Raw genomic sequence first — 60,948 nt, 5'->3', positions numbered from 1 at the left:
CTAATTATAGTACATAACTTAATTACGATAATAGAATTTCTACTTTATTGTTTAAATACTCAAAATGTAAATAAAAGCTAAGGCTACACTCTGACTGATTTACTGACAGAAATGTCAGACTCGCGGAAATAAAAATCAGGAAATGTTATGAACGAAATACGAAGATGGTCAAATAAACAAAATGTATTTCAGTGCTTGTGGAGCATAAATTGAGCATCCGCATCACTGACAATGAGAAAGTGAAAGATTGCACTCCTTATTGAGTACTGTTAAATGACGACTGGGAAATTTTATGTTTCGGAAAATTCAACTCATCAAGTATTCTCGGAAGTTTATTTTGCGCAGCGGTGCCTAAACTTTGGCAAGACTATTTAGTGTCTAAATGCGTATTATCCGTTACGATTCCTCTGCGAGAAGATTGAAGTAAAAATACTGATTATTCTGCCGTCTGCTCCTCCGCCATGTTGTAAGTTAGAATCAACAACACAAAATGTAAATAAACGCACTGGAACATCCCCGAAATTCGAAGAATTATTATTAAACGGCGTTTCAGTTGACAAATGCCGAAAAACCATGTTACCATTTAGCAACGGTGCTGCTCCCTGGGAGGTAGCGCCCGAATCGTCAGCACGGATGAAAATGATGGAATAGAGGGAGGATTTGATTTTCCTCCTAACGCGGACAGCGCCGAGGTGGACAGCGCCGTCAGAAGTTGTTGTAAGCCTTCGGGTTCTTTTCCAGGACTTCCTTTCTGCTCGAGCGTTTGGACGGTAGTTGGATCGCCATCGTCCTGTTGCTCAGGTTCAGGTTCCTCCATTGGTTCCACATATTCCACGGCTTGCTGTACGAGGGCGATTCAAATATAAACGGTAATTTTGCCAGTGTACTCAGCAAGCACTTCTGAGCTGGGTGATGGAGTGGGGGATTTAAGTTCAATGTGTTAGGAAGGGGCAGCCAGCTCGGTGAGGCGCGCCGGTCTGTTTTGTCCTCAGTACAGCCATGAGTGAGCAAGAGGTTCATGTGTCCGTTGCACAGCGGATTATTATTAAGTTTTTAACTTACGAAGGTGTTAAACCATCGGAGATTTTAACTCGTTTGAAGGCACAGTTTGGGGACGCAACACTGTCCCAAAACCGAGTATTCACTTGGGCCAGAGAATGGGCGTGAAAGTGTACAAAACGAAAGCCATGATCGGCGCCCAAGATCAACCGAAAATCAGAAGCAGGTCAGGTTGGAGATCAGTGAGAGACTTCTGCATCGATTCCGGCAAGAAGGAGAAGACTTTTTGAGGCGCATAGTCACTTGTGATGAAACATGGGTCCATCATTACACCCCAGAATCGAAAATGGCGAGTAAGGAGTGGCGGAGAAAAGATGAAGAAAAAGAACCGCGTGCGCAATTGGTTGATGACGCGCCCCCAAACTTTTTATCAACAAGGAATGTTCAAGCTTCCAAATCGTTGGCAGAAGTGTGTAGAACTTCAAGGAGACTATATAGAAAAAAATGAAGGTTTTACTTGTTCATAATATTACTTAATAAATTTATAAAAAAAAATTACCGTTTATATTTGAATCACCCTCGTAGTTTCAACGAAAAGTAGCTCCAAACCCATGTCTTCATCCTCAGCATCCGTGTCATTTCTCTCATCGTCCATCGGATGTGCCTTAAAAATACCTTGGGCTTGGTATAGCGAGCAAGACGAACTAATTTTGCATTCTTCGAAGACGTCGTCGTCACTAGAAGATGTCGGATTGTCCATCTTTCACTCGGGTTCTGCGATATTCTGCTACAAATCAACAACAACAAACGATTCAGGATCTGCGAAGAGAACGAAAAGTGGAATTAGTCACACTGCGAGTTGTCGCGTCTGATCCACGTGGTGATCGGTTGGAAACGGTTGTGTGGGTAGTTTCGCGCATTGTGAAGGGACAGTGGAAAACGAAACGAACTGCGTCGTACTTTGCTCACCTCCCGAATTCCGCGGAGTCCTGGCGATGAAACTGTGTTGCAGTACGTGCCAAAAGTATTCGACCATCGGACCAGGTTCAGCAGATATTGACATTGACGCTTGATGAGGTGCGATTCCTTGCGCGGGTCCTGCAATCGTAAATTGAAATCAATTTAAAGATAAATATATAAACATAAATTATGAAACGATTCTATGGAAGTCCTTTCTATAAAATCATCCGTGTTACGAACCACGTTTATGGCGCAGGACTATTATTGCAGTTTCGTAACGCTTCATTGTCTTCAAATAAATGTTTCTAACGGAAACTTTATCAAAGTGTTGGTTTTTTTGTTTTTTGTTTGCCAAGAAAGTCCTGGTTCCGTTATAGTTTGATAACGCCGTTACAGAGTTTTGAAGAGTAACCAAAAGTAAATGGCCCTTTTCTTATTGAGCGCTTGAAAGAGGTTTCTATTTACTACGGGAGTCCCTCAGGTGCGTTTAATTTGGCAAATATTTTTAAGGCAGAAGGCGATTACAAAAATTAACTATTATTGCTTTTCCATAGCAATGGCCACTAATGGAATTTTGATCCATTGGTAAACAACAAAAAAGCATTGAATCATGCCAATGGTTTTACCGACCGTTGGAAGGATAATCAGTGCCGAGTGGTGAGATAGCCGAGATAATGCCTCGCGGCCACAAAATTTATTAAACTCCCCGTCAAACACCACACGAAAACTATTTAAATCTAACCACCATCAGCAGCGGCCCACTGCCGGAACCCCCCTCGCAATCGACTGTTTAATCCTTAACTCCCCAACACTCAGCACCGCACTCGGGGTGGCTTCGCAAATCGTGAGTTTTGCCGGGACCGGGACGGTACGTACACATTGTTTGGCTGCCAGCCGAGGTGTAAGTGAAAATTGCATTATCCAATCAATTTGTTGATGATATGGTAGAGGTGCCCGCCGATGCCTTTGCGCCCCACGTGGCACGTGGGTCATAACGGGTGACCGCTCGACCGAAGCGAAGGGTGGCGGTTCGCTTGGCACAATAAAGCCACACGCGATATGGACGGCGAGCGCGACCGAAAGCATAAACACGATCAGCATATGTGCAGCGCAGCGCCGTGGTGTGTCTGCCTGTGCTTTTCTACACAATTGACGCCAAACTGGGCGATTTTCAGGCTTTCGATCGGATCGGGGGATCGGGGAATCGAGGGTTGTTGAGAGGTTGGTCGCTCCCGTCCAACCGGGGGAAAGTGTTTTCAGTTACAGTTAATGCGATTATAGTTTAGAGTAAATTATTCGTACATCCCGAGGCCTATTATTCAAATCCTGGATGGGGTTGGTGAGTCGTTGCCACCCTATTTGGTTTGTTTTGGATGCAAAATGATGCTTTGATTTGATGGTGAAAGCTGTGGACCACCGGAGCGGACTGACTTTCGGGGTGTTTACTGTAAGCAGTGTTGTGTGCAAAATTTTATTACGTTTCTTTGTGTTCTCTAATTCGTTCTGCTGGCTTTTCCATTTAATTTAATTAGTTTTGTTAGGAAGAGACAAAAGACTGGAGAAATAACAGAGGAACATGGTCTGGTCAAATGAGCTTTTGAAGCTCTTTGGCGAAATTTTTCACGGCAAGTGACAGTTGATGTGAAACATTTCAAAATCTTTCTTTTGTTCATAAACGGCGCTAAAATCACGTTTAAAATAGTGATTCAATGATGCGCCTTGCTTTTGCTCTCCTGATTCTTTTCCCAGACCCAACATTGGGCCAAATCGAGCCAAACAAAAAACAAGAGATTAACAGAATACGTTTTGCAACGCAACCCGAAAGCCGAAGCATAGTGCCGATGCTGATGGAAAGCGTTCACAATGTTCCGTTGTTCTGTTCAAAATTCGTTCACGTGTAAGGGAGCCGGCTCCAGAGCAAAGGTCAAAATTAAAGCCGAAACATAAAAATGAACACCCGCCCGGGGTGGGGTGTGGCCTGGGGCTCGAAACACCAAAAACAGCGGGCCAAAAACGAACCGAAAAAATCCATATACCTATCGAAATCGGAAACATAAAATCGGCGTGCGTAATTTATGGTCATAAAAACGCACGCAAAAGAACGCGAACACCCGGACTGGACGGGGGGGGGATTAAAAGCGGGAAGTGGAATTTTTCCCCGCCGGTCGCCAATGTTGACATCAGCACAGAAGGCACATTGACATCGGCCGTAAATAGCAGCCGAAAGTTGCATAAATTGTTCGCCCACCCGCCAGCCCGTTCCGCGGCGCAATCCGGCGGCCTGCACCGGGTCTCCGGTGCAGGGCATGTTGGGCGGCGGTAGTGGCGACCGAAAACGGACATTACGCGGCGCAGTTTTACAGCCCCGGCTCGGTCCGACGAGCCTTGTTGCAGATGTCCGATTAGATACGCTCAGCGGCAGCAGCAGCAGCAGCAACAGATGTATGTAAATTATGGAAATGAATAAACACTTTGGGGGCTCATGTTGTGTCCTGTTTGCCTACATGCATCATCGCAATTGGGCCACGGCACGGCGCCGTTGTTGTTGTCGCCCCTTTTTTTCGCTTCCGGTTTTGGGTTTAACGGAAAACGCAACATGCCACGAGCACCGCAAAACCGTTTGATTGATTTATGATTTGATTTCTGTCGATAATTTTGCCGGATGAAGTTGACTTGATAGCCCGCTAGAAGCCGAGGACGGGAAGCCGAGGTTGATCATCAGCCAGCGAGCGAGCCGTCGGTGCGACAATTGGTTTTTACATAATTTAGAGACCCCGCATTTGGCGAAGTAATTAAACCGAACGATGAAGCCCCAACAAACAGATAGAGAGAGAGCCGTTCGTTTGTTTTTCCTTCCCCAATGAGCAGAATAAATAAATGGAAAAAACCACACTGCGTTGCGGATTGTTTTGTGTCCGATAAGCGTCCGATTTGCATGCAGCATTTTAATGAGCTGGCAAGTATGTCGTTATTAAAAATAATGTGGGCACAATCTCCGGTCATCGCAAACCACTGACTTATGGGTTCACAAATAAAGCGCTACGAGAGAGAAACATTCGAAGTTCTAACTGGCCACTATGTCATTGCGCTGTGATCGGACAAACCCATCAACAGATGCCGGTTAGTCACTAATTTGAAGACTTTAGGTCGTCCTAGGTCCATCGCAAGAAGCATATTCTTCGCATACAGAAGGGTTTCCAGCCCAACCACCCAAAAAGTCAACTCTATCCCGCCGGGGGCAGCGGGACAGCTCGAACGCAACGGGCGCGCTTGCTTAATCACATTCAAATTGGCCATTCAAACAATTGTCCTTATGAATTTGACGCGAAGCAGGGACAAAGTTTGGTTACGACGCTGAGTGACGTTTCTTGAGCCGAGGCCAACCAGCAATGGTGCCAGCGTTTTCGCGAGACGGCAAGTAGAACTCATCATCATCATAATCACAATTAATTTATTAGTGAACTTTGTAACGTCGTGACAGGTAATAGAAACGCAAACGCATTCGTCGACAGGCCGGTTCGGGCACAGCAGCATTATGTTAGACCTTTTCAATGCTTACCCCATCTGGAGGCGCCCTTCCAGTCGGCACGCAACGTTTCCGATATTCAAATTTATCTCATCCATTGCCACACGTAGGAGTATTCGGGCACACCAAAACCGCTTGGTTCGAACAAATTAAAGCGATATTGCGCGAACGAATTGAAATTATATATGGCAAAAATGAATAATTAGAGATGCGTTTGGTGAGTTTAATGAACTAACAATAAAAGTACTCCATTAATTATTGTCCCCTACAACTAGTCTGTCTGTACACCAATCCCAATGCACCACCGTTTTGGCCCGGAAAAGCGGCTCGGGAAAAGGACCTACCCACATCAAACGGACCCGCGCCCCGCTAAGTGGTTCTGGTTAGCTGGCTGACCAGAATCAGGTTGCGTGGGTTTTGCGTTTTCGAACGTCATTAACGCAACCGGTTGCCGCTTAAAGCGCGATCTACCTTTTGGGCCATAATATCACGCAGTATCGTCGGCCAACAGACACAGGTGATTTAAAGGGCCATAGACCGCCCTTGGGCTGGCACCTTTAATTTGACTCTTAAGCGGCCTAACCTTGAGCGTTTTTCGATTCGCAACTGGTCGAAAGGTATTTGCATACCCAGACACCGACACCGAGACAGCCCAGGTCCCGACCATGGCCACACAGTGCAATGGGGGCAGTAATTTATGGAACCGGTGCGCCGGTCTAGTTTAATCCCTTTCCTTTCCATTCCTACATTGTCACGCAATTTCGTATCCTGGTCCCGGCCCCCGGGAGGTCCTTGTCTGCGGGCAAGAGGATAAAAATAAAGGATGGCACACTCTGGCTCTGTAAATGCGTAACGTTATCATCTTTTTTTTTTTATTACCATCTTATTATTACGCAGAGTTACGGCTGTGTTTCGGGAAGTTCCGTTTACTGGCAGTCCGGTCGCCCTTGTTATCGGGTGCCAGGCGCCCCCGTTTTTTGACGGGGTCACATGTGCTGCGGCGAAGACACCAGTTACAGTTTTTCCTTTTCGTTTTTTATGCTCATCCCGCGGCTGGCCCATTCCGGTCACATGTTGCTGGTCGTTTCGGCACGCGACGCTAGAGACGTTGTCCCGGGCCGAATCGGGCGAGAAAGGAGCACACTTTTTCATCGCACATACTCGTCTCGTCATTGGCGTCTCATCATTGAGTGGGGGTTTTTGGTCAATTTCAATTTTTTTGCCTGCCACCCGACCCGGGTCATGAACCCCCAAAAACTGCACACAATATTAATAAAAGAGTCAATATATTGGAGCAACGGTTAATCCTTGGGCATAAATTCACTCCGTGCTGGCTCTGTGTGCTCTGCTCAGAAAGGCGCACGGAACTGGACCGCTACCATCCGGCAAGACGCTAAAGGTCGGCCGCAAAGCACGCCGTAAGATATACTTCCCCTCACGGCCGATCGGTTTCCGGTGACGCTCGGCTTTCCACCACCGGAGTGTTCGTGTCAGCGTTTCGGTAGCGATCCGGAGGATGAAGGAAATCGGGCGGAGAAACGACGTTTCCTTTCTTGGCATGGTCACGGGCTTGGAACGCCTACCGTTGGAAAAAGTGGCTCGCGCGACAAACGCTGGCCCTCTCGCTGGTCAGCAGCCGGATTTAAAGACGTTGGTGTCGTCCCCACGGCACCAGCACGGAATTGATTTTTGCCATATTTAATAACCTTATATTGAATCCTGAATTAATGGCAAGAACTTGGCCTATATGCAGACTGTGGGTTTATTAGAAATCAAAGATTTAATTAAACATTTTATCATCGACATCAAATGTGGGCTCTGTTCGAATATCTGTTAGACATTTTTATGAAGCTCGATCAAGAAACTCGATTAGAATCAAGAGAAAAGTGAATCCTAAGCATTTTAATCATTCGAATAGAATCGCATCAAACTCAATTCCTCAATGGTTTGTTAGTTACTAATCTTGAAAGTAGAGGATTTCTTTAACGGTATTTGGAGTTCCACTGTAGGATGGCATCAGTACCTCAGTGGATCGTAAAGGTTTAAAATTGAAACTCCAAAAATGAACACGAGTCTCCTTGGACAGTTCCTTACGAGTTTGGTATCTAATTACTTCTAGACCTCGATCCACACCGATCCACAGCAAGCAAACTGTTTGGCAACAATGCCACGAACGAATTCTATTGCCATTTTCTCGCACGATCGCACATTGTGAGCTGCAAATTGGGGGCCCAAAAACTGATGCCACCGAAAAAAATGAATCCAGCGGACTGTGATGTTGATTCGACTCATATTTTACTATTACAATTCCTCGTGTGGTCCTGGCCCGAGTACGAGGAGAAGAATTCCTTTGTTCTTCCGACGCAGTTCTTCCGTTTTTGTTCGGGCGCGCAGCCTCAGAAGTGGAAAATTGCCTTCAAATAGCTCAAAACTTTCCACGCAACTACCGAAACGTCCCGAAAACTATTTATGCGGAATAAAATTAGTGCACCACGGGGCCGGCCTCACGCCGTGCACCGAACAGGCACCGCCACCGGGTCCCGGGGCACTTTTTAACGAGATATTTTAGTTTGTCGTGCGCTCGCCGGGTTCCGGTCCACTCCGGGCTGGGCAGCGAAAGTCATTTTCGGGGCGGATTTCTGGGATATTTTTTTTCTGTGGGAGTTCTTCACGGACCGGAAGTGCGAAGGGGTGTGCAATCGAAACAATTTCTTTTGCACGGTGCCGCCGTTCCGGTTCGGGGCCTGACATTACCATGAGGCTGATCCGGGGCGTCCGGGGAATAGTTAATTGTAAGCTGAAGGAAAAAGTAACCATTTGTAGCTTGAGGTACGTCTAATGAGTGCCAGATTCTCGCTGCTTTCGGTGAAGACCGAATAAACCGCCTTAGACAGAAACGCAGTAAGTGGAAAACTTTCACGTAGCCAACGCGTGTGATTTAGCATTTTCAATTTCAGTACAACGCATCTCACGTGATCTGTTTCACGCCAAGCCGCCGCTACTCATCAGTCCCTGAACCGGCAGAAAATGTGCAGCGTGATAATGAGGCCATCACAGGGCCGTGACGTCGAGTGTCCTTGCTGGGCTTAGGCAAAGGAGCCAACACCGCTCCGGAGCGCGCACGATGGAAATGTGAAAAATATTTGATGCAAAGAAAACTTTCTACAATCCGCTCGGGGCTAGTGGGTGTGTGTGGGTGGCGAAGGCGAACGCGCATAGCTTCGCATTGCGCCGAAGGGCGGCAAGCGAGTAGTTGCGCGAGCGCTCGGGGAATGTTTTTGACCGGGAAAATTTGCGGCCGGCACGCGGAATGCAAGCCAAAATAGCAGGATAATAATGCGCGAGCTTTTGGGATATGTGTCTGTGTGTATGTGTGTTATAATTTTTGGGCTCTAAAATAGTTCTGACCACGCCGGGGGCCGGCGCTCCGTGGGGAATGCACACAGAGCCGGGATGCGAAGAATTTTCGCTTCCCTAACTAATGTAATCCACTCTAACTCGTGGCCACACCCAGGGCACACTGGTTGGGAAATGTAACATATCTGGGTAATTGTTTTATACGGTAATGAATAGAATAATCTCGTAACGATGATTAACAAAGCGATTTGGACTTGATTTGAATTGGTCCGAAACGGCATCATCGTCATAAGCGGTGTTGACGCCATCAAAATGCACTAATTTTCGTCGCAAGAATTATTTTCTAAGTTTTCATGTAAAAAGTTTCCATTAAAACGTTGAGACTTAATTAATTGAAAGAGTTGGACGAAAAGCTTTCCCACCTGAAAATACAAATAAGTATATTTATAACATTTTTGAATGGAACTCATTGAATTTGAATTAATTTTAAATTAATTAATTAATTAAATTATTTGGTCAAATACCGTACCGTATTTTATGCAGTTTGAGTCCCTTTTTTTCTCATTACTCATTAAAGGGGAGTCAAACATTTCTTGATAATCAGAAGACTTCTTTTAGCAAGTTTTTATGCTAGTGCTCCTCTTGAGATATGCAAAAGCGACTTATACTGGGCAAAAGCTGGCTTAGCAAGCAAGGGAATTATACTTGATATTCTACTCATAGATGTTGCAACCAAGTGGTTCATGCAACCTCCATTATAAAAAATGTTAATTATACGTTTTTTCGAACCCAAAAAGCGTTTTAGAATTACTGAAACATTAGTGAAAGAATTTATCGGAGCTTTCATTTCAAAAAACTTCCTTACTTCTTTCAAAACAGCCGCTGTTCTCTCTGGCTGCCCATTTTGGTAGCAGAACAATGATGTTACTGTGTTCAAAAGAGCAAAATAAGGATTCGCCATATTTTGCGAGTTGATGGGCCTGTTGGTTGAGACAGCATTATCAACTCCAAAAGAATGCAGCACCTTCTTTCTGCGCGGGTTGTTTGGTGGTTTCGTTAACCAGCCAGCGCCGATAAACTAGCCAGTCAAACCAATTGACCAACTCGCCGGCGGGTGACACCGAAAGTTCATTAACGTAATTGAATTTTTAAACACACATTTCACCCCAACTGATTACGGCGGTGGCGATTTGGGCAAACTGGCGGCGGTTACGCTGCGAAACCGGGGCCGGGCCCGTCTCTACGGTGGATTATTCACAAATCACGAGCACGGTGTGAAATAAATTTACCATAACTAAACCAATTTCAAGCGGGCGACGGGTTTTTCGGTGGCTGAGTTTTGTTTCTTGACTCGGTTTCGGGCTTGGCGGCGCTGTGGCCTCACCGACCGCCGCTTGTCTAGATGCCAGTTAAGTCAAACAAATGAAACTCTTTGCTGTTTAGACCAACTCGCTTGGCCGCCTCGCCAGGAGATATGCAGCATTCGGTGGCTCCGAACTTTTCGGCATTCGGTGTCGGTGAGCAGCCGGGCTGCTTGCTATTGCCTGTCCCGAGATGTATGGTTCACCAGGACACACTGGGTGGCTTTTGTGGGTTCACGAATGGCCGTAAATTACACCCGGGACCCTTTCCCGGGCGGTGGCTCTCCGAGCGTTGCATAATCGAAAGTTTGCTAAAATTTCTGCGCGACGGAGACGAAGCCCGGTGGGGTGGAGCGGTCGCAAAACCACAGCAGCTTAACTATAATGTTAGTTGTTAGTCGTAATCTTATGGGAGATGCCCGGCGAAGAAAAAAGTCCGCAACCCTTCGAGAGCCATTCGATGTGTGTGCCAAGCCAACACAAAAAACCCTTTCTAATCGTTCTGGAAACTTTGGTCGCTCGGGTCGAGTGAAGGATCGTACGGTCCGGCGATTTCGGCGGTTGAAGAGGGATTTATGTCCGAAAAGAGCGAAACGAAGCCAAAGAACACAGACACACTGTAATGATGATATCAGATTAACGAGCAATTATTAGACGAGAGATTTACTGATGAAAGTGGATTAGCAATAATGGGAGAGTCACTAATTCGGAGTCTCATAATTCAAATTAAATTGATTCAAATGGATAGAACTTTAATATACGTACAAAAAATGGTAGACCAAAAATGAGGAATAATACGGTGCAGCTCCCATGAACTATTTTTTTGCCCTCCAAAGAAGCAAAGGAGAATAGACGGCACCGGTTAATAAAATTCAAAATATGTGCACCGACGCCAGTGGGCAGCGTAGGGACAGCGAAAGGACATGCTTCACTCTTGTCACTCAAACTGTCACGAGGACCAGTTTGCTTGTCGCGAAATTCCCAACCGTCGGGACAACTGCCGGTCGCTCACAGTTATGCTGCTGTTGCTGCAGCGGCAGAAGAATGCGTTTGAAGATTTCGCCTGCGAAGAACATCGCCCGGATCGTGCGAATGTTTTGCAGCATTTTCGATTGCACCGCGAAGGCGTGCAGAAAAGAACTGCTACCGGCCATTGTTGTGGGTTCCGTTGAAGGCGAAGAAATCCGATGTTCTCTAGGGGCGGCTGCATTAGTTTAGATGAAAAATAGAAATAATGCTTTGCTTTATTAAATCCACCGTGGAGCAATGTTGAACAAAGGAATTGAAGGAAGAGTAAAATGCGCACAATACGAACGACAAAGAAGCAGGATAAAGTTAGACAAGATAAAAGAGCTGCAATGAGCACAAGGGGTCAGAGGGCCTCTGACTAATATTGAAACCATTTTCGGGCATTTTATCGCTGTTCGAATGTTCTTAATAAATGTAATATATACATAATCCGCTCGCTTTTCCTGAAGCTACGAGGATATTGATTCAAGTACTTCTGTTGTTGATTAAGCAATAAGTTCGTCTAAGTACGACGGAATATGTCGCAAAAGTTTGATCGATTCGATTAGTTGATCGTTCGCCTGCCGCGGACACCGTTTGATCGATCACGAAACATCCTTCCTGCGCGTTTGGCGTGCCCTCTTTTTCCGCATGAAAAGTGTTTCAGATTCCCACGGCAACTTGCTGGAGAACAATTAATAATTTTTACACAAATATATTAATCAGATTTGATGCCACTTTTGGTGCGTTCTCTGGGCACGAGGCTGCTGAGCCGCGGGAACCGAACCGAAGGATTAGAAATAAAATATATTAATCTTTCGTACCCCGGCCGCCTCGGCGCTTTGAAGCAGTGTCGGGAGGAAGGCTTCCCCTGGCCGGATTGGTGTAACCTAACAATTTAACCGAATTACCGCTCCACCGAGCGACGCCACGGCAGATTAGGCAGATGATGACGCCCACAGTTTGTCAATGATCTTGTTTGGAAAGTGCCCCGGAAGTTGTGGGACCGCCCGCCGACTGCGGAACAATATTGGTGCGAAAAATCAACAAGTAGGCGGGCAAGTGGGTCGGAAAATATGCAAACACCAAGGAGGGGGGTCCTCGTCGGGCGGGCCTCTGTCGCAAACAAGGAAGAAAAATCACTTCACTGGCGAAAAGTTAAAATCATGAATAATAATCCTCGTCCCGTCCGTGCCTCGCCGAGATAGGCCGTTTTTCTTCCGTTAGGGTGGCACGTTTGGGGCGGGCGACGAAAGTGTGTGAAGAAAGTAACCGGCCAAAGAAGGAAGTGAGTGCAAAAGTAAGGAAAATGCGTATGGGACGCGGATGAGAATGGGATCGAAAGAGATTACTTACGTTCCGGTGGGGCCGGCTGCAGAAGCGAACGGTAATCCGATTTGATTGTTTTACACGCTTAGGCCGAAATAAGAGGACAATCCCGGACAAGTGAGATTTCTTAAGTTAACGTTGTTTTTCTTTTGTACATTTTTAAGATAATCCTTTCTTCGTAATTCGACTCCGAGGGGCAATGTAATTTTAAATAATTCGCGTAACTCATATCCGTCCGACTGAAAGACAAGTCCACGAAAGTGTCCACGATAATTACAGTAGTTGGTAGAACTACTGTAAAGTTCTAGAAATATTTTGTAATGTATTCAATCAGGTGAACAGATTCATTATTATGTTAACTCGACCAAAATTAAACAATTGTCGAACTGTCTAACATTATTATTATATATTACAACAAATTTGAATACTAAACTATACTATTTAAAACAAAGCAATAAAGAATCCTCAAAAACGTGGTTTGAATTGAGACAAAAGTCCAACTATTCCCGATAGATGTCCAACTCATCGCAACGATCATCCCTGAAAACTGAGCCGTTTGAATATGATAAGAGGAACCCAAATTGTACTGGAAAAGCACGAGCGTCATAATCTTTTGTAAAATATATTTTACGCTCAAATCAAACGGTGACATTCTTCTCGTACGTTGGCATATGATTCGGAAAATTTATACCGAAAGCCCACTTACCCCGACCTGGGCGCGACTTTAACCCCGGGCCAGCAACCCCCGGAGAAACGCGAACCCGCCCGGGTAGGTACGCATTTCGGGCGCCAAATGCACTTACAAGAATTCGCTTGCTTGATAAATCCAACCTGATCCTTAAAGCACCCGCGTCCGCTCCGTCTCTGCCGTGCCCTCGCCCGCCCGTGAGCGCGATGTGCCATTTGGCGCAAAACTACCCCTTGGACGGCTTTCCGAAGAAACGCTCCGCTTCCAAGTCCTGGCCAAAAACCCAGTTATGCCGTCTGGCTTATGTCGTGTCCGAATAGTATATCATCCTCAAAAATGTTTTTCCATTCGTGTCACATACTTTTCGCCTGAATGCGTCGTGAAAATCCAGATAATAGCGTCGCGAGAGAAATAGAGCGTGGCAAACGGGAAAGAACTGCACCGGGAGAGTGAGTCGTCGTCGGTCGGTCCAAATGCCGGAAACGGTTGGACGCTTTTCGGAAAAAGGTTTTCACTCAGACTCCGGGCGATCGCGCTAAGTACCGCGCTGGTGGCACTGTATCTCACCTTGCACTGTGCCAAACACGCGTATAAGAATAGTTTAGTTGCAGAGCGAGAGAGAGCACAGTGAGCGAGTGAGGGAGCGGTTTCTATTGGTTTCCGGAATGCGAAGTGCAGTCAAGGGTGCACCATCACCTCGATTCCCGCCGCTCGGCGAAGCGTGCATGATCGAGCACGCGAGGCTACCGGGAGGAATTCAATCCAATAGCGCAGGATTACGCCAGTTGAAGACCGATCGACAGGACCCGGGGTGTCGCTGCGTTGGGAGTGCCGAAATGTTAAGAAGATATTTCATTAAACGTATTGCCAATCACCCCAAATCCTGCAGCACCGACAGACGGTTGGGTTATTTAATCATGAAAGGTTCTGAAACTAATTAAGCTCAAATGGGCGAATACAAAATAAGAGAAAAGTCGTCCAGTCCGTTGCCTAAATTAGCGAATAACTGATTGTTAAACAAACTTTCATCAAATGTTTTTTTTTTAATTCGTACGATATTCATTCTCTTGACTCATTTATAAAGATAGCGTAGATATTGCCTGCAGTTACTTGAGTTGATTGTGATGCCACTTGTAAAAGAAATTAAATATTATTACAGCAAAGTATTTGCGAAACTTTTATGTTGTGAAGAATAGCTGTGATTAGACCAAAAACAAATGTCAAATCAATATTCGTTTGATAAAATTTATCACAATTCGTTTTACGTTTAACTTGTGTGTACTTTAGACACACTTGTCTGCGATTGTATGCCATCGAATAGGACTGATACAAATGTTACTCCCTTTGGCGAAGGATCGATATTCCGTTAACGTATTGAAGTTATGCTTAAAATATGCTCCAGAAACACGCGTAGGATTTTTAACATGACGCGCGTTGCGCTCGTGTGCCTCCCAAAAGCCGCATAATTCAATATTCTCCACTCGATTTGCGATTAGCATGCACCGGTGCAGCCAGCGATGCACATGCCACGGAACGGACCGATGGAAGGTGTTTCATATTGCTGAACAAGTCACAGTCAGCAACACTGGCACGACCAAACCGGGCAAGGTGTACGGCGAGCCGAAACCAACATGCGGTTGGCTTGATGCGTCACTATATTGAACTGCAGCTTCGTTCGATTCCCACGGCGAATCCGGCGAAAGGCAGGCAGATAAGACGACGTCGTCGCCAACGTCGCCACCAAGGATCGCCGTGTCAGTTTCCGGTGGCTCCCGTCGAACGGAAATCTAATCTGTCGCTGGCTGCTGTTTCGGGCAAGAGTTATTCCCGGATGTAGGCGACCACCTTTCCACGGTTCGGCTCGTCCGTCCACACGCGGGAGTGATGATATCGGTCGGAAGGATCAGAATCCTCCCCCTTGGGTGCCGGTGCAGAATGCAGGATAATTCTGTGGCTGGGTCGCTTCGCTTTAAAAAGCAGCGCTGGCGGAAACCAAGAAACTATCGTGCACACTACTGGTGGCCCGAAATCCGAAAAAAGGACTCTCGGGTCCGATCTCAGAATGTGATTTTGCGTTTTTGGATGTGACGCCAAAACCGGAACTCGTATGTGGGGCTCGTTGAAATGAGGATAGGAGGATCGATTGCCGGATCGCAAGGCCTTAAACATAACGTGTACTAAAACTGTACTAAAAAATGTGTTTTTGAGTACGAAAACTATACAATAACCAAATCAACCCGTTGTTAAACTCTTTAATAAAAAAAAAAATGAAAACTCCTTCACGGACCTTAGAATTGAACTCAAGCACACAAACACATAGCGAACTTTGCTGTCTCCGGCTGGCTTGGTGGCTCGTAAATAATCATTTAGCCACACGCCGGAAAGCCGTTGGCCGACCGAAGACGGTGCCCGGGAAGAAAGTTTCCTACTTTCCGCTTCACCCGAACTTCGGCCGGCCAGCGTACGGTGGTCCTGGGGGCCAGGCCGGGTCCCACTTGAAGATAAGAGACTTTGCTTTATGATGACTCACCGCTTTTGTTCGAGCGCAAAAACGGGGGACGCTCCTTAATCGACGCTAAAATGCGACGTTTTCGATTTAATTTGGCTCAAGTGGCATAAATTAGCCCGGGCCGCCACCGAGCGGACTGCTCCTCGGGCTCAGGCGACAGTAACCTTCCAGTGGCTGAGTTCCCGACGCCCGACGGCGCTCCACGGTAGGGGCATGCCTTTGATAACAGTCGGAGGACGCTATGTCTTCAGCAACTTTCGCCAGATATTCGCACGATTTATTGAACCCGCTGGATAGCGCTGAGAAAGGCTGCCGGCTGCCGAAAGCTAGTGCTGGCCAGGTGTTCGCTGTGGTGCTGTGTGGAAAATGCCAGCAAAAGAGCGAACTTCGAGTTCCTGCGAAAAGCCATCGCCTGAAGGTCTTCAAGAAAATCCGGTCAGTGTAGTTTTGGTGCCCCCTCTTTTTTCGGTGAATTTTCTCTGAATACCCAATAATTTAAGATACATGACCGGGTAAACCCCGTTCGGTGCACCCTTGGCAACACTTTTCGAGCACGTGGTTTAACAACGCCTTTTCACTAGTTTTCCGGCAAGTCGCCGTCTGCCGTCCTGGACGGTCGAGGAAGCAAGCGGCACAGTGCGCCGGGGTGGTTAAAACACAATGCAAAATTATTTATGTATTCCCCGTACCATCTGCCCGGGTGTCAATCGTTTGTGAAAAATGAAAATGCTTTACAAGAAAAGCTTCCAGCCAGTTTCCGTCACGCTCCGGACGGTGCTCGTCGGTGAAACAACAGCAAAAACTACCGAAAATCTCGCTAAACAGTAACTGCCAACGAGGGCCCCGGCTCCGAACGCAGCAGTTATGTGTTGAAAAGTGCTTCTTTGCGAATTTTCTCACCCTCGGGCAAATCGGGACACCAAACCGGAGTTCGGCGGAGCCATGCTACATCACGGGGTTCGGTTGCGGGAACGCGAGAGAGCGAGATTCCTGAAGGACTACTGTTCGTGCGGTGGCTAACGGCACCACCACGTGCAACACGATGGGTGCTGATGCTTTTCGGGGAGAATGCAGCTGTCTGCAGGGATGGCAGGGCCGGTTTTGAGCGCGCCGTGGCCATCGACGAATCCCGAACAACCTCATGCCGACTATTGCCATTCACCATACGGGGCCGTGGAAGGGGCGGGAAACGAAACTGGCAGCGTGTCCCCGTCCTGCCTCGGACGCTGGTGGAATAATAATAAACTGCAAGATGATTTGCATTCCGGTGGCTGCAGCGACAAGTAATATGGGATCGGGGCCCGGACCGTGACCTTCGGCTTTGATGTGAAACTGGACGTTCGCTCGAAACGTTGAAACATTCTTGCGGACCGTTATTGAATGACGAAGGAAACCGCATAATACCGCTGGTGAGCATTATTTCAGTGAGAATGTTTTAAACAATGCGCTTGCATCGGATTCGGGTTCTTATTGGGCGAAAATTTCGACCATCAGTTCGTCAGAAGCGAAGCAAATGATGGCAATGTTAAAAATCCCTTACCAGCAATTCACAAAACGATTGAACAGTTTAACTACACTTTAGGATTTCTATTAAAATTGCATAATTTTATGTAAACGATAAACAACGAATTTGCCTACAAATTGGAAGCCACGTTGAGCCACGTACTAGCACATGCCAAGATGGGATTCCCGAAAACTTCCGATTGCCTAATTAGCAGCACCAGGACCCACGAACACGGTCCCCAGTCGTAGTCAGGAATGGGGACATTATTAAAGCGTATATTGTGTTAGCATATTGCCATGCTTTCGATGTTACATGTTTGCTGTATTGTTTCAGCTCTTATCAGCCACCAAACACACGCCACGCCACCCGACCGCTAGCTGCCGCCAACGAACAGTCGTGTTTGTGAAAGGACCATCTTAGGACCCAGAAGGTGCAGCTCAACACAAGACACTAAAATCAACTTTGTATGACAGCATTACACAACAGCGCCATGAACAATAGAGTACGGAAGCCGAGGATAACGCAATTTGCACCGTTCGTCGTTGCTGTCACCATGCTGTGAAACGGAAAAGCGACATAAGTGCATCAAGGATCGAGGATGCAGTTTTTGAAGCATCGAACTTACAGAAAGAATTTTGATGGAGTTACTTACTAGTTGGCAAATTTCTACTTAAAGCATTTTTCCGTGAGTCATACCAGTATTTCTGAGAGGCCAATTAACTTCCCTGTGTTATCCCTCTTCGCAGCCCCTCTACAATGTTAGCAGCAGATTGGCTTCTCAGAGGCTGCAAATCGCACTTCATCTGGTTTTAATGCCACTTTGAATTTAATTGGTACTTGAGTGGAGCAATTTTGGACTCCAAGAGATACTTGCGATATCAAGAATCGATGCGCCACGCAAACCGTTGCATTGGTAATCCCGGTCAAGATGTTGCTGCCCAAATTATACGGATGTTGAAATTAGCATTACATTAGGGAGACTAACTGAGGCAGTGGACATTGTTTATCCTGTAGAAATTATTTGTCAAATAATTTCTTACTTTTCAGGAGTTTTTCTTAAAAAGAGCTTAAACAGTACAAAGTTCACGCTCTTTACATTGTTATAACGGAACTATGTTCCTTGGGGGCCCTAGTTTACAATCGTTTTTCAACCGGTTTTGTGTTGAATTTCCCAGTATCACACCTTGCCGGTGTAAGTCCGTTACCTGACCCGACTGTGTCCAGGGCACAGTATCCGGCGAAAGATTTACTCTCGTTAAGGCGGATTAGCCCATAACGATGTTCATCCGTTTTGCTCAAGAGTTTGTGTCCGTGATTTTTTGTTTTACGATTTCTGCTTTGCACGTCGGGCGAACAAAAAATACCTCCCCGTAGACACTAAGTCAAAGGGATGCATGCAGCAGTAGCAGCGTCCAGGACCCGTGCCAGCCAGTGGCCCTTCTTCTTCTTCTCCAGACAATTTATGTTCAACAGGCTGAGGTCTTTTTTTGGCTCGTTTCTGCTTGCCTCCTTCTTGGTCGCCTCGTTTCATCCCCTCCCCCGGTCGGTGGAGGTTACAACAAATTATGAACTTTTCTTTGGGACCCAACAAGGAAATAACACACACTCGTCGTGCACCGCCTGCCAGACGGGCGGTATTGGGATCCGGGCGGCCAGGATGCAGATAATATCCCTGTTTTTAACATGCTTTGCACTTTATGGCCACTATTTACACGTATCATGTTTCCCTTGGCCAAAGCAAGGTCCTTTGGAGGCTGCGCCCCACACCGGCCACAATGGTCTGGGGCGGCAAAAAGTGATGATTGTTAATGGTGCTCTTAGACTGACAAACGACTCGCTTATGGTTTCTGATGGATTGGCATTTTTCAGCAAGTGTCCTTACTGGCTGTCCCACTTCTTCTTGGCGCCAGTTCGGGGTCTGTTATGGATTATTGCTTTTTATTTACCGTCAACCGGGAGACCTTAACCCGCCGAGATCGCATGATGTGGAGTGTGGCCGGAGTTAAGTGAGAGAGTTTTTCTACACATATTTTGCGACACTTGCAAGCCGGGCGCATATTTCATGGTGGCAACTTAGCACCGTGGGTCTGCCATCCACGTATCGAAGTGACGGTTGGTTCGGGATTTTTAACGTTCGCATCGTGAGATCAGTGTCTTCGAGAGCCTGGATGGAATTAACCAGAATCATGGGCCAGCAATGTTAAGAGTTATGTTACTAGATTTAAAAGATATTTTACTATTTATTCATTCATGTTTTAATGATGAGTGTAAAGAACAAATAAAATTTATTCTTCAACAATCGTCCTTCGCTGAAGACAGGGAGGGTTTTAGGTATGCCTCTGACCTTTGTCGGCTCCGAAAAGTAGTTTCTCAGTTAAGCCAGGACCCAGACAACAAACAGAGATTCATTTTCGTATACCTCGTAGACAAGGAATAATGCATAGCCCAACAAACATCCATCTAGAGGTTTAAACAGCAAACTGTTCCAAAAGTAAAATGAATTAAATGGAAACACAGATTAGCGCCGTGTTTACAGTTGGAGAACCATAATCTCTTATTCATTGCCACATATGAATGAATCATGTTCTCGCTTCGCATTCTCTCGGAAAACACCTTGAAGTTTTCTGCACAACGTCCAGTGTCTGCGCCAGGAGCGATACGCCTCAAATCCTTCCCAGCGCTCCCAAGTTACAGCTTTCCCGACACGCTTGCGGAACGGTAAAAATGCGCGAGCAGCCGGAGCAGCATAGAATTCATGCACAATTTCAACATTCCACCGCGGAACCGGATGCGTACCGAACCGAAAAACCAAAAAATAAAATAAAACTTTTGCTATAACAAAAAATCCACTTCCGGGGCAAACTTTCGGCTCCGCGGGGTTGCGAGCTCGCTCCACGCTTCCATGGTCTGTGCATAATTTTAAATACTATTTTGCCAGAGCAAATGCCAGTCGGATGGTAAAACTTTCGTGCGCTTTCGCTCTCGCCTTTCAACGCCGGTGCCATGGATTTTCCACGTCACGCGACCCACTTTTGGTTGGCCCGACGAGGAATTAAAGCTACCGTCGCATCATCGAAGTCGTGTGCAGATTTTCAAGGTTGAGCCCTATTAAATGTGTTTACCATTTTTCCAGTGGAATGGCAAAAATGGATGATTTAAAGAAAGAACCAACCCGTTTTATAAATGAAAAGAACCCACGTCATTAATCAGTGTACGTTGCGGTGTTTACTATCCAATTTGAATATCGGTCACACACAAAGATAACACATGAAACGGAAACCCCGAAGCTTCTTTCCGGAAGTTACACCAGAGGCCCGTGGTTTCTTCATTACATCAAGCGAATCATCAAGCGAGCCTTTGTTGTTGAGCGTATTGCCTCACGAACGCATACAGCAGACGCGAAGGGCCAGAAGGCAGGAAAAACCGCGATAGAGTAATAAAAATGGCACTTCCGCCTTTAATGCGCTTTTTATGCTCCACCAACAGACTTCGTTAGGATCGGGTAATCGCCGGCCTCCCGCCGTTCGGGTTTCGATTTCCACGCCACGCGGGACGCACGCCGAACGAACGTATGGATTTTCCAATCCCGGCCTCCGGCGACACGAGATAGTGAGCCCCTCGTGCCGTGAATCTGTTCCCCCTTTGCCCTCGGGTTCCTAGGTTGACGGTTTGCGGGTATCGTCCTTCGACCACTGGCGTCAGCCGTGCGCGCGAAGCAATACAACAGCCCTTGGGGCCAACCTTCTCATAATCATCAGCATCTTCTTCTCGGCCCACGATGATGATGATGATGATGATCATCATAAAATAGCTTTCTCTGCCGTCTCGGCTGTTCTCGGAGCGTCCCGGGCCCCAAGTTCACGCCGAGGGCCCCGAAAAACCCCAGTCTCGAAAATAATTGAATTGAACTTAATTAAATTCAAAAGTTTCAACTAAATAGCAGAGCGCCGGGAGCACCGAAGTGGCCATCGAAGTGATACAGTTTTCCCGGTTTCGCTACCCCCGATCATCGGGCGAACCACGGGTTTCCGTTTTTCTGGCGGCCCCGAGACAGGACATTCGTTACGCTGCGTTCCGCCGCCGGTTTATGGCCATTTCATTAGCCCGTGCTATGCAGATTTTTGTCCCGTCTTGTTCACCGTCAGCGACGCAATCTTCTCGGTGCTGCCGCGCGTCAATCCTATGCTGCCGAAGGGACATTCTCTGAGTGGGGTTTCTTTGTTTTTCTTTGCGACCCGATACAGGGCCCTTTTTACAACCAACGGGGGGGGATTGTGGCACTTAGCGAACGGGGCCGCTTGTACTCGGCTGGTCGGGTCGATTCGGCCAGCGTAAAGCAGAAAATATTGTAAAAACCCCTGAGCTGTGCCGTGGGGTGGAACGAGAAACGATAGTTTCTGGCCGCCGCAAAGGGTCGGGGTCTTTCGAGCGGATGGCGCAGTTTGCGTTGGAACAACTGGAAACGGATGATTTGACGTGACCTTGCTTCGGGGCACCGCGCGTAAGCTGGTGACAATTTGCGGTTCCTAATTGACGCACAGAGCTTCGATCAGCTTAGAAGGGACTGCGACGATGGGACCCCAGAACCCAGGGACATAGTTTCGCCGTGGCAACATGCCCCTAGTTGATTGTTCTAGGAAATCATCGACAATATGATTTCATTACACTTTAAAGGTTTGGTTATGGACGACGATTTTATAGCGTTTGTCTTAGACCGATGTTGGCTTAAAGCTATCAAGTCAAGAACGAAACGTTTAACATGCTTCTCATGTGAAACTTGAAGTAATTTGAACAATTAACAAAAAATAGGATGGTGCAAGGAGTACAATAAGAGTAGACATCAGATTCAGATCGTAATTAACAAACTTCAAAACTTTTCTATCAGCCATCACATCAAAATGATAAAACCAACAGAACATCAGAAGCTGGTGATCTTTTTCGATGATCATTCGACCAATCTTAGAAATTCGTACGTTATAAAGCGAGCAAAAGTGTGGTAATATTGTCAAACCATGTAAGCAAAAGGTGCTTGCCCCATCCTCGGATTCGACTGAATATAATCGATAATAATTACCATGTTCGAGAAAAGGGTAACGATTGGATGCAATGAACATCGTCTTTGAGCGGAAGCAAGTCCTTTTGATTGGCTACTTCTGAGTAAAAATGAAAATCCATTCGCCATAAATGACGCAAAAAGTCATTACAATAGAGTTTGGTGATTGAAGACCAGAGCACCCGACTGAGAAGTGGTTCGCTTATGCTTCAACCAAACACATGCCCATACTTACGAATGGGTTGGACTCGAGTTTGGTGCCGTTCAATATGCACTTCTGTCAGTTAAGGTTCAATTAGACCTTCTCCTGACAAGCATGCTGGTAGCTGTCGGAAATCAGAGCGAAACAGAGATGGGTCCCACTTCTGATAGTGCCAACTACTGATTCAATAACAAAAATCAATTTCACTTGGGCATCCTCAACAACCGATTGCTGGAACCACCGGTCGCACCGTAAAATAACAGATTGCAAACTCAATTACAGTTCATTGAAGGTAGGTTTCCCGTAATTGCTGTACAAAATCGTTCGTGTAACAAACATTCCGCTGGGGCAATATTTCCGGTTTCAGTCCGAAGGCTCTACATTTCTGCCGGCGATGGTCCGACCCGACACCGAGAACTAAACCCCTTTCGGTACAATGTGGACCAATTTGGGGGTTCGTTTGCCGAGTCCTGCGAAACAGCAACAAGTAGCTACCAGTACCAGTGGCAAATTTAATTATTATGCTGCTGGCTGCCCGATTGCTGGCACCGGAGCTGAGTGTCTAGCTTGGAGGCGGCCGGTTTTTCGGCCTCGCTCATCCCATCGCCGAACCGAGCCGAAAGCCAATTGGGAAATCGAGCATAACATTCGGCAGGCCGTAAACGGGCGATGTAAGCGGGTGAGCGCATAAACCGGAGTGTGCAATAGTAATTTTGTTCTGAAATACTGAAGTATGCCCGGCGCGGGCTCGACACACTGCGGAGAATATGGAAATCAAATAGGCACCCACCCGGGAAAAAGGACGCTGGCCGAGCGCGATCAGCGCTCGGAAGTGGGGTTCCTTTTTGCGCTGGAGTTCGCTGCTTCACCAGCAGCGGTGGCCGGTTGGCATCATTATATTTTCACTCATGTTGCAGATCACGTGGGTTTATTATGCGAGGATGGTCGTGGGGCCATTAGAGTGACTTGAGTTCCTTTTCATGAACCGTAATGCGGTGGCTTACAATAAACAGTCATTTGTTCGCCGGGCACATACTATTTTCTTCTCACACGAGCATGCAACGAATAAGTGCACACTTAGCGCGGAAAGAACCCGAACACTCTGCCTGATGTCCATAATAATTCGATAAAACATAACGAGGGTCATTGTATGCAGGAGATATCAATAGCGTATCGTATTAGTTCTATTAGCATAATTATATGCCAACAATATTTTACTGCTTATTCTACTTTACTTGCATTCATACTTCAAGAACTATATGATTTCGATTGATTAAAACATCCTCATTTTTTGCTTCGAAATTTAATATTTTTTACAAATACCACGTCAAGCTATCGGCATGTTTAACAACTCACACAACTGGCCCTGTGCTACATAAAAATGGACTTCATTTTTATCGACCCCACCCGGCTGACCCGTATCGGCCGATGAAGCCACTTTAAAGGGCACCGTTGAGTTTCCACGGAATCCACGTTCAGTTTATTTGAAACTTCCTCCCAGAAGTGATCATAAAATCAAATCCCACCGCCATCTCGCTGAGAGATTTCAGGCGAAATCGAAACGGCCGAAACGAGCGCAAGAAGCTCCGGCCCTTTTACACTGATTTTACACAAACTGTGCACTGTGCGATGCTTCCCCATTGTGTACTGGGCGGACTGGAAAGTAGCCACACCGCCCCGCCCGACGGGGAAGTGTAATAGAAATAATTCATCCATATTTTTATCTGCAGCCACTTTCGGTTCAAGTTCATTCTGAGCGCTTTTCTTTCCTTTCGCCCCGTTCGCCATTCGGCCGGGGAGCTTTTGAGCCAAGGCGAGGCTCAAGGAACAATTCTCGCTCCCTGCGCCCCACTCCGTGCCACATACGTGCCACTCCAGAAAGGATTAAGATGCTAAAGTAAGTGTACTAGCTCGGAGTCTGAAATACGTTCACGGGCCACTAACTGGCACACTGGATGGATGCTGGGTAGTTTAAAGATGGACTCGTTAAGATTGACGCAATCTGGGCGCGCCAGCAACGGGCAACTTTCAAGTGCACCGCCGAATGGTTCCTGCAAGGTGTTTCAGTGTAGGATACTGATTCGAGCGTGTCCAAATAGGTTTAGTTTTAAATAGAAAGAATGGAATGGAATTTATCACAATTTTGTAGGAGCTTTCTCGTTTTTAGCTAAAATTTCCAAACTTTTGACACCATTCCATAAATCAAACACCCGTAAACCTCTAAGATTTCGTAATGATTTTAGTAAAGAACAATGGTTTGTTGAATTGAAAAGGACTAAAGAATGATAATATTGAATAGTGATGGCACAATAAAATAAAGTAAGGAGAAGATAAATCTATTAGGTAGTAATCATCAGTAGATTCTTATAATTAGAACAAACGGGTAATTGAAAGAGAAAGCCGAAACACAAATAAACATCTGAGCGAAACACAAAACATCGAACATAAAACAGTCACCTAAAACGTGCCTCACCGAGCAAAGAGAAGTGTGTTTGGTAAACGAATCGGATTGTTCTTACTGTCAATTGGGCTTAATCAAACAATGCCCACGGGAAGCCCGGGAAGAGGCGGCTCCACCACTAGCTATGGCGGTGGTGGAGCAAACTTCAACACACGGCACTACAGCGCCGCCGGTGGTTGGGTGTCAAAGTTTTGTTGGTTTCCACGGGCGAGAAGGGTGGGCAAAAGAAATAGAGAGGTAGAAGGAAAGGAAGAGAGTACTATTTATCATGGTACGAGCTCCCGTCCCGGCACGATACACGCAAAAAGTTTAATTATTTGCGATGCTACAAACCGTGTGGCAACCCCACACTCGGGCGATGTATGTACATACTCGCCCCGGCTTGGGGTCCTCGCTGCTCGGGTCCTTGGCCAACGAAAGATGATGCTGCAACATAGCCGTAGGACAAGCAAATCAATGGGAACACTTTATCTCACACTCCAACTCCACGCCGGCAGTAGAAGTAATAGTTTTGGCCACCACAAAACCGATGGAAAACTTTATCTCTCTCACTCTGTGGCGCATGTTTGCTCCCGAATTTCCGAATCATTTGGTATCTGGTGGCGAAGGGAGTGAGCCGGTGGGTGTAGCTCTACATTCCGAGTGCATCAAACAGCACTCGGCACGGGATCGACTCGCCTCGGTCGATAGGATCTATTGTTCTTTGGGATGTTCGGTTGTGCACCCCAACATCCTGGCCAGCGATCCTTCCTTTGGCTCCGCTCTGCCAAGCTATGCTGCATAAGAAGGCGCACCGTGCAGGAGATTAGACGAATTTAGTGCCTTCCGTTAAAACATTCAACGAATTAATTCCCGACAAACGGCGCCTATACGCCCATTACCACCCGCCACACTCGATGCTGGCGCGAAGGTCCTTTTGCTAATTGGTTTACGGGTCGCGCCCACGTGTGTGCACTAATGTTTCAATTTCAAGCTACCAAACGTGCTAAATACATTACGATATGCTTCATTTGCACCCGCACGCTGCACGCTCGCTAAGATTAGCCATGATTTGTCGGTGGGCGGATGCGGGAGGATCGCAGCATGGCGGCCGTGCATATGCTCAACTGTTTTGCAATTAATTTTCGCTCGGTACATTAAACAACAGCCAGCGGGTGCCGCAGTCCTGTTCAAATTTAAACGCTCCACACGGGCCGCGTGAACCCTAGTGACTTAATAAAGTCCAAAAAACGGCACTTTCAAAATGGCATTAGCTTCGCCATCGTCGCCGGTTTGGTTTGGTGTTTTGTAATGCTATTGATTTCACTCAACTCCGACACCATAGAGTGGGCAGCATAATGGACGTTCGGGAGTACGGGGACTGAAGTACTCGCCTGACCAGCTGACACTCGGCTCGCCAATCGATATTGGAAAAGTCGAACCAAAAGTGCTGACACGGTCGCAAAAATGCGTTGGTTCCGAAAATTCGTGGCGAAAGCGTCAAAAACGGAAGGACCACTGCGACCGTGATGAGTTTTCGGGCAAGATGATGAAGCCACCCCGCTAGAGGGTGGCTGAATGTAAACGAACGAATGATGTTTTGCTCACAAACGCACAACTCATTAAACAATGAGCGTAATCGAATTGAAGCCAGTGGAGTCATGGATTTTATCAAGATTGCGTGACGTCGAAATACATTTTAAAGTGCTGTAAAGCGTTTCCTGCCAAAACTGTTTAAAAACATTATTTAAAGTACTGCCCAACCAACCAGGAATAATTTTCATTTGTTTTGCTTATTTTTTTACGAATCCTTCAAACAGTGTTTTTCAATAAACGATAATTATGTCAATAGGGGCGCGTTCAACTACACCTTTCGGCGCTGGTGCAGTGCTTAAAATCCTTTTGATTCGAGCTTCACTTTCACAAAGCATCGTTATGCAGTACATCGAAAGCTTTCAAAAGGACATAATCGACGCCAAACGATATAACATAACTAATTAAATTATAGCTGCCTACGAGGTACATCCTGCACCCGATTGCGTACCCTAGGTGGTGTACCCTAGCCGGGGAATCGAGAATGCTTTAATTAAATTTAATACTATCCTGCCATTTTCGTCGTTCCAGCGTAAATCATAGTTTCCGAAGGACACAGCAAACTTTCAGCAAAACAATTTTCGCCAGTGATACAATCTATAACATCAAACAATTTCTCCACACCAGCCGCCCCGGTCCGGGAGGACGAGCGCTGTCGACCGGTGTTTCCGGTGAGACTGCACAAAGTTTTCGGGCATATCGTGTCGGGTCTTTGCGAGTCCAGTCCTTTCCGGGCGGTATCGGGTCAGTTGACAATAAGCCGTAATTTGGAAATTGATCATCTGTTTTATTTAATATGCATGTGCCCAGTGTCGGTATGTGGTTTTCATAAACCGATCGAGCTATGAATGGGAGATTACGGAACAAAGAGTAGAAACTGCCGTAGAAAAACTACTGACGAAAGGTGTTCAATCGGAGGTTAATTTTGGCAAAAACGTTTTTGGAAAACTGTACTTAGTTTGACATCGAAGAATCATAGTTGAAACGTGCAATGAAGATAGTTAGTTTGTGCAATTACTTGATTGTAGTTTCGCACTGCTTAACAAAGTTGGAGCACATCTTCTGAAACTTTTTTGCTACTTTAACTTATGGACTGACAGCAAAACATTAAATATAACACAAATAAGAAAAATGCCACACAATAAAGGACCACAAAAGAAACCATTGTTATGATAAAATTTTTCTAATGTGTCCTTGAGCCCTGATTATGAGCGTACGATAGAGGTAACAAATTGAAGCACAAATAACCAATCTGACGCAAAAGCCGAAAAGTTAAAAGAATTCTATTGAGTAACCCTTTGCCGGAAATTGCAGAAATTCTTAAAGTGTGATTTATCAATCGTCTAGGAAAATGTGTTGCGGTATTCGTGCTGCCCTTTTCACGCTATTATCATGCTAAAGAAAAGACCATCATAAAAAGGCAATAAGCAAATGGATGTCTCAGGCCATTCGGGGGCCAATAAATTTCCACTCATCATCATAATCAAGCTATTTTATAGCAAAACTCTAATCCGCTCGCTGCAGCTTGGAGTTCAAGGACGCTATAATCGATGTCGACAAAGGAAAATGTATTTTTATTTAGTGTGAACCTAATTCAAAACCATGCCGAAACATATTGTTCGATGTTTAAAGTCCCTACGGATGTTTACGGATGTTCGATGTTTAACACTAGATATACCACACCAGTCATTTTGACTGGTCGGGCAGTTTGAATTGCAAATTTCCAGTACGTATAATTTTTTTCCCCCAAAATGATGTCGTGACTTTTAATAGCTCTAAGTAAAGAATACATTTTATAAATAAATTTTATTTTATATACGTTAGTAAAAAAAAAATTTTTTTTTTGGAGATTTATACCATACCAGTCAAAATGACTGGTCCTTGTTTCCGTGAAGAATTTTAGGCCAAAACAGCAAATGTTGCTCAGAATATGATCTATTGATCTCTAAATCGTAAGTTGGGCACTCCAGACCGTTGTTGTGTGCAACAAAAAAATTGTTTACCCCACCCCTTTCCCTTCTTCTCCCGCCGACATCCCAATTGATGTACCCATGATCGTCAACAGGTTGGAAGCCTCTACAGTTTTGGGGTAAAATTGGACAATATCGCAAGCGAAATTGAAGGCATTTCTTGCAATATTGTACGCACGTGGAGCATACGAAGGAAATACTTTGAGACTTCAATATTTGTGGAGCAACAAATGGGGACCATCCTTTTTCTAGTACTGTGAGTCGACGTGATTTTACCGAGATCCTACAGTACATTCGTTTCGACAATAAAAATCAGAGGATTCAACGTTTGCAAATAGACGAATTCGCTTTAGTTTCAACAGTTTGAGAAAAAAAAAATGAAAATAGTCAAAACTGCTTCAAACCGGGAGCTTATATTACCGTGATGGTATGGTTTTCTGTATTTAGGAAAAGAGGAAGCTAGAAATGCCCCAACGCCCCTAAGCGAATTGTGGTAATGAAACTTCTTAAAACGTATACCATGAAGGGAGGAACTGTAACTACCGATAATTTCTTTACAAGTATTTCTTTGGCAATAGGGCTAAGATCTGAAAACACTGCTTTGGTTGGAACAATACGCGCAAACAAGAGGGAACCACCGAAAAGTTGCAAACTGAAAAAAGACAGCATGGCACGTTTCTCAACGTTGTTATACACTTGCAATGGATGCTCGCTTACTGTCTATAAGAGCAAACCAGAAACTAACTGCTTATACTAAGTACAAGACATAAGCATGTAAAAATTGATAAAGTTTCTAAGAAATTTCCTCAAACTGTATCATTTTATAATGGAACCAAATACATGTCAAAACTCGCACCAGGAGAGTTTGGCTCAAACTGCTTGAAAATTATACGAATTTTTCTGAGATTCACCCAGATTTTGTATGGGAGCCCCCCTTTGTAAAGAGGGGAGGGGTTTCAAACATTCACCAGAACATTTTCCCATCCCTAAAACCCCCGCCTGTCGAATTCGGTTCGATTTGCTCGAAAACGTTTGTATGGGACGTTACGCACGAGACGTTACGTATGAGGCGTTACGTTACGTTACGTTTGTATGGGAGCCCCCCCTCCCCGAAGGTGTGGGAGGGTCAAACTTTCCTATTCACAATCCGGGGTCACAAAACTACACTGTGCAAAATTTCACGCGGATTGGTTCAGTAGTTTTAACGAAAATGCGATACACACACACTAATATATAGATTATCCAACAAAGTGATAAAAATTAAGTGTTTTGTTATATAAAAATGTACACAAATCCATTTATCGTTCACAATTAACATTACTAAACTTGTTTTATCATTTTTATGTAGTGAATAAACACTTGAAGTCATAATAAGCAATTTTTCACTTGACCAGTCATTTTGACTGGTCTGGTATAAATAGGTATATTCAAAACGGTGGTATATCTAGTGTTAAAGTACATTATTGCAGACACATAACTGACGGTTTAGAAACACACCGTTTTGGAAAAGTGTAATAAGAGACATTTTTCATTTACATGAAACTTACACAGTGTCGCCGTTCCTTTTTCCACCGGACATGGTGTAAATTGCGGTGTAATGTAATGTGTAATTAAGAAAAATACTCATCTCTACTGAAGTATTTTATGTTCTTTTTCAAATTTGGTGTGTGTTAAACATGACGAAAGGAAGTAAATGGTAATGAGCCTTGAATGAATCATCATGAGGCCAACCACCGATGAATAATTTCTCTTTTTGCCTAGTACGGCAATCTTATGAAAGTATTCCGGGCACTGTCCGGGGCATTGCTGTGCTTCGTTTTTGTGCAGTTATGATGCTGTTGAACGCAGCCTGAGCATAGAACCAGTTTTTTGCACAATATATGGACACACATAAACGGTTTCGCAGATTAGTAAGGCTACAAACGAAAACGTTTTGCGATGGTCAACAAATTGGTGCTTTTGCTATTAATGGAATTTGACCATAATTTGCTTTACGAATAGATGTAGGTCCTGCATGTAGGATACGGAAGTATATACATACTTCCTTCGTAGTGATTTTCCACATAAGTTCGCTTGGAAAAATGTCCACAGAAGTGACAAATAGTTTCATCCCAAGACCGATATTAACCAGCGAACTGATCTTTCTTCTGTTTAATGGCATACCAACATGCCATCACTTGACATCACCAGAGTTAAAGGGAGATGGAGAGATGGGTTCCATTGTGAAGGAAAGAAAACCTATTTGCCAACCCGTGGCACGTTCTATGCTTGATGCTTCTGTGCATCGGATAAAATCCAGTTGGAGATAAGGAAAACGCCAAACTCAGTTATTTGATTTACACTTTTTCTAGGTTTTCTAGCTCACAGCAAAGGATTAAACCTTTGTATGCGTTGAGGTTTAGAAGGGGAACATTGTTTTAAATATATTTCAAATGCTATCTTTAAATTATATTGACGTACATTATATCCTCTCAAGTTTCCCACCAAAGCACAACTAATCGATTAGACTGTTACAAAAAATACCAAACAGTTAAAGTTTTAAGCCAAAGACCCATTTTTTTCAAATTTGTCCAGCGTAATAACCGATGTTCACACTCTTCAGCTAGCCAGAACCGAGTGGGTAACGAAATTTCCCATTAACCGAAAGTGTCACGCCAAATCGGTGCAAACCATGTTTCACTCGCGTAATGGCACCCTCAAATCAGACACAAATGGTGACAGAAATCAGCTTACAATTCTGCTTGTCGCCGTAATAACATTATTGTGCATCCTTCGCCGTTTTTCACGAGATAGCCAACGTTGCGGCGACGGGGCCAGTGCTTCCTGGGTGCGTTTCGCTTCACCGGAAATGATCGCCGGAAGGCGCGAGGAAAGCGCGCACATAGCACACCAGTCCGTTAGCCTGGACGTCGTCGTCGGGCGTCGGCTTTGGTGGGCTAAAAATGGGAAATGGAATCTCGAGCGAAATTGCCCGATTATGACACCGAGAGGAAATAAGTGAAAAAGGGTGCGCGGAATCCATTTTCTTAGCCACAGCCGCCTAAAGCCGCGCGCTACGACAACGGCCGGCGCTACATGCTCCGAACGGGCAGCGGCCTGAACTCGGACATTCCAATTTTCTGCTGCAAACCCAATGCAGGGCGGCACACAATAAAGCGAAGAAAACATTTTCCACTCAGAGAAAAAGTGTAAAAACCGTTTATTCTGCCGTAAGTATTGCCAAAGGATGAATGCCACGAATTGCGTCTAAACTGGCCCTCGCTAGGCGTTCTTCGGTGGCGAAACGAATTCCAGCGAGTCCCTACCTTGAAGGCGCAGTGGTGGCCACTATAAAGATCATAAAAGATTTCCCCGAGCCAGGGCACTCGCTTGTCCGGTCCAGAAATGTTACTCCATTTACTGGAGTTATTATTTACGACTATTGCCCGGGCGGATATAGCGCGCCAGGGTCTGGGAGCGCCATGCAGCATCCGGCCACCGGAGCGGCGAGGATATTCTAAGAAATTGTTATATTTTGAGCTAAGCGTACAATTTATGATCCCACAGTTCCTCCCGGCGTGAAGTAGCTGAGCCCCCGTTATTGGGGGAGGCAGTGATGCTGCATTCGAGGAGAAGGTGAGATACTATTACAATCGCCACCGACACGGGGACCGCCACCGAATCGATTACATTACATTTAAAGTAATCATTACAATTCCTTTACGTGCCACGATCATTTCGCTAACCGGAGATAATGACATTTCGGGTGTCTTGCACCCAGCGGCAATTGGATTGGGAGTTGAAAGAGGTTCATGGCGAGCAGACGACCAACTCCTGGTGGCACGATTCCTTCTCATCCGCAATGGCATCTGCAACAAAAAACCAGAAACGGAAAACCCTCTCCTAATGACGGGCCAACCAGAAGGAAAGTAACATTGACCGCCTTTAATTCTATTAGCAGCGATACAAACAACAACAAACGCCGACTCTCGGCTGTGGTGGTGAGTGAGACGAAAGTTTTGAATTTAATTAAGTTTAATTCAATTATTCGTGAAAATCGGTCTCTCGCTCGCTCGGCTAATGGCGTGACTGGGTAGTTCGCTGCGCTTAAAGTGCCGCTGCTTGAGGAACGGAGAGCGAACAACAATTCCATTGCCATTTCCATGACGGTGATGATGATGATGATGGAGCTGGTGTGTGCATGTCGATGGTGACTTCAATATGCTACGCAAGCCGGACCAAAAGCTCACCCGTATGGGTAAAAGAAAAGTTTATCGAAAAAGAAAAACGGAAAATTATGTCTACATAGCCCCGCGGCAAACAGTGCAGCAAAGTGCGAGAGCCCACATTAAGATCAATGGATGGTCAACAATAAGCATTTGCTGTGCTAATAGCGGCAGCAACCAAATGCCAACATTAAAGGGGGAGCTATTGTTATTTTTATGGACCTTTTGAAGCCACCTTCTCTATATGGCCTTTGCACTCTGGATGAATCCGATGGGCGTTTTCTAGTTTGAACTTGCATTCACTTTTAGTCTGCTTTATTCGGAGGCCGTTTTTATCCATTCCTCAATGCATTATCCTAAAGCACCTAAACAGAGTTAAATGTTTGAATAATTATTTCGGAAATAAACACAGTAGCAATAAAGCAATGCATAAAATAGAGCAAACTCTGTAAAGCAATGCGACTACTGCGGACTAGCATCTAATGACATTCGGGACTCTGTGCGTTTCCGTACATCAAAAATACTTTTTCTGACTCATTCAACCCCAAAACGGTAAAAAACGCCGGCGTTCCACACAAGTACAGCTTCAAACGAGCGCCTTAGCATCCCATGCTGCAAACGTTTTGCTTGTGGGCCAGCATCGAGAAACTGCCGGAAAATATGCAAGCGCATTTGCACCGAACGAGTTTGCAAACGTTTAGAAAATTATTCGTTCAGCACAAAAACTGACCGTAAGTACAGCAGGGCTATGGAAAGAATTCATCAAGGCAATGCCTATGAGAATGCAAACATTTTAGATGGGACCGGCGAAAGAACACCGAAAAAAGGGAGAAACTGCCTGAAGACTTGCAACGTTGTTATCGTGCGTTCGGTTTGTGGTGTTGCGGTTGCAGAAGATAGAAGACAAACGTTTGCATCGTCTGAGAAGAGCGTGCATTCGACTGTCCTCTTTAAGCTTGCTTGTTTGCAAACAAAAGTTCCAAAGAATGTAGGAGAAATACAAAAAACAGTAAAATGGCGAATAATTTCAATAATGGAGACGCCTGGTGTTTGGTGATGGTTCTTGGTGTTTGTTAATTATAGTCGCATGTGATGAATTTTGCTTATTTTATCTTTAAATCATTTTTATACAAAACCAATAGTTAAAGTCCTGGTCATCCTGATACCAAGTATGCAGTACGATATCAAGTATGGTAGCTGGAGAATCAACCGAGCGTCTTGTATGTAGTCTACAATAGAGTTCCGTAAGGAGACACACGCCATTATCTTGATACCGTCGTAGATTGATGGATTTGTTTCGAGCTTCTTTCATCGAAACGGCATTACGTTCAAAACTCTATGAACATACCATAGGATGAAGCGTTGCATGTATCTTTTCTTGTGTATTATGTTTCCGCGTGAGTATTTTTTCCGTTCAGTTACGTTACCTAAGTTACGCTTCTAACTATAAGAACATTTTGATTGGCCTGCGGCACTCAATATCTCATTATTTACCCAATTTATCATCCACGTGGTAAGCAGTAAGTGTTCAGCAAACACTAAACATATTAAATTACACAATCGTGGTTTCAGTTTGGTGCACCGTTTGTGGTTTATGTGTGAGCCCCATCAACATTAAGAAACATTTAATAGAGAAACACATGTCAGAATAAAGAATGTACGTCGAAATCAATATTAAAATGATAAGTACAATTATAGTTATTGTTTATAAAAAATATCCAATACCTATAATAAATATAAGGAATTTAAGAAAGTTTCAAGCAAAGTAATATCATTTTTGAAAAATCGGTCAGTCACATCAAAAGTAAGACCTGCCGCCCGAACTTCCCCTATCGGTCCGAATCTCCGGAACCGTTTCGTGAGCGAAGCTTTCGCCAGTATTTGGTATCGTGGAGGAGAACGTAACCGACGAAGTGCTCGAGTTTGCGTAAAAGGACGGACCGCTATCGGCTATTGTTACTGTCTAGACTGTTTAATCAGAATCTTCCAACTCAATTTCTAACTGCAAGTCCAGTTCGTTCCGATGGGGCGCGATGGTTGAAGGTAAATTTTGTGTTGAGCCGTACGAAATAATTCTTGTGGTTCTTACGCGACCTTTGAACATTCCGAAAGTTGTAACAAAATATATAAATTTTCGTTTAGACGTTACGCTTTAGCACATAAAAAATGATTGACTTTAATATTAATGTTCGAGTTTCCAAAATATTCTATTCATTCTTGCATGTCACATTTTGCTTCTTGCATTCAAGTCAAAAGCTGGTCAAATTTGTACCAAGAATGTCCCTAAATTTACGACAAGCACCAGTCGCTGATCCTACATTATTAAAATGCAAAAAACAGATTTTAATAAATTTTTAAAGGTGGTGTATTAAACTTTTTAGCCCTCTTTTGGTCGTCTAGTGTTGTTTGTTCACCGATACGACAATTCTTGTTATTACTAAAACAGAAACCATAAGTTCTGAAGATGAATTGTTGCTCCTTATAAAAAAAAATAATGCGCTATGAGTTGTCGGGAATAAAATATTTCGTTACAATCTGACTGAGTTTGTCGTAGCCAAGTGATGTTGTGATGATGCTTGTTAGAGTGTTTAGGAAACAGCGTTGTGTTTCTATCCAATTACACAACTCATTGCACCTCAATTAAGTGCCATAGTGGAGCGCCGAACGAAGGACCTCTAATATAGGAAGGAATTACATTTTTCATGACTGGACATTTCAGTTGCAGTGCTGTTGAGGAAATGCTTGAAAGAAAAGTAGAACAAGCTCGCCTTGTCTCGTTTTCTTCGAGTTTCGCCACGAAAATATTTCGGTCGCTGCATGAAACGAACGGCAAGAAGTCAATCTTAAACGAAGTCTGCAAATGAAGGCTTATTTAATGGTACGTTGCTAATGCGTGCAAGTTGTTCGATCCCGATGTGAGCCAGAGATCGGGACGGTCAATGTTTTCGTTGGCCAATCTAATACGCTGTTTAGATTAACTCGGTTTCTGTATTGTTGGCGTGCCCAATTTTGTAACTTAAGATAAATGATAAATAACTTGAGCAAATAATTCCACCATATCATGCTGTGCTTAAGTGACTCGAGTCACTTGCTAAATATCCTTTCATATGTAATGTAATTATTAAACTGTTTAAAAAAGTTTGTGTCTTACCATATTTCTTGATCGAATTTCATTCCTCATCAGTCGGTTGAGTTGAGTGAACGCTAGAATCGCTTAAAACGCCTCTGATTGAGAATGGTTGAAAAACGTTACCATTTTGCACCTGCATAGAATATCAATATCTGAAATAGAGTGAATATCAATTAGAATGGAATAGTGTTAGAATATTGAACAGTTGAATCAGACAACAGATACAACCACTTCCGAAGTTTGGGTGCGATTTAAACTCTACACAAGTAGATTCAATTATCATGTCTGACAGAATCGACTTCGCTCCATTTAATGCCCCAACTACCGATGCTTAGCCATCACGATGAATCTCCAATCGCTAGTCGATACGCTTCCAGACCCCAAGTTTGGCAACTGGCTTATAACGTGTACCTTGTGGCGAAAATGGCGAGCAAGGTAATTTTCTTCCGGTCTCATGACTTAATCTTTTCACACTTGCTCTCGCATTAAATCAGTGTAATTCATCCGGAGAAACAGGTTTCCCACGGCGTAACGGCTCCATCACGGACACATCGTGTTAAACATCGGTCTTGCGTGGCGGTTGGGGTCTCGCTCGCAAGGCGTCAAATTATGGTAATTTTCAATACCTCCCGTGTCTGATCGTAACCGGGGCACGAGCCGCGACCGGCGTCGGTGGCATGTCGGAAACGCCCTTGGGCCATTTCCGATTCCTTTCCAGACGGCTCCTTAAGACGCCGAGCGCGCGCCCCAGCAGGAGATTCTTGAGACGCGGTCCCACGTGCTATGATGCGGAAAGGTTATGCCGGGCCGAAGCTGTGGAAAGGGCTCATGATCGAAGCCAATAGATAAACCACGTTTGACTTCAGCCACCCAGCTCGGTGTAAGATGGCCGGATATTGGGAGTTTGATTTTCCGTTCGCCCGGAGTTCTCCCGACGATGGCTAAGAAGAGTCACGCGAAGGTCGATTATGAGCCGTTAGGATGTGTGCTCTTTTGTGAAGGTGCCAAAGAAAGTTGGCAAATTATAACACGTGTTGATAGTGGAATCATTGATCGATTGCTCATTTTATCAACTGGATCTTCATCATATCGCATCAAAGGTTATGGTTTCCGTGGCTGATGGGCTATTTATCTTAAACGTGCAAGATTTTCTCCAACCGTCGACCTTAATTTAATCTTCGTTTTGCTCTGCAATTTTGCACAATTGCGTTCCAAACATGTTTAAATAAGGGTATACATTTTGTTACAAAAGTTCTGATAATTTGGTTCTAAAATGTTCATTTCTAGTAGCTGAAAAGTAAACGTCACTCCACAAGTAGCTTAGCTTCACGGACCGAGCGCCACAACCGTACAGGAAACCGATTTACCCGATTCTTTATTTATGCACATCCACTGGCGGGCGTTTGGCTTTGCTCGGATCCACGGTGCTTGTGCAGGGGTCCTTCTTCCTCTTTTTGCGGTAAAACGCAAAATAAAATCTCGACAGTTACGCTTTGAGGAATCGTTAAATCGGGACGTTTATCCGGCCCGCCCAGTTCGGGCGCATAAAAGTGTTTGTAAATCGATTTTCTAACGTTCTCCATTTCCGCGTAAGTGGCACTTCCGGTGAGTTGATGTTGGCAGCCCCACGCCGCACGGGGAGAGCGAATTTGTCGCAACGCGATACGCACCCGTCCTGTCGTCTGCTTCTTTTTTATACGCAATGGTTAGCGTAAACATTGAAAATGAGAAGAATTGGTAGTAAAATTGAAATTTATTTTACGCGACCACGGCGCGGCCCTCCGCGGCCATTGGAGGGTGTACAAAATTGTGTTACGGAAACACTGTTTACCGTGCGGGATGAGACAGATAATCCATTGGCGGGAAAGCCCTGCTGTAAGGCCTTGTCAGAAATGAGCATGGACAAAAATATGGTCGACCACCGTGAAGCGTGGTCGTTCTAGGTTTGTAAATTTAAAGGCGCAATTCTATAGCAAGACTACGGAAGACGAACTACAGTTCATCCACAAAGTGGGGTAATAGATAATGTTTATCAACGTCAACAGAGTCCTTCAAAAGGACTTATTCAAATATCCCCAGTTTTGCCACAGTCCCTCTTTAAATCGCTCTCTTGTTTTAAAGTCTGGCTGCTCTTGTTCGACCCACCAAGCTGCTACCAGTCAAGTAGCTTCTATTATTCTTTCCACCAACATGAATGCAGGAATTGCCCAAAAAAGCGAACAAATCACTTAAACAATGCGCTTCAACCGTTGTACCTTTTTATGCCCTTCTCTCTCTCTCTCTCTGTCTGTCTCTCGAGACAAACGCAACGATGTTTTGAGCATGTGTCCCTAAATGTGTTGTGAACATGGGTTCGTGTTGGGTTTTTTTTTGTGCTTCTCAACAATGCCGCCGCTCGGCCATCCTTGGCCCATCCTGTTGGTCACCGCAGCGTTCATGCCTTTTTTTAACGCTTCTTTGATCTAACCTCAAACCCAGATGGCCGATAAGCCCAAGGGAGGAGAACTGCGTAATTCTAGGGGACAAGTGTGCAGAAACCCCTGCGACGGTCGGGACCGTGACTGCCGAGACTGACTGACTGAGCCGGACGGCTGACTGACTGGCTGACAGACTGACTACGGGGAAGCAACGGTCCATTATTCGGAAAATGTGACCAATTTTAAAGGTTAAACAGCATAACTCAAGCTAAGGCACCGAAAACCGCCATTATCCAATTTAAGGGAGTCACAGTTTTTATCGGGCCAAACAAAAAACCAAACCGAAAAGGACATCATAAAACCACGGACTCATTTAATAGATTAAATTCGCCGACCCGGACGCCGAGAGGACGCGCGCCTCTACGCACGAGAGCGTTATCGATTATTTTAAATTTAGTGACCCCGTCGTGCTGGCTGACTGTTGAGTTAAATTTTATCGCTTTATTTAGTCTTTTGGGAGTGTGTAAGGTCGTCCGGGGTAATCGGCTGGTGGTTTGGTTTGATGAGTTGGAGAGCAAAAAAATTGTTTTATTTAATGCAAATCGTTGAATAGTATTCTACGACCGTAGAAGGCATGTTGGGGTAGTATATAGCATTTGGCGATTTATACGCTCCGTTCAACTTTGCAATAAAAGCTTACGTCCAAAAGTTTAGCTGTTAAATAAATAAGAAAAAAAACAACATAAGCAACTTTTGAAGAAAGTATGTGAAAAAGATTGAAACATAAATATTAAAAATATGCATCTCATCAATTTGCTAATTAAATTGAGTCAATGCTCACAAAAAAACACACAACATACGAGAGCAGCAGAAAATGGCCAAACATTCGATTATCATCCCAAGCATCTCGTTAAATGTTAGGTTGATCGTTTTTGATACTCTTCCACGGCCAATTGAATGTTGTACATTAAAGGATAGCTAACTGATGCTGAGTACGATCAATTTGGAATCAATTTAAAAAATAGGCGACCACCACATGCACACTGTAGGGGCAAAACTGTGACAAATCGCCCCAATAGGAGGGTGCACTTTTTATTGGCCCAAGCCGAAACCAAACAAAAGCTGCAAGAATATGCTGACTACCGATGAAAGATGAGCGAGAAAAAAGGGGGTCGAGAAAAACGGCACACACATTTTGCTGCCGACACCATCATCATTGTGTGGGAAAATTTATGACCCTAGCGCACAACACATGTTGCCAAGTGTCATATCCGCCGAGCGCGGGCGGCCCGCATCCCTTCGCTGGCCCGAATACACGGGCACATGACCTTACCGTACGCGGATCTAATAAACTAAATAAACTTGACCGCGAACCAGTCTGCGACGACACCACGGGCTGCTGCTGTCGCCGTCCTTAGCACCCCCTTATCCGGCGCTTCCGGCGATGGCCGCACCCTGCTCCAGGGGAAAAGTATCGTAAAGTGGAATGGAAAATCGATAGCCCGGTGGTTGCGATGTAATATACGATAATGTGGTGTTGAAATGGTATCATCGTGCCGAGCGCCTGTTGTTGCTGTTGATGTTGCGGTTCGGTTGATTTTTGGCCAGCGACCCTGCCACCACCCCAAGGCCATGTGGTTTTTCTATACGAACCGCAAGAAAGTGACACTAGCTCGCGCGCTCTCTCTCTCTCGTACACGATCTCGTTACGTTAGAATTTACTCTCGACAAGTGTTGAGATGCTTTATGCCACTTCCGGTAACGTGTTGCGCGCGTCAAGAACTTGGCTAGCCGAAGGTAGCTGCCACCATGTGAGCCCAACAAATATGACAAGGAACCGACGGGAAGGGCCTTCTTATCGCGGTAGACCTACCCATTACGTTGGCCACCGGTGGCTGTCAGTGAGCCTTGGACAGTCCTTCTCGAAGGCAACGAAGTCGACCAGGACCGGGTGGTCTCGTGGCAAAGTGGCAAACACATCCTGCAACGGCGTGGTCCACGGCGTGACGTCCCATTCAAGGGGAAAATAATATCTTAAAGATAAAGTATAATAAATTCCTGCCATTCATCCTGCAGCTCCAGCCAGCGCCGCCGGAGTCACTAACCTACCAGTCTGGAGTGGAGCTGTTGTTGAACCGGTGACGGCTCAATTCCGATGTAGACTGCGAGTGTGTGTGGTCAGGATGGGGCGCTACGAGGTTTATTTTCCCTTTCATTTCACTCCCACACCGTCACTGGATGCATCCTGGAAAATCTGGCATCAATCGGATGGCTGAGTTGATGATTCGCACGTCGCTTCCGATGGCGTAGTTCCTGGAAGGCTCGGGACGCAAACGTTGAGTCGCAATGGTACGCTGGGAAATGATCATTAATCGCTTATGAATTGGTTTTCACCTTCAATCTACTTACGGAGGCGGCATTATGTTGAGGATTATTTGTAAACTGAAGCATTCCTGCAGCTCTAATCGGTGATTAACGGAATGAAGGCCAATGCCTGCAATGCAAACGGTAGCAACACACAGTGAACAATTTTGTTTTTGTATTCTATAACACTTCAGATGTTGAAAATGTTAAAACAGCTGATGATCGCACCGTCCCATATCATCTCGAGGAATATCGATCACAAGCAATTACCTTACTATTTGCGAAATGCCAAGGCATTCAATAAATATGTTTGCTTACAAAAATACATCAGAAATGGAAACGAGATAGGTATACAGACCGCAAAGTTTAATATTTTATCTGCAGACCCCTCAATGACCCAATGAAAATGGACTGAACCCTATGAAAAAATACGTTCAAAACTTCTTGGAGTACGCATTTACGAATATGGCCCCCCGATGCCGTGTCTGTGTTCCGTAAAAGCATTGCGCCCTTCACACTTGAAACACCGATACGTGCTCGAAGCCGACACCCGCCACAACTGCTGGCATCATTATCCTTCGCGGCAGGTTAAGGCATCCGTATCTGGAAGCAAATTATGTTCGGAAGCTGCCTGCGCGCGGCACGGCGCGATCACCGAACCGCAGGCAGCAACATAAAGCCTCAACCCAGGTGTACCTCCCGAATGGCGTAGTCTGCTCGTGCACCCCCCGAGGCGGGAAGGATGAGAAAAGTTTCGTAATAAATTAATTTTGATTATGATGATGAGTGCAAATTTATTATCCCTGTAATTGAGTTTCATTTGTTTATTACATTTATGCTCCCGAGAGTTTCAGACAACTCCGCCCGGGCCGCTTCGGTGGCGTTTGGGGTGGATTTAGTGAAAACGATACGGCTGGCCCCGAGGAAGTGTCATCCAAGGTGCCCCGTGGCTATAGCGTTGGGTGATGGGAAGATACCACGGATCCTCCGTCTCCGTAGTACGTTCCACCTCCATCAGAAGATTGAATGCGTACGAGCTAAAGACAACAGTGACGAACTGCGTTCGAGAAGTCACCACCGCAGAAGGATAGCCTTAGCTTTTGCCGGATCACGAGCCGCTTACGTTTAATTAGGGTGAGTAAAATAATTAAAATTCGCGTCACTTATTGATCGTGATGCTGGTGTTTGCTTTAATTGGTTAACGTTTCCTGGCGGGAAGCAACGTCTTTTGACAACTCAAGGTCAAGGGAAATGTAAGCTAAAAACGAACAGTGGGACAGGGAGTTCACGATACAAAAAGCTACGATAAGAAAGTCAATCGTTCCATCATCCAACAATCAGTTTGCAAACAAACAGTACTAAATCGAACGGTTAAGCTCATTTTAGCATGCAAAGGCAGACAAACCTTGACTGTACGTAATTTCAACACTCAACCCAGTTATCCGCACAACCGTAAACATAGTAAAATATGAATCTTCGATAATTCGTGGCTCTTCCTTAATTCCGTTGCGTGATTCCAGCGCGTATTGTTCGATAACCGCCGATGTCACCGAAAAAAGGGCCAACGGGCGAGTGTCTTCCCTATACACTCCTCGCTTTCGTTAAGCCACAATCAAGATTATCTAACCGCGCTCTCCAGTGTTACGTTATAGGAGCACCGGTCCTCAGCGGGAAACGGAAGCTAATTCGTCCCATAAAATACCGGGACTAAATAACATCCCCGGCCGTCCCGGGGCGCAAACGAGCTCGGAAAAACGGAAAAAGGATCAGTTTTCGAGCACCACCAGCCACCAACCGCCAGCCTGATGCGGCTCCGTCTGGCGGCTGATTTGGAGCCACTGGAGTGACTGGAAGCAGACGGTTTAAAATAATTAAAGATTACTATCGGGAAGATTATTTTCTACAATGAAAACGAAGCGAAAGGACTGCGTCGGAGGACGACAAAAAAAACCGACGAGAACGACCCGACCGAATCGCGATTCGCGTTCTCTTGTTCGTTCGGTTCACTCCTTTTCGGAGTGAACACCTTCCCAGGGAGAGAGCGGAGGCGAAACGGATTCCAGTCTGATTGTCCTCGTGGAACGGGGACGGTTCGCAAATCCCTGTACTTTGTTTTAGGATTAAGCGTTAATTTAAACTTTACGCGTTTCCGCGTTGTTGTCGTTCCGGGCGCTCGATGCTTATTATTTCCATTCATCGCTCGAACATGCAACATTATGCTCAAATGAGGTTCCACAGCAGATTTGCGATTGACAGTTTTCTTTGTTATCAGATTCCGAGTGATGGCGCGTTTTGCGGCCGAAGATGTTTGTTTTTATCGAACGACCAAATGGGATAATATCACATCACTTCAGGGTGTTGTACAATAATCAGATATGGTTCAGATTCAAGGTAAACAATCTGAACTTATGAATCCAAAAGCAGTATTCAAGATACATTTTTTCGGTAAATAAAACACATCACAAGGTTCAACACTAATGGGCGCCCCTTAATTGCATCAATTAATTGTTGAAAGAAAAATCGTTTACGAAAAACGTTTTAAGCTAATACTCAGCTAGATCGGAGCCTTCGTCTAATGAGCTTTAATTAGCTAGAACCTGACCTACGGATATCCCACCGCGGTAAGCTTTTCGGTCCTTAGTTGATCGTATTTAAGGATTACATCTTTTTTTATGCTAATAGCTAACGTCATTAATTTTTCCCCAAGAGTACCAATTACCAACATCATACTGTGGTGGACACCGATAGGAATCAAGCAGCCAACTGCTCGATCACCGATAGGAATCGAGCAGCCAACTGCTCGATCACCATAGGACTCGAGCACCGACTGCTCGATCGACTGCTCGATCGACTGCTCGATTACTGCTCTAGCTATATAAAGCGGGAATCGAACGGACGAGCGAACAGTCTGACGTTAGAAGCCATAACGAGAGGACATAAAATATTATAAGTAATAAACTATTACAATACCGAGAAATCCTGGCTAGCGGGCCAAGCAATAATTTTTGTAGGGATTTTGAATTTAAAAAATACCAAACATTTTTCAGCCTGAAGTTTGTGAAGCTTGGTTTCAACTATTTCACGATCGGTTTTCAACTTGCAACTTTAACTTTTCGTGTGTTGTCGTTTATTAAACAAACCCTCTTGGAGGAAACATTACTGGTTCGTTTTAAATGATGTTTTTATAGTCTTATCGCAAAGTGAAAATCTCGTGAGCAGAGTGTGTGTTCTGAATGCAAATTTTTGCCACTAAATTTGATGGCAGTCATTTGTTGCAAATCTTTGTAAATAGTGCTATCGATGTGCTTCTCCCGGAACACCAACTACCTCCAACTAAACGGGAAAGTAAACGAATGTTGACGATGCCAAACTTTTCCCACCATCCCAGGTCGCCGGGCGACGGTTGTTAACTCATGTTAAATGGTCCTGAAAGGGGAAAGTTTTTATCTACTCACTGTCATAGACCTCATATCGTGTCATTGTTCGCCTCGCTCGGGATCTTCTAGGGACCGTCGCCATGTTCTGAACTTTAAGTGGCTCTTTTCTAAAGTTAACGTGGGTTTGGGTGATTGTTTTATCCAAATCAAAGTTTAAAGCACACAAATTAAATTATATATGATATCTCTGGTGAACGAACGTAATAAACGGACCAGCCAAATTAACAAATATATTTTAGGCGTATAGTTTACTGGGAACAAATTCAACGAAGGTTTGAACACATCATCGAGTACAAAACTTTACAAAACTGACCGAACGATCCGGGGCTAAATAGTGTTAAATTATTCGTTTTAATACGATTGCGTTACAGGTACACCGCAAGTGGATATGTAAATTAGGGTTTAAGAAGGTACGAGCCAAAGATACGAAAAGCACTACGAAACTCAGCTTCAACCCCCTGTGGGTTAGGACACAAAATGGACAATGCTCCGCCGAGAAAGTACTCCTTTCGTTTTTGCAAAAGTCACAAACAAAACCTTACCTAACTTTTCATTCTTTCTGATCATTTTAGCATAGCCTTTTTTCCTTGGATCCCGAGTAAAACTGATCCCCTAGGATTGGAGCCATCTTTACCAACGGAAGAGTCGGACGCGAAACAAAGATTGTATTGCTTTACTTTTGCATAAATTGTTCTCGCTTTCTGGTGCCCCACCGACCGACCATCCGGTAGATCAAGAAGGATGGCGCTTCCTAATTGGTTTTAGCCATTCTATCTTCCTCTCGATAGATGGATGTTGGAACGCAGTTCGAAAGTGGCAGAGGCGATACGCAAAGAGTCGCAAAAAGTCCATGTAAGTTTAAAAAGGAAGGGATCCAGACTTGCACAGTCGCACAGCAGGAGCAGGATAATTAAATAATTCATGCCAACCACTTGTTGATTTGGGGTATTGGGTTCTGAGTCTGGCCGTTTCGATTCTCTTTCTTCACAGGTCAACCTGAATGATGATTTGAACCTGATCCAATGAGGAAAGTTTCTGAGGCAGTCGAAACTCTTCAAAAGAAAATATATTTGAAATGTTTTCATTGAAAATCGATACGATTACTTTAAAATTGCTCAGAAATATCGTTAGGAAGTTGTCGAACCTATCGTGCACCACTAAAACCGATATTCTTTAAGGTGTTTTTATCAAACTCGAAGAAGGTATCACCTCGCTATCTGAATCGTTTCGATGCAATTTAGCCAATAATATACGATGGTGACCATCATTTCGTTCATTATGTCGACGGTAAGTAAAACGATGGTGTGTCCGATACCGCCGTAGCAGACACCTCCAGTCCTGCCGAAGAAATGGTCACCAACGGTGAGGCACACTTCTGTTGGCAGACTGTTACTTATTTCCGTTTCCGGTCCGAGTTGCTTCCGTGCGAACGGCAATGGCCAGCCATTGGCCGAGTTTGTGGTACGACTGCCAGGCATGCAACTTTGGCCACGGAGCGAGATAGAGACCGACGCCTGTGTCGTCCTTTGGCCCAAATGTGTGAGGCACTTTTTTCCCGTTTGTGTGGAACTTCAACCACCACATGGTTCATGGTTTGTTACCTTCTTTGTTTCGGACAAACAGCTACATATTAAAGTGTGGGCCAAAGCGTTACGTCGCACAATGTAGAGTGACAGTGTGTCCGTAGCGCCTGGACACCGGAAATCAAATGCAATCAAGCGACCCTCGGAGTGGTGTTCCAAGTTTAAACGACGTAGGTTCTCTATTTGTACATTCCGTCTGCACCAGTTTCAAGCAATGGCTTTAAACGGACTCAACTCCGGCATGCCGTGAGTCAGTAGCGCACTCGAAGATGGTGTAATTTAACCAAAACAACTCTCCAACAGAGCCCGAGAAATGACTCTACGGTCGGTCGGATTGCAGTTTAGCGCTCGTTATGAATGCAATCCACAAATAGGATCCACCCCGGTTTCGCCGGCAGGCTCCGCCCGGAAGCGCACGGAGACGGATTCACTTAGGGAAACTTTTCCGGGCTTTCCTGTTCCGGTGCGAAAGCGCTCCCAAGACGTTCGCCTTAAAGGCTAATTTATGTGATAGTTTCCGCGTGCTAAATTATCTTCACTTCGCTTTGGCACACGCAAACCTCACGGCAAGAGTGGCGCGCGTGGCGCACGGATTCTGATGGGTTCTCTTGTGAGGGATGGGTTCTCTTGTGTTCTTTTGTGAGGGAAGAAAATTTAATTTCACTCTTCCCAACTCCCCCCGAGACACACAGGCAGTGTCTGCCATTCCGAGGGGCAGGGAAACGGACTGCCCCGTCCGCCGCCAGCAGACTCACTGACGGCAGTTTAAAATCATTACGTGACCACCGCACTATCGCCACGGAGGCAAGAGTGCCCTGGAGAGTGGCCGCAGGGTCGGCGATTTATCTCTATCTCTGCAGAACGATTCCGGAACGAAAACCGGAGTCTGGTGGCTGGTCTGCAATCTGAATTTAGCCGGAATCTCTGGCCTGCAAAGTTGCCGCCAGCATTGGGGTAGCGTCTCCCGGGAGACCCGGGAGCGGGTTTCTTTCTTTGCGGAAGAAAGTGAATCTGTTATATAAACGACAGATGATGAAATAGTGCCGTTACCGGGTGGGACACACGCGTGACAGCGGAAAGAGCGTGCGGTAGGCGTTTGCTCCGACGGGGGGGAGGCCCGTGTCAGTCAGGCACGTCAGTTGCCGTGCATCCCGCCTGGAACCGATCCGGAACGGACCGACTTCCGGGAGCGCTGCGGCCACTGGTGATGAGATTTTATTTGTAATGTGATTATTTATGAGACTTGCACAACTACTTGCAGCCGAGGTTCCTGCCGCGTGCCGTGTGTGAACCGCAAAGCTGGGGCTCTGTTTGCGTGATACGAAGGTGGCCTGTTAGGGCTAGAGCTTGGTGCATCGAGGCGACCGATTGCACACAAATCCGGGTGCACCATGATTGCAGCTGAGTTATTGCGAACAGAGATACGCCTTTCCGAGTATAAAGCCCTTTGCAGTGAAACCTGGAACAGGTATTGGAATCAAAGCGACAAGAAAATTCACGAGGCACGATTAGTCCTTATTAGGTAAGCCACACAATTTTGGAAGCTACAAAAACTAATTAATAGAAATTAATTATTGTTTTCTTTGGATGATGCTTTCCCAGCTAAATATAAAAGAAAGGTACAAAAATCGAGACTCAAAGTCCAACTACGCTACTGAGCCATTGAAGTAACAGACAGCCCAGTGGGCTAGTGAACTAATTTACTAGACTAATCAAATCAAAATCACTTAAGTTATCGGACACCGATCTGGGCATCCCGCAACCGGGCCATCCGACCCATCACGCGCTCATCACTTGTCCGAAATAGCGATGCCGGCAGTGATGTTGCTTTGCGGTGACCGTGCTAACCTCCGAACTTCCGGCCGGGGATTACTGCCGCAAATGGGGCGGGCCAGCCCCGAACATAAGACGGTACGGTTCGGTTCAGCCACTCGTCTTGCTATTGAAGAAATCCATTAATTATACCGCTCCGTCGGTCCATCGTCCGTGGTATCAGTGGCAAATCCTTAACAAAATCGAGCACCATCCCGGGCCGATGGGAGAGTGACAGGATAAATTGTTTTGTTTCCACAGTAGGCCGCACGATCTTTGACATTCCGTGGAACACTTTTTTCTCTTACTCTCACTCTTTCGCTCGCTCTCTGTCCCTTCTGCCTGCCGGTACATTGGCGGCCCAATCAAGGAGCGTTTTCGAGGTCCGATCCTGCGCTGCCGGATCCTGTGAAGACGAACCGGAGTGCGTCGATGCATATCGGAAGGTAAATCCCCGGCACCGACAATCGACTGTCATGGAAAAGAGCATCAGGCAGCCATTGGGGCGGCCTCATCGGACCAGAAGATTACAAGATAATGGGCGCACAGCGGCACACAGGAGATCATTGGATACTAATCCTTGTTGAATTACTACCGTTCCCATCGTGCGTTTCAAACCAGCAGGCTCTGCCCATGGGTTAAGGACGTTCGCATATTGGACGGCGGCCCGCACCGTCTGCCAGTCGGGGGCCTATCTCTCTAGCCTTAGGTGATTGATGATACTTGAGTGGAGCACTCAATTAAGTCGTGATACGGATCAAATGGTTCAAAGAAGTCAATGTGCCAGTGTTCCATGGGGCCGAGTTCTTAGATTTGCTGGTCCCTCATACGATTGTACCCATCGGCAAGGCAGAACCTTCGCTAAATCTGGCCTGGCTAAATTAGTTGCCTCCTTTTAACAGCCTTGAAACCGAACAATTGAACAAATATTGTGTTTTGCTAGCTTTTACGCAATTCTTAGGACCCGAAACAAGCCGAATGTACCATGCACGCTAATTGCCCGGAGCGGGGTTTTAAAATTGCATATTGTGGTTCCAGCAACCGGACCGGGGTACGATTCGTACGACAATTCCTCAAACATTGAGCTAATAAGCTCCAGCAGTGATCCGTACAAATCTGCAACGCTTTCCCATGATACGTTACCCGAAAGATATTGCCACTCGAGCAGGCACTGGGCACGGTACATGGTAGAGCGTTACGCTGAACTGGCCATTTTGCGGCAGCCTTTTTGGAGCGAAATTACGAGATATTCCATCTTCTTAGCACCACACGCCAGACAGAGTTAGGACCGAAGTAAAAAGCCCCCCGGAAACCGAGTGGGAAGCATCTGGTGTTACGCTGCATCAACTAATCCAATAATGCTTTTACCAATGCTAATTCCAATGCTCGTACTGGAAAGTCGTTATGGTTTTGGAGGTAGGTTTCCTTGAGCCACTGACCTCACGTAAGAATACTTATAATTGCTTTACTACAAATGACGACTTTAAGCGATGCAGGTCCGGAAAGGCGTTGCTAATGCTGTTGATAACATCGTACGGATTGATATGTGTACTTTTCGAATCCCCTTTCGAATGCAACTACTCAGCGCATAATGACGTCTGCCCCACTGTTCCCGACAAATCCCAATAAGTGGAAGCCAGCCGTGGGCCACGTCACGGGGACGATAATAATGGTGATAGCGCCCAAAAACCGTGTACTCGAAGCCATCTTGCTGCAAAAACACTTCACCCTTAAGCCGGCCCGATTTAAGCAGCAATTTGTGTGCAGCAGCAAGAAGAGGTCTCAACGAGCCTCAACCACGTCCGTGCCTGCGATGGGGCGCGAGTGGTCAGCCATTATCGGAGCAGCGTCTGACGATGAGGATCCAACCGGAAGAGGAGACCGCCAGCGAGGACGATGGCCGGGACGGGATGTTGGTAACTTAATCCGAAAATCGATAAATTTACGTTCCGGCCTAAAGCACCTGAGCCCGGGAGAGCCCGGGGGAGGTTGTAAAACGTAAATCTGGACCAGGATTGTGGGATAATGGAGCGACGCTAAAGTGAAGTGGAGCATCTGCCAACAGCCGGCACGGGCCGTGTGCAGGTGACAGGAAGCAGCATGGCAAACAGCCGGAGCCGGAGCCGGAGCGCTGCGCGTGTGTGTTCCAAAAACAGAGTGTCTGTGACATACGGGTTAACCTAGATTTTGGGCTACACCCAGACCCCCGAAGGCAAACTCACGGCTCATCTATACGGCACGGTGCGAGAAGGCACTACAAATTGCAACAAATATCGGGCCGATGCACCGGAATGCGCCGGGGAGAGCGCCACGAGGTTAAAGCCGTGCTCAAGTTGTCGACCGCAGCCATTTGTTCGCTACCGGTGCCGACCTTCTAGAGCGAGATCACCTCCGGAATCACGATTTCAGACGCCCGGAGTCTCCCGGAGCAGCCGGAAATTCGTCAAGTTCATCGTCAGCAGCCGAGTGGCTGGCTGGCTGATGGGCTGGTGCGATGAGATTATCATTTTAATAAGTTATAGCTGGAGCTCGGCCGCTGTTTCCCGTCGGCGTGTTGCTTCCGGGAGCGCTCATCCTTGCTGCAGCAACTCTTCCGACACCCACGGCGAGGTGTTAGGAGAGTGTCAGCGAAGAACTACTTTAAAACCGCGCCCAATTCATTCCACGACACGACCGCTCGACACGCGACGACATTCGAGCGACTTATCAAAATTGAATATTGTTTATCTTGGCGCACGGAACACTCGCTAGTGTTCCTGCGGCCGAAATCTTCCAGCCGCGAGGAACCGCCGCTGCATCGCGGCAAAGGGACGACGACAGATCCATGCCCGCCTCGAATCGAGGGCCGTGCGATGCTCACGACAGTGTCTGCGTGTCACTGGACGAACACTGGAGTGAATCGTGCGAACTTCCGCAAAACTTTTGTCATTTTGTCAACGTCATCATCATTACGTGCGGGATGTGTATGTGTGTCTGTATACGCCGGTTAGTGAGGGCACGAATGGGGAAGGATTTAAAGAATTGTACTTATCTGGCCCTGACAGCGCGATGCGCCCATGTGCGCCACCGCTGGGTGGCGATTGAATTAGTGTGAGGCCGGAATTAATGTCTAAACTTTGCACTGCTCCACAAACTCAGCTGTCCACGTCCAGGACGCGACGCTCTTGACGTCCGCATTCGCAGATGGTAAATCCGCCAAGGGTTTCGTCTCTTGTTCTGAGGCTCTGTTTTCTCTTTCGAGTGCTTTGTATCAAGCATGTGTTTTCGAGGTGCCTCATTGATTACAACAAGCGCAGACAAAGGATACTTTCTGGATTCTTTGTTCGCTTTCTATTAAAAATTTTGAATTTTTAGTTACATAAGATGTATGACGGTAAAATGATTGCTTCTCGATATTGAGAGAGGAATATGACATTCTTAATTTGTTATACTAAAATGATTAATTTAATTTTATTTACCTTCTTGATATATTTGATACATGAACTCGTTTCTTAAGAATTCAATAAGGTTCTGTGATTGTAAACCTTTCTGAGATCAACATCAACCCAGCACCGTACGCCATTGGACGTCGCAAAATTACAGCATCGGACCCGTAAGCTGGCAACCTCATCAACTTCAATTAATTGCTCACTAAAACCCGCCGCTGTGTGGAGCGGATCTTAAACCCCGGAGGATAAACAGCTCAAGAAGTTCATTCGTCAGGCGCACGGTTCTGGGGTGCTTTCTGGAGAAAATGCATCCAAAACAGAAGTGCGATCGAACAACAGCCCGTCGCTCTCGCTCGGCAGAAATGTAATAGCGGATGAACATTTTATGGCCGATTCTATTGCGAATGGCTTTTCAGGATTGCTCTGCACAGGGTATGAGCATCGAACTGGTCCATAAGTCGTCATAAGAAACTCTTTGTCTTGGCACCGGCAGCACCCACAGCAGAAGTGGGGCCATCGATCCCAGGGCTGCTGCCGACGAACAGAGCACCACCGAATGTGAATGCTCATAGGGTGCGCCCTTCGTAGGGCTATTAAGAGTTTCAAGTGGTGGTACACAGAACTAAAATTATGCGATCACACCGAGGAGAGCAGCACACACCAAAGGTCAGCTAGGTCGCCGGTGCCCGAAGTCCCGAAGCGTTCCGGACGGCGACGTTGGTTGGTACCGTTGGTCCGATTGGTCTTGACAATTAAATAAATTAAGATTTAATGTACCAGAAAACAACACAAACGATTAGTTACTCTCAAGAGCAATCTCGGCCATCGGTTCGACCGAAAGGGACTTCGTTTCACACATGGCTGCGTTTTTTGCTGGCACGGTGGAGCGCTGGCGATTTTAAAGCGATCCCGAAGTACCGGAGCCATTCGAAAACACTACGGAATGTTATGCGCCATTCGTGAAATGAAATAGTGTAAAGGTAAAGGTCACCGAAATCAGGCAACCGAAAGGTAAGAAAGGTATGGTCTTCGCGCCGACAGGATCTTCAAACTATTTGCGACATTTGGCAACATTCGAAATATTTTATTTTATTTGAGTGTTTTTGAGAAGCCAGCAATGCTCTCCAATCTGACTTATAGTGTTTTTCAAAAATTATTCTAGTGTAAAACTGAAGTACCCAGTAAAATTGGTTTTTCTAAATGTAAAAAGAGCTAATGGTGAAACGTGTAATAATCATTACAGCTCTAATGCGAGGACTTGCTGTCTAATGACTCGATTTTCAAGCGATTGCCATTAGCAGTCTTCTTCTCATTCTATAAAAAGGAAGATAATACTACCCGAATGAGGTATCCTTTTCGTTTTACGGATAATATCCGTGCCTCGTCAGCAACTAATTTAAAGCACCGATTTCTGCGCAAAAACTTCCATCTAATTCCAATTTAAAAAGACCAACATTTTTAAGAAGTCGGTTTGGATAAGTTTCATCTTAATATAGAGCTGAGATTTAAGTTTTTCAAGGTGTCGTTTTCCAATAATTTAACATACTTTGCAACACTATTTTGAAGTGCGTACCAGCTTTTTCCCGCAGGCATATTGTCGATTATCTCGTTGGGATCGTCGTACGGGGCTGTGATAGGCGCCCAGCAACATCACTCCATCATGCCACCCTTCAAAACTAATACGTAGAAGGCATTCATGACCGACGAAAGTTGGAATTACCTAATGCCATTTTTACATTACTTCCTGCGCCGTGCCCCAGCTGGCGAGAAACTTCCTGCTGGGCGGCGAGAAAGGTGCCAATGCTTTGCATGGACCTGCAAGGACCAACCGATTTGCGTACGCAGCCGCAACATCGCACAAAGGCTGCGAAAGTAAGCGAATGAATATGAAAATTTTATTATGAGATGAACATTCTTGTGAAATATTATTTTAAATTATGCCCGGCCGCCGCTGCGCCACCAGCATACGGAAGCGAACCGTCCTTCGTTTCGGCCGAAAAATAAAAACGGAACGGAAGGAAAGTTTTCCAGAAGGGAATTGGAAAAATATTTTTATGGTTCAAGTTTTACACACTTCCGTTGCGGGTGGAATGTAATACCCTGCCCGTGTATTTAGAAGTATTTTTATTCGCATTCTCCCGGTCACGCCGTTCACGAGCGCGGGAAACAATTTGTACTAACGTGTACCGATTGCTTTATGTGATAGTTGTTCCACTGGATGCTTAAATTAGAAATGTTCTTTGTTATGGCTATTCTTTCAAGAAGTGATAAAATGAACGAATTACTGTATGATTTTATGTTTACTAGACGCATCTTTAAGGATTTTCTACAGAATACAGGGAACTTTGTTCGGAAAAACAAGATCTATTTTGTAGGAAAAATTGTTTTGAGCGCTTTGAGTTCACTCACTTTTTGGGATTCAACTGCGTATAGTTTACACATTTCGTTTCTTTGTTAGTCGATTACAAAGTTTCTTTATCTAATTCCTTGTGTTAGACATTTGAAATCTTTCCTCCGCGAATCATGTTGGTGTTAGACCAGTTGATTTCTTTGTTCAAACAACGAACTAGGACGCGCGGCCTTTCTGCGCTTGGGACAGATACTCCCAATTAACCCATTTTTGTTCGCTATTCCGGCAAGCATTAGGATGATGCCTCACATTCCGTCGGGCCCTCCCGGCTCTTGCTCGTGATGTGCCGATTGGAGCGGTCACCTCGAAAAGCGGGGAGCACAAAAAATAATTATTCTTCGTCCACAACATCCGACGCGTACGCGGACGCCATTCGGTTTCAATTAATACCACGGCGCAGAACACGACGCTGGATGGCATAAGGCTTAATTGGATATCCGCTTCACTATCATCAACATTATCCGTGCAGGCTGGCTGGAAGTGCCCGGTCCGGCCCGCCAAAGAACACCGGAACCGGAACAAGGAAATGAAGGCGTCGCTAAAACTGAGAGATGCCCGCCACCGAGCCACACTGTCACCGAGTCCAAGTGGGAACGAAAATGAAACACAAAATCAGCACCAAGGAGAGAGTCGAAACGAAGAAGAAATGCGCAAAAAAGAATCTCAGGAACCGCGGTGATGCTTCCGGATCCGGGCACAACCGGATATGACCGTGGTTGGTAAGGGGGATGCGATGGTCACCAGGACCGTCCTCGAAAGACGGAAGCAGAATTTTGAGTCAAAAATATCACTTTTTTGCCTGCAACGTTGCCGAAACTGGTTTTTGCCGTCCGAAAGTTTTTGGCAAAAAGTTTCGCGAAGAGGCAAGATTTTAGTTTTTGAAATTTTGTGTTTTTTGTATCTGCTGTTGCTTCCGGCAGCTTGTTGGTCAGTTTGTCTAGGGCATTTCGTAGGCATAATATGCTCAGAGCGTATTTTGTATAATTTATTCTCTTCGCGCGATTGTTTGCAATAGAAAATATTCGAACATTTAAACTCTATTCTGAGTGAGTTGACACTGATTGGAGCGAAGAATTGAAAAAAAGAATCATTCAAACTAAGAAACAAAAGGCGTCCTAGGAAAATCGGTGAACAGTCAGAACCTAGTGAAAAAAGATAGAGAAATCTGAATGCATGTGAAGACACATGACATGGGAAAAATAATCTCACTCGCTCATCTCAATTAAGAACTTCTGCAATCGAGTGGACAATTTTCTAGAAAAAGCGCAAAAAAAAACGTTCTTTTAAAACAAAAAAAGAGATAATCTCAAGACATGATGTGAGAATTGAAATGCTACGAAGGCGAAAAGAAGTTGCCCGGGGATGGTAATTAGTTATTCTAAATATGAAACACTTTGGCAGAGCCAAATGTGGTACGACGAACGAGACGGCAGCAACAGCTGAAAGCGGACTATATTCCATTGAAGTAGGGCTGAAACTTTTCCTTGAAAGGCATGCCAAATCGTACATTCTGCGTCACAAAATTCCGGGCGATCCTTTGCGTCTTTTAGCCCGTCCTTCGTGAGGCAAATACGAAGGACAAAGCCTGGGCATTGAATGGATGTTCCTCGTGGTGCCAAAGTGTCCATCCGGGACGCATATCCTGGATGTTGCTGTTTAATTTTATATTAGATACACGATAAACTAATTTACTTCAACAGAAATAGGAAATAGAAAAGTGGCTGATGATTGAATAGGGTTGCACGTTTGAAAGATTCCGTAATGCGTAAGCCAAAGCGTAACGGTCGAAAGGAATGAACTTGAAAAATTTAAATTAGGAAAAATAGTCAATTTAAACTTTGTTATATTTTCGTCGACCCATGCTCTATCGCATTTGCCGTAAAAAAAAACATCCTTCAACATACTGCATTTTGTTGAAAATTGTATTTTCTTCAAATTACTTAATGAACCTCTTTAAATTCAATTTAATAAACAGATTAACATAGATTTGAAAAGTACCCCAACCTTTAATTAAACGCTTTCATTTGGCGATCTATACAGTTATCACCATTGTCGGAGTTTAGTGCTGAGGCTGGAAAGCAATTCCGGTGGAACTATTTTCCCGATACATGGGGTCGCTTGGTCAACGATGCAACAGGACATCCCGTGTTGCCAGTGGCAACGTGCGCCTCCGAGAACCCAATCAAATCATTTCCCGCTATTGGCCAATAACCAACGCAAATTTATGTTTCCCAGATAATTGAAACGGATCGGATTTTAACTGACCCTTGCCGCTCCAAAGTGTGGTAAGCGTTGGGATCCTTTCTCGGACCGAAGGTAACTCTCCTAAGACCGAAAGGTACCAAAGCCGAACCTAAAGCCCGTGTGGCCCGTGTCCTTTTGTTGCTGCGATAGTGAAAGGAAAATGGCCAAGCGATGATTTTCGCATAAACTAGGTGTAGTAGTGTGAGTGCTTCTCTTCGAGGCGGCGTGTGTGTGTCCAGGGATTATAATCCGAGGGATCGCACCCTTTGGTCGCCCCAATATTGGTGCCCTCCCAGAACGACGTAGGTCTGGAATTGATTTTTGGATCGCAAGTCCGAAGGATGCAATTCGTGGTAGAGCCCGGAGAGAATCCCGGGCCTGACGGTAAAATGTGGCACCCAATAGTGTGATTATAGCGACCTTAGTAAGTAGGTGGGTTAGGAGTAAAGTCTATTTTCAGGTTGGTTCAGGAACATGGTTGACTTAAAAAGTTCGATAAACCGTTCACTTGCTATTGACCAAAAATACACCAACTGTTAATAACAACGGACCTATGACGTTCCATCTCTCACGCCAAATCGCCTCATTAAAAATGCTTTAGGTTTTGGCCAGCGAACTTAATCACTGTGGCCACGGCCACGGCCGTTCGATCGGGCTACGAAACGGCAAATAACGTGCCCGGGCGCTCCATGCAAGGAAAATAAATTAGTGTGCTTTATCTCCTAATGATTTTGTTATTTATTGCCGTTTGCTGGAGAATGGGCCCTTAGTTTCCGCTTTTCTGTGCAAACCCCATTGTAGCTCGAGCGGAGTCTCCAGTGAATAGAAAGGGCCCGGGGAAAGTGTGTGAACTTCACCGACAGTCCATATTGAGCTACGTAACGACATCCTTTGGCAGCAGCTGACCCCCGAGAGTGGGCGCGTGGGGTGGAGCGGCTAATACCGACCGACTGCTCGAAAAATGGATGACAACAGAAACAGGGTTTGACGCATTCGGTTACGTTCGGTTCTCACGGCCGACGGGCGGTGTCCCACTGCAGCAGGACGGTCTCTGGAGAGCACAGGACGACCACGGTGGACTATTATTACCGATCCATGCTTTGGCAAGGCATACGAAGTGGTTCGGTCGGGGTCCACTAGCGTCACGCCGCCCGCCTGGATGGTGACTTTAACTCGACAATATCCCACAATCAATCAGGGTGGTGTCTGTTCTGACCGAAATGAAAATAACGAATGTGTACGGTCGTACATGGTGTAGGCTTAAATAAATAAAACACCACCGGCAGGAGTGGCGAAAGATGTTGATAGGGCTTACGACGCATCAGTTTTCATAGGCGGGTATTTTAAAAGCAGTTTTATATTGTCGTATAGCTAAAAATTATTATTCTCAAGCCTAATACTGTCTACTAAAACCTTTGAGATGCTAAGCTTCTTCGATGACTTACACCAGTAGATATTTTGTTAATGCAGTTTTCACTTCTAATCGCACAGTAAACAGATGTGTTAGTTACAATTTTAATTTCTCTTACAACCACCAAACTGTCATAGGATATGCATATTTTTATAAATATAAGCACGTTCCTGATATTGCCAATTGATACGTCCTTTAAAAACCTCAAGGCTAGGCAGAGCTACAAAACTGTAAAACATTTGCGCACAAGTTGGATAAAATTCAAATATCCTGTTGAACTTCTCACAAAACTCAGCAAAGCTGAGTGCTTGATAATTGTTATCGGAGTATCGGTTGTGTAAAAACGTCTATTTCGACGTGCTACTAACAACCCTACTGGCACCGCTTTTATTTTCTATCGGAGCCCTTGACCTGGTCGGGTCGGGGCATGTTCGGATAAAGATAACGGTCCCCGGTCCGTCCGTCGCCAGGGGAGTATGAAGCTCGTTTGGGATCAGCCCTCAGCCAGGATCAGGCCCCGGTGCCATTACCAGGGGAAATCAAATTGCGGTGATGTGGATTTTTTCCGCTACCATTATCGTGAATACTCGATATTTTGACCGATGTGATCCCCCCCGTCATGACATTGATCCCATTACGATTGGATTTCTGGGATCGTGTTTCGCAGTGTTTCGCCGAAGTGCTGGGACCGTTCGGAGTGGCTCACCGCCCTGTCTTGTAACCACCAGCAGAGGCCAGAAGGACAGCGACAGCGGAATTCCCATCGGAGATACTCCGGGAACGCACGTTCGGTTACATCTTGCGCAAGAGCCCAAATTATCATCTGACAGATAAATAGCTGCCAGAGGAGCAGGATTTGTTTGCATTAGATTTCGGTTGACCAGTTTTGGTGTTATTGTTGTTTTTCTAAGAAACGCTAATCCAATCCACCCGCCTGAACACAAGTGACGACACCGGCGGGCCTTTTCCAAGGATATGCAAAAATGTTGTGCAAATTTGTTACATAAACTATGCGATCATGCTTTTTTGCCGGCCCCGACCTGCGAAACGACAAGCCGAAGCAAGAATGCATTATTTAACGGGCGCATAATTAACGGGACTGTTACAAATTGGCCACCGATTAGTTTCCGTCAGTAACCGAGTGAGCCCGGGATATAACGTTCAGTAGCCGACAGAACAAATTGCCATCGTCAGAAGAACCTGCCCCTTGAGATAATTTGTACGGAGGCATTGCAACCGAAGGCGGTCCATCGAGACTGGATAGTTGGAACCGTTACACTGTGAGGTCCGAGGATAGTTTCTTGCTCGAGGGCTCTCGGGAAAGTATATTTGCAACTTAATGTTATCAACAAGCGTGGTAAGGTTTTCCGTTTTACCTTATCATTTGTAATGAGACTTGAAATCAGTTTAAGAACTGAAGTACGATAGATTCACCATAAATCATGTGAAGACGGTACATTAAGTATGTGACCATACGGTTTACGTTCTCAGCGAGCCGCATTCGGCATTATTCTTTCTCCTCCGGAATTTGGAATGTGCTAAATTGAATTGCCTGTCCGATCAAGGTCCTACCTATGGACAGGGCGAAGAAAATACGCAGCCTACTACAAGAACTGATACTTAGCTAGACGGATGTTGTAAAAGGTACAATATTTTTAGTATTGATCGGTATCAATTTAACTTGATTTGAACGTTTAATTCGACAATTTAATTTCCTATCTTCTGTTACAAACAAACTACATTTAAAATTAGATGTTTCACAAATGTTTGGAACCAACTGATCATCAGCTCATGTAGTAGTTCGAAAACAAAAATTCCAAAACTACTCCAACAAAGGATCAGTAGCAGTATCCTTCCCGAACGTGGTGCATCGGGTTCGAGTGTTCCCGATGCCGGAGAGGCACTATCCTGCAGGAATCAGGAGCACCGTGGTTGCGAGCCCGGCGTTTGAATGATTTATAGATGTATTTTTCTTTCGACCTAACCACCGACCCCGTAAAACCGTACACCGGATGCTGCGAAAGATTTGGCGATGCCCGAAAAAATCGACAAAACAGCACAGTAACGAAACCCGAAATTGTTTCCCCGGCTCGGTGGCTGCCACGAGCGTGGTGGGCGAACGAAATGCATTTGTCTAAATTGACTTTCTGTTTTGAAATTTTGGCAGCCCCGATCGACAACCGAAGAGCGATGCTGCTGCGGAGGGTTCCGAAAGGTTGCAGTGAACTCTTGGCACTCCCCGATCGACCGGCCGGCCAGGGTCGGCCTGAACGGTCTGAAAGCTGTAGAAAATTAATGATACGATTTCGGGGGCCCGAAAACTATGGTTAGAAAGTTAAACACGCCGTACGGCTGGGGAGTACAGTGCGGGGAAATGCCGAAACCGCGAACCGGGTTATGGAGGAGTTAAGTAAAATGGTAAGAACATGAGTTGAAATTTATTTCTTCTTTGGCCGCTCCTTCGGGGTTCGTGCCCAACCAACGAGACGGGCCGGGTGCACAAGAACTTTCTCCACATCATTCCGGACAGTTTTATTGCAAAATTGAGTGGTGAGAAAGTTAAATTGAGTTAACAGCATAACCCCCGGTGCCGTCGGATGGGGGAGCAGCGTGGTAATCAGTCCCCGCTACCGCGTTTCGTGCTGCGTAGTCCAGGGCTTGATTGAAACCAGGCATCCTGCGTGGTGCACCGTTAGGGAAAGCTGTAAACGAGCATGATTGAGTTCCGATGTTTTTGTTTCGTTTCTCTCCGAGTGCGTCCTCAATCCAATCTACAAAGCGATTAGATTTAATGTAACGATGCCACTAATGTTACTGTGCGGTTTGGTTGCAATATGGAGAAAGGTGGAACCCGGGCGTAATGTGTCGAAATGGAATTATTAATTAAGGTGTGCATCGTTTTGAAAACTCTCCAAATGCAAGATTTTCTGTTGCTGAGAAAAACGTTTTACTTTTTCAAGGTGCGCATCACTGGCAGCCACTACTTTGCTCAAATCATATGTTAATTAAATGTGCAGAAGTAAGTCTAGCTCTAGACTTTCTTCCTTTTTAATGTTCGCTTTGTCCATATTGTTCTCTTTTTATGCTATGTTGTGTGCGTCGTTTTAATGTTTTGATCTTTCGATGTATGCGTATGTTTAGCGCTGAATTTTCCTTCTAATTTGCTTCAGTCTCATTTCACTTCTTTCAATACACTGACTGATCTTGAACCGATCAGTTTATTTGTGCCAATTTTATCATTTTAATATTTCATTGGCTCAAAGTTTTAAATACGAAACAATTTTTTGAACAGTTTTATGCACCATCATTACAGTTAACACCTCAAATCATTATTGTATATCATCGTTTCATGAGAAAATTAACGCACAAAAATATTTGAAAGAAATATTGTTATGCCCATCATAAAAACATGCCACAGAGCATGGGCCCATGCCAGTCCATCTCCTCTGTGCAAGAACATGAGTGAACAATAGAAAATATGCGACCACCACATGAGACTGATAAGCCCAAACGCCATCGCACGTATGGTCCTTGACGAGAAAATTCCCCAAGGCATTGCTGATCATACTCCAAATTTGCGTTACAGTGTGACGAGTACTCCTGCGGATGGCCCCATCATAACGATAATTGTACACACATACACCACACACCCATATAGCCACACTGTTGCGGAGGGTCATTGTGGTCGTCACTGCCAGTAACGGTAACGGTGGTGTCTAATTAATGTCTTTATGGAGGCGCCCATCAAGTGCCGCCAACATAATGGCCAACAGTCGACCAGGAACCGAAACAAAAAAGAGCACAGAAAATGTGTTCCTGTCGGCCCACCAGTCAACGTGTCACCCAAGAAATGCATGTTCTCGGCCAGATAAGAACGTAACATACGGTGGTGGTGGTGGTGAAGGTGGCAGGACGAACAACACCACTCCAGCCAGGCAGATCCCAGCAGGACCCCCGCCGTCCATGGTGTGGGGCAATAAGAAAAGCTGCGGAACGGAACATGGACAC

General features: G+C 45.4%; 1 long non-coding RNA gene across 1 annotated transcript; it reads right to left on the bottom strand.

Moving 5' to 3' along the window:
- Positions 1–2,028: 2,028 nt before the first annotated feature.
- On the bottom strand, positions 2,029–40,478 carry LOC131211464 (uncharacterized). The gene is made up of 3 exons (XR_009156896.1): positions 40,361–40,478; positions 40,125–40,284; positions 2,029–2,097 (listed from the first exon to the last, which is right to left on the bottom strand). It is a non-coding gene; the product is annotated as an uncharacterized LOC131211464 (long non-coding RNA).
- Between the last annotated feature and the right edge of the window lie 20,470 nt (positions 40,479–60,948).

This window comes from Anopheles bellator, chromosome 2 (assembly GCF_943735745.2).
Source record: "Anopheles bellator chromosome 2, idAnoBellAS_SP24_06.2, whole genome shotgun sequence".
NCBI lineage: Eukaryota > Metazoa > Arthropoda > Insecta > Diptera > Culicidae > Anopheles > Anopheles bellator.
Note: the sequence above shows the minus strand (reverse complement) of the source record. Positions and strands in the feature narration are given on the sequence as shown.